We start from the raw sequence: 64,747 nt of genomic DNA, 5'->3' as shown, positions 1-64,747 counted from the left end.
TCAAGTTAAACCGAGCCACCTTTGGGAAACAAGACAGTGGGTGAGTCCAAATGGAGAAGCAGGATATAAAAGATGACCTCCTTTCATTGACACATCGTATGTCTTTATCGCTGCACTGGAAAAATAACCCCGCCTCTGTTTTTGTTGTAGTCAGATGTATTCTCTGTTTGTGGGAGATCTAACTCCAGAAGTGGATGATGGGATGCTTTATGAGTTCTTTTACAACCGCTATCCTTCCTGTCGTGGTGGAAAAGTGGTGCTGGACAGCATGGGCAACTCCAAGTGAGTACTAACATGTTCTCACACAATATGGAGAATATATGTGACAAAGATATGTGTTCCCTCTTTGTCAAAACGTCTTCCAATGAAGTGGGTTTGTTTCCACGAGGAAGTCTCAACTTACATACTGCTTCACTTTACACCATCCGCTGTGCTCACTTAGCATTTCATCAGTATTCATCTGAGTCAAAGTCCTTCTTGAGGAAGAAACAAGAGTCCTTCTACAAAGGAGGTACAGTTTATGATAACTAAACACTCGTTATGATCTTTCCTTCAAAAGTTAGTCATTTGTAAATTGCATAATTTATTCATTTACTGCTAGAAGTCTGCCTTATTGGCTTTAAAACTTTGAAGTGAAGAGTTTCATCTTGAGTGCTATTCATAAAGCAGATAAGATCAACTCATAAGTGAAGAAATCTAATCTATTTAAAAAACCTTTTCAATTTTTACTATTTCTCATGTCTAATTTTTACTGTTTATTTAAACTGAATACACAGAAATAAATAGGTAACATCTCGAATCTCTAGATAAAACTAAAAGCAAGAGGCTCACGCAGGCAGTGTGGCCTGGGCTTAATATCCACGATTTTCTGTTGTCACAAACGCCTGCAGATGCATCCAGGTGAGGTTTAAGATGAGCACAGAGAAACTTAGTAAAGTCAACTAAAAATAAGTTAATTCCTTTCATTGTACTTCAAAAGTTGGCTGATTCCTCTTTGTTAGCTCTGTTATGTGCACGTGTTGCACCGTGTCGTGACGAATGTGTCAGAAGCACTGACATCATCGGGAGCAGAGAGGGAGACAGCAGTGCTGTGTGGGGGAGCGAGAGGAGCGTGCATATATGGACAGAAGGAGAAGTCTGAGGCTGCATCTCACGATGTATTTAGATACCAGCAGTTGAGAATCGCTACATTAATGAACCTACTAATATTTGTTAATGTTGGTTTGATCATATATGCAACCCTAAAGTGAGTGAGGTTCCCATTGTGGGCCATGAAGGGCAAAATAGCTTTAATGTTATTTAATTTCTCTTCGTGAAGTAGTTTCAGACTAGCTGTACTTAGCAAATATAAAGGTAAAAGCTGCTCAAGAGGTCTCTTTCAGAGGAGCTAAGCTGCCCCCCTCCCCGTGTGTCTTTGCAGAGGCTGTGGCTTTGTTCAGTTCCCAGACGAGCGGCTGCAGAAGAGGGCTTTAGAGGAGTGTCAGGGTGCTCTGGGACTGGGTGTCAAACCTCTGAGACTCAGCCTGGCTGCTAACAAGTGAGTCTTCAAAGTCCTCTCCGATTTATTTGTGCCAGGAGCACGAGCCAAATGATGGGTGAAGTTCAACAGTGTGTCTTCCTCCCTCTTGAGTTTAAGGAACCGGCAGCAGCAGCAGACGTCAGAGCCCAGGTCAGGATACGGCTCAGGATACAGACAGAACTATGAGCAGTACAACCAGTACCAGCAGCAGGCCTACCCAGGGGTATTACCCCTCCTGGGGCTATGATCAGACTGCAGGAGGGTATGGCTACAACTATCAGCAGTATGACTACACACAGTATCCCCCACCACAGGTAAACTCTCTCTGTTAAACCGCCCGTCACTATCTCATTGTTCACAGACATGAATCATTCTAACATGTTTTTTCTTCTCAGGAAAGTGAACCTGTTCAGGATGATGGACTTGAAGGTTGGTTTTTGGATCAGGATCTTACGGTTATTTTTATTATCAAATTTAGATTGTTTAGTCCCAGGACGATATCTTCAGACTGTTTTATTGTGATTTTCAAATCTTATCGCATAAATAAGCATTTAGTTCCTCCTTTGGTACAATTTTGTATTTGGCAATAAGAGCAGTTACATTTAAATAACAGATATTATTTGAACGCAACACAGCAAACAACCCCCAAAATGAAGGATTTATGATTTTAGGATAAAGGCTTAGAGGAAAGTGGCATGTTTAGATGAATATCAATCTCATGGTTAGCTTAGCTTAGCATAAAGACTGGAAGCAGGGGGAAACCGCTAACCTGGCTGTCCAAAGAAAAAAAAAATACATCAAGCAGCACCTCTAAAGCTCCCTGATGAACATGTTGCATCTCATTAGTTTTATCGCCACACAAATGTGAAAATGTGTCATGCTAAATTGACAATTTTAGTCGTATTTATTTTTAACAAAATCTTCATAATGCCAGGTCTTTTTTTTATTTTTATAAAGCGTTTGCTTTATTTTTTAGACATACATTGTTTTATTTATTTAGTTATTTTAATTGCATGTTTTCTCTTGCATGTATTTTATATGCTCATGCTCATTTTCTTCTCATGTCTCATGTCTGTAAAGCACTTTGTAACCAGCTGCCCTGTGCTGCAGATCCCAGTCCGGAGCTGGATGTGGTGGAGGCCAACAAGAAGTTCATGGAGCTCAGTGAGGAACTGTATGATGCTCTGATTGAGTGTCACTGGCAGCCAGCAGACTTCTCCACAGAACAGGACTATTCAACCTCCAGCCTACCAGAGCCCATCTACTGCTGAAGCTCAACACTGTTTTCTCTGGACTTTACCTTCCTTTGGGATTTTATTTACAGTTGACTGCTGAAATGTTGCCCGTATGGATCTTTTTTTTTTTAAGGACATAAAGGAAATAAGTCATGGTAATGGTTCTACAACAAGAAAATGTGACTTTTTTTTTTTAATGTGTCCACAAAACACACTGAATCCAAATAACATGTTTAAGTGTGAAGGCTTATTTCCAACATAGTCCCACAATATTAAGACAGACACACATTTTGTAATGTAAAATGAAACTATAAAATCTAAAAAAACTAAAATGACATCAATATAAAGTAAATATTAGACATGATTTTGACACTTTACACAACTAATTGTCCTCATACAGGTTTGTGTCTGTGTTCAACCTGTCCTAGCTATCGGGACAATAAACATTGTATTTAATGTGCTGTCATTAAAGCCTTCATACGCAGAAATCGAATGTGGGGTATAGCATTTTCTTTTATTATTCTGATGACGTACGTTTTTGTTTTTTTTGTAGAAAAATGAAATTGTCGATAATGAAACGTGGTGCAGTCTGTGTCCATTTATTATATTCCCCCCCTGGTTGGATCCATGTCTCAATACTGAAGTATCAGTTTTGAGTTGAGAGCTGCTTTAAAGTATCTGGAGCTGTATTTGCTGCAAAAGTGCATCTTATCAGCAGTAAACTGGATCATGACTTTCCAAGGCTCATTTTTAGATGTAACTGCATTAATTATCTAGAAATGATAGTAATTATTTATTTTAAATGTTAACCATATAACAAGAATGATAAAATAGGCTATTCAATCACATAGAGTACATAGTGTCAGTTTGAAGTATAGTTTGGAACACAAAAGGGATTTGTCATTGAAACACTAAAAGAATGAATCTAGCCAATCAGATGAGTGTTTAGTTTTCATCTCTACTAATATTCCCTTTATTAATAAATAAAGTGCAGTTATTCAAGATAACTTGATTTTAGATTACCAAATCAATCCCCAAAGAACACAGTCAGTGGGATGAAAATCAACAGGATTAATCTAATTTGCATGTCTGGATTAGTTGAACCGGTTATTCTGCACCACTGGGCTGTCGGCCACTGGTGGACCTCAGAGCGCCCTCTAGCGGGCCTCAGAGGTACTGTGAAATGGTTATATCCAATTAAAACTTTGGTAATTTACAAAGCTAGCTCTTTTTATACCTAAATGTGCTTAAGATTTCACATAAATAAACAACGTGAAATAAAAAGGAATAATTTCAATGACCGATGATTGAATATCAGACAAAGCTGGTATAGCACTGTTAGCTAGCCTCCGTGACACAAAATGGATCGTTTTTCAAGCGAAAAAGTGTGTTGGGAGACAACCCACCCAAAAGCTCTAAAACGTGTGGTGAGTAAATATGAAAAAATATACCCTTTAACACATAAGATTTGGATTCCTAATTTAGTTTGGTCAATACAACTGACCGTGGCATAACGGAAATAAATGATCACTTTGAACATACAGAGCAGGGGTGGGCAAACCTTTTGGCCCTGTGGCCACAATGAGTTTTAAAATTGGACAGACAGGTCGGGCTAGTAGTAGATAGATGGAGAGTGTTTGTGTGAACTAATATAAATTACAAGTAAAAGCCATTACCTGAAAATAAAATAAAACTTGCATTTAATTTCAGTGGGAACAGTGTTGTTGGTCACCCTTTTTTGAAACATCAAAGTTTGGTGTCAGTTTGCAGGCCACTTTACCACTGTACACTTTTTAATTAGGGGTATTTTTATTTTTGAAAGGTTAAAAATACGGGTTAATCCCGGGAAAAACGGGAGGGTTGACAGGTACGGTCCTGACTTTCCATAGTCCAGTCAATGTATGTAATGTATGTGTGGGACATGTTGGTGTAGAACGAGTTTTGAGTCTTGCAAGAGAACGTTTTTATAGGCCTTTTATGAAAAGGGACTTTGAAGAGTACATTACCAGGAAGTGTCGTTGTGTTACGACCCGGCTCGGCAAAGGAAAAGGGAGTAACATATAACCAGATGTTTATGGTAAATAAGGCTGTGACCGTAACACGTTGTATAACGCAAAAAAGCTAGCTTTACATGACAGAGCGCCGATGGGGAGTCTTACATCAAGCTCACCCCTTGAACATGTCTGTATTGACTTTCTGTACTGTGAGACCAGCCGTGGTGGGTACGAGTATATTCTGGTGGTAATTGACCACTTCACCAGGTTTGCCCAAGCATATCCCACTAGAAACAAGGCCGGCAAAACTGCTATTGACAAGATTTTTAATGGCTTTGTCCCTCGGTTCAGATACCCTGCCAAATTGCACCAATGATCAGGGTCGGGAGTTAGAAAATGAGCTTTTCAGAGCTCTCAGACAGTTCTCTGGTGTGAGCCATTCCAGGACATCCCCTTACCATCCACAAGGCAACCCTGCAGAGAGGTTCAATCGGACACTGTTGTAAATGCTTCGAACATTAGGCGAGAAAAAGAGAGAGAACTGGAAGGATCACCTGCCACATATCATCCATGCGTACAATTGTATGAGTCAACAAGCTACTCCCCATACTATCTGTTGTATGGTCGCAACCCACGTCTTCCTGTTGACCTGCTCTTGGATTGGAATCATACAGCGAATGCAGTTATAGCACAGACCAGTGGACAAATATATATTTATATTTATTTTATTATAAATATGCCTCCCCTGACCGCACATCCCTGGTGACAGGGCTGTATGTCTGGCGTGTTCGGGGTATCGTCTGGATGCAACACAATTTGTTCAGTCATTCATGGTCCCCATAGGATGAAACCGAGACTCTGGTGATCCCATGACTGCTCCTTTAGCGCCACCAACAGGTTGAAATTGAAATTCTTCACTTTTTTCGACACTCCATAGTAAAGAGTCATAAAGGAAACAAGGGGAGAGAGAGGGGTATGACCTGCAGCACAGGTCTCAGGTAGGCTTACCATGGTAAGTCGGTGTTACCGATGTTACACGGTGTTCGGGGAAATCTAAAACATTCCCATCAGTGTAAGCTGTACTTTGTGTTTCGTGCGAGGGAGGCAGTGGGATGTGGCTATGACAGCAGACCAAGTAGAAAGACAACAGGTCATATAAACAAATAGTTTCAAGCCTGTGTGGGGGTTTCAAAGTAGGCAGGGTTTGAACTTCACTTTCAAGCTCTCTTCTTTCATTCTTCAGACAAAGTGACATATTGAGCCCTTCGGGTGCCTGGGACAACCCCCCCCCCCCCCCATCCCCAAATGTAGGATCGGGAACTTAATGTATCCACAAATAATTGTGAATTTGTATTTTGATGCATCCTATGGTATTGTGTACTGTCATGTGTGGAAACAACAATAGATTAATAACACATATACAGTATATTGAATTTAGATGGAATAACTGCTGGTTGATTTAAATCAAGTCGGTGTGACGTACACTGTGACAACACTTGTCCCCCACTAGGTGGAGACAAAGAGCCATGTCTGTTTCTTCTGAGTCTTTGCAGTTACTGTAGTTCAGGGGTCACCAACCTTTTTGATACTGAGAGCTACTTCAAGGGTATTGAGTGCTACTTGTTTGATACAAACTTCCTGAATAACATAGTTGCACGGTTCACCCATAATGATAATATTATCATTATTATTATATCATTATGGAATTGTACAGAGTATACATAAAACATTTTTGTTTTTTAAATTCTATATTCAATGTTGTCATTTTAAAATAAAGAATCATTCAAGTGTTATTGATTAAAAAAAACAACAACAACAGCAAAACAATTCAATACAAATTTTAGACTGGAGCTCCATGGTGACTAGTGCTATTTTGAGAACATACTCTGCGGGCGACTCACGTAGTCCCTGCGGGCGACCAAGTGCCTGCGGGCATCGCGTTGGCTACCCCTGCTGTAGTTGTATCCATGTTATTACAGTATATCCTATAGAAACAACAACATTTGCTGACCAATGTGATAACACACAAAGTTAGTGTGAATGATGAAATTCTTTTTGAAATTCACCACAATGAGTTCATAGTTGTTTATTGGGTTCAATTATGTCAAAATAACACCATTTAATTATATCAAACCATAATAAAGGGTATACTGTCTGTGTGGATAGTAAAAAAGTCAGATGTTGTAAACTCCCCTACAGAGGCACATATTGACCCATGTCTGTCACTGTGCAAGGAATACAAGAGGAACACGGCATGAGCACAAATGACAACAATAATGGAAAAATGGGATTTGGGTAAATTTGATGTACAATCTCTATTCTGCATCAATCTCACAGAGTTACCAAAAAATTTGACTGAGTTTCTTAAGTTTTCTTCAGCATTTCTTCAGTCAGTCTGCGGCCCTTTGCTTATTGATGAAGAAAAGAGGAAAGGGCTAAAAAAGAAGTACAGACCCGTGCTGAACTAAATGGGTGAAGTCACCAATGTGCTGAGGGCACGTTCTAAGTTCTTTGTGTGTGTAAATGTCTTTGGTTTTAGCAACCTGGGAAGACTTAAGGCCCATACACATGGTGGTTATTGTATATGCTTATTCCAGGGTAATGTATTAGCAACCATGAAACAATCTTAATAAACATTACAAATATGGTAAACAAAACCCAGCATACATTTTCACAACTTGGAAGCTTTTCTGTGAGTCTACATAACTGTGCACTTTAAAAGTAATTCAATAAATGAATTAGGTAATGCAAATAAGGTTTCTATTACTGAAAAATTAGAAGAACTGTGGACCTATAATGCTAATTGTTCACCGACAGAAGAACGGTGCAACAAGAAACCATAACAAACAAACTAACTGTATGTACCCAATATATTTATTTGTTAATGTTGTTGGAAGTAATTTTATATGTTTGTATTGTTATCTTTAAGTCAATTAACTAACCAACTAACTAAATAACTAACAAAGAATGTGGTCGAGGTTGTGCTAATCAACCATAACCTTAGCTGTCACATAAATATAAATATAAATATAGTGGAGTAAGAAGTACAATATTTCCCTATGAAATGTAAGCAAGATATAAAGTAAATAAATGTAGGATTAGTAAAGCGCAACTCCCTCAAACAGTAGTCTACAGTAGTCCTACGTGAGCAGGCCAGAGACACTGCTGGCATATACTTCACCGAACAATCATAACATAATTTCAATAATAAAAAAATGTTAAACCTGTCATTTTAGTGTCAGCCTCTTATTGTCTAAGGCGGGTGCGGGGTGGATTGGGCACTTTGACAATATTACACAAATCCTGCCTATAGCCCTGTAACTTAGTAAATGTATTTACAGTTACTTTACATTACTGAGTTTAGATAACATCATTTCGGTCATTTTCTGACTGGAATGGAGACATTCCATGCTTGTCATGTTGTTGGGGTCAGGGCCCCGGTAATACTTTTATTTTGAAAACCCCAGTATATTAAAACGGAGATATGAGTTGCTGCTCGCTTGACTGTGTTGGTCCATCTGAAGCGGCCGGCTGCAGAGCGCCGGGGCTGGGTTCTGCTGGATTTAATGTTCTCATAAAGAAAGCAGCTCTGTGTCAGACAGTCCGGAGGAGTTGGGGAACACAGCGTATGATATGAAGGAACAGGGTTAACAGTCTGCTCGTGCACAGACCTGGAGACTATTCATCTCCAAACATCAGGATGTTATCTGTGCTCCAACTATGAACAAGCTGCAACAGGATCCGAGAAATACAGGCAAGTTTCCAAAAGTCACCGGCAGCTGGATTGTTGAATGAAATGAGAGAGTGATTGTGTCTCCTCGGGTTCATTACAGAGGTGGTGCACCACAGCCGCGGAGTGAAATGTTACTGTGACTTTCACTGGCATTAATGATGACAGGCAGTGTGTATGTGAGCTGCTGTGTGAGGAGGAATGCAGCAGACACATTCCTGCCTGTTTGTAGCTTCCATACAGCAGGCGATTTTAGGGAGGTAGTCCGGAACGGTAGTTTGTCGTTAAGGTAGATATAACGCCTTATTCTTGTCGATTTTTCTTAACTGGAGCCTTGCATTGATTTGAGTTGAGATGATTTCAGGCCGCCTCTGTTGGACTGCTTTATAAAAAAAGAATCGCGGGTTCCTTGTGGTGCATTTGCATCACAGAAGAAGAGGCATTTTATTACAGCCTAGGTATGAGCCAGCCTTCCCAACTCTGCTGTCAGGTAACCGTAAGACATTCTCTCCATACACTTTGTTTATTCCACCCTGAAGCACAACTTGTGGCTTCCCAGGAGTCCAGTTCAGCTTCCTGTGCTGGTTGGACAACAGAAGAGGAACACTATGATAATGGCTCAATGCAGTGGTGTTCTGAGTGGAAAACATGGAGGGGAAACAAGTATTTACAGATGCAAAACCATGCGTTAAAAATGCGCTATTTCACATTTCCCACACAGTAACACAGGTGAGCGCACACCTGTTCTGCTCAATTTGCTGTTACTGCGCAATTCCTGCTCTGTGTCAGTTTGGGTAATGTCGACTATGTTTGCCTAATTTTACCTTGTTGTCCTGCTGCTTTCATGTTTGGTAATCCTCTCAGAAAGATGATTGAGATCCTGAAAGAAAACAAAGCATCTTCTCAGACAAGCTAGTAGTTAGCCATTTATTCCTGGAGAATCACTTCACAATAAATTTGCGATAACTTTTTATCCCTTTGCTGGTGTGCACCGAGGAGTTTTATCTGTAGAAGATAATCCTCATTGATGACTACAGTTACTATCTTCTTTACATAAATACTTCCTTCTGCCAACTACCAGCAAATGACGACATTAGGCTACAAGGCAAATGACCAATCATTGCATCAGGGCAACAGGCAGTCAGCCCCACTTGGCATCAAATGTGTGCCATCCACTTCCAAAATCTTTGGTTATGCATGTTGTTGTTTTATGAAACTCGCAGCAATTGACGTTGCAAGCGTGGGTCTATGGCACATAGCATCCTCTTGAGCTAAGTGCATTTCCCGCAACATACTCTTGTTACATACTGTCTGTCTGTCTGTCTGTCTGTTACATTACATTACAGTTCATTTAGCTGATGCTTTTGTCCAAAGTGACTTACAATAAGTGCAAACAATCATGAGGATATAACTCCGAACAGCAAGAATCCTGCAAGTACATTATCTTCAAATAGGTACAATCCTTTAAGTGCAGAACAATAGCTTCAAATAAGCCAAACAAAAGTGCAACATACAGAAACAATAGAATATGAATTCAACCATTAGCTAAAATAAGCCAAACCAATATAAGTGCAACATGAAAAGAACAGAAATATTATAATTATAATTTTTTTCTTCATTCGCCGAGGTGCAGTTTTCCGTCTGCAACGGAAGGTGTGAAGACTGTCTGCTGACCTGACATCAATGGGGAGGACGGTAACATACATAAATGCATACAGATAGAGAGGGAGAAGAGGGGAGAGGGAAGAGAGGAGAGAGGAAGAGAAGAAGGAGAGCAGTCAAAGCCTATAGCAGCATAACTAGGGGCTGATCCAATTCAAGCCTGAGCCAGCCCTAACTATAAGCTTTATCAAAAAGGAAAGTCTTTAGCCTACTCTTAAATGTGGAGAGGGTGTCTGCCTCCCGAACACAAACTGGAAGCTGGTTCCACTGGAGAGAAGCTTGATAGCTGAAGGCTCTGGCTCCCATTGTACTCTTAGAGACTCTAGGAACTACAAGTAAGCCTGCAGTCCGGGAGCGCAATGCTCTAGTTCAGGGGTTGGGAACCTTTTTGGCTGGGAGAGCCATTAAAGCCAAATATTTTTAAATGTATTTCCCTGAGAGCCATATATTTAACAAAATTGAATGCAACTTTATGCATGCATTTTTAAGTATAACACGTCTCAGAGTACTAAAGAGCTATCAGTGTTTCATTGAACATGTGCTCTTTTATTAAATAAACTAAACGCGTATGTTATTTATCTCATTTATGAGCACATTTCAGTATTTACTGAACGGGTGTCAAACTCAAGGCAATTATATCCGGCCCGCAAGAAAATATCATATGTCTGTCATAACTGGCCCGCCGGTTTTGGTAATTAAATCAATGCATGGCACAACCACGGGAAAATACATATTCGAGGAAGTATCTAAATGTGCGAGAAATTAAACTGTCCCGGGTCAAACTGATGGGACTGACGACAGATGGAGAGTCTGCGATGTGACGAAAAGAGCGGATTAGTGGGCAGGATGCGGGAGAAGATACACCGTCAGCTACATCTTACACCAGGAAGCGTTGTGTTGTAAAGCTCTGGAGATCGAGCATGTAATAAGCACCGTAACACAGAAAGGAAACTTTATAAGAGTCAATTTAAGTTTTTTCTGAACATGGCGGTGCGATGGCTGAGTCGAGGGAAAGTGCTGAATAGATTTTTCGAGATGCGTGAGGAAATCTGCCAGTTTTTGGAAAGCAAAGGGAAACACCACAGGACGACGTGAGCTGGACTGTTTGGGCGACATAACAAAGCATCTCACTGTTAAACCTGCAGCTTCAGGGCCGTGTGATCACAGACATGGATGATGCAGTGAGAGCTTTCCAAGACAAGCTGCCTGTGGGAGACTCTGATGCAGAAGGAAAATTTGGTCACTGCGTGTTTCCAAACACTGACAAACTCTGTGCAGTTTCTCCTCTGCTCGGTTTCGCGAAGGGCGGGGCTTCACTGCCGACACACATGTGCGAACACACCTACAGTCAGAGACAGGGCGGAGGAAAGGAGAGGGGCGAACTAATAACAAAAATCCGCTGCTAAACGTTTTACTTTAAAATTATAATTATTATTACTTGATTACTAAAAATGTCAGCTCAAAATTGTCTGCGAGCCATATTGTGTCATCGAAAGAGCCATATAGCCATAGGTTCCCGACCCCTGCTCTAGTTGGTTTATAAGGGACTATGAGATCTTTAAGATATGCTGGAGCCTGACCATTAATTGATTTGTAAGTCAGGAGAAGGATTTTGAATTCTATTCTGTATTTTACCGAGAGCCAGTGCAGAGCAGCTAATACAGGAGTAATATGATCCCGTTTCCTTGTTCTTTCAATACACGTGCCGCTGCATTTTGGATCAACTGAAGAGTCTTAAGCGACTTTTTGTGACAACCTGATAACAATGAGTTGCAGTAATCCAGCCTTGAAGTAACAAATGCATGGACTAGTTTTTCTGCATCATTTTGAGACAGGATGTGTTTTATTTGTGCACACACACACACACACACACACACACACACACACACACACACACACAGACATACACGCACACACAAACATACGTGTATACACACACACACACACACATACACAAACATACACACACATACACACACACAAACATAAACACACACACACACACACATACACGCACACACAAACATACATATACACACACATGCACACAAACATATATACATACACACACACACACACACACACACACACACACACACACACACACACACATTTGAGAATGTACATGCAGTAACTTTGCACTAGTGTGTAACATTTCATACAATTCTTCCTGCTTGTGCTTAGATTTGCTCTGCTTCTGTTCAAACTGCATGCTTGCACACAGATATATTGTTGCTTGCACAGATTTTCTGTGCTCTAGCTTCAGCTCTTCTCCTCACACTCAGGTTGCTTCCGTGTGTGTGTGAAGGGTGGAAGGGGATAAAACGGTATATTCTAATAAGCCTGCATGTTACATAGGAAATATACCAAATATAATGTTGGTAGTTACTCTAGATACACAAATGTATGTGCATAAGCACTGAAAAAGTGAAACTTATATCAACCATCCATCCAACATGCAACTAATGAATTTCCGATTGTAATCCTATACATAGTGGCTTTACCTTTTTAAACACATTGTTTAATAGAAATATCTACTTTGGTTAAAATAAATGGAGGAATAATCTACACATCACATTTTTGAGATCTATCATGCTGAAGTTGAAAACATTAATCTGACTGATGTATTGTCTTACTCATATGTATTTGAATGAATTGATACAACACGTAGATACAGTATTATAGCTGCATTAACTCTGACCATTTCCTTACTCCCAAAGTCCTCTGACAGGGTGCAACAGGAGCTCTGGACTGACCCAAACATGAAGTCCCAGAAGACTTCATCTCCATGCCAACGGATGTCTCGCTTCACCTTACGAGGCAGAAAGAAGAAGGACGGGGTGATCCAAGGCAAGCTTCGCATCCGCTCCATACCTGGAGCCTTCCTGGTGCTGGGGGTCATCGTGGTGGTTGTTGGCACCGCTCTGGCTGTGGCAGGATACTGGCCCTACCGGATATCGAGGTCGCCCATCCTGGGAGCCGCAGAGGCGGAAAGTATCTCAGAGTCGCAGACTTCTGGCTGGAGTCTGGGAGCTAAGGGCTTCCTATCCACAGCCAGCCTCATCCACAGTGAGCGGATGAAGCTGCTAGGACCGGTCATCATGGGTGTGGGACTCTTCATCCTCATATGTGCCAACACAGTCCTGTACGAGAACAGGGACAGAGAGACTCAGATGCTGCTGGCTCAGATGCACAGTGTAATCTGCTCTGTGTCTGCGGCTGTTCCCTCAGCAGAACTAAAAGACATAGCTGTAGCCAACTCCATGGCCAAACACTACGAGTGGCTGAGCAGTTTACCAGCTGCCCATCTCAACATCCTCTGTGTGCAGCAGCTGGCCAGCTCGGAGCCCCTGCTCCAGACCAGACACACCAGAGAGCAGGAGGACAGTGTGGAGTGCATCTACCAGCAAGCTGTCCTCCAGACAGAAGCCCTCCACCACCAGGAGTCAGAGCCTCCGTCTTCCCTCCACTCTTCCCACTCCAATTCATGTAATTCCAGTCAGACAGACTTTAACACACAGTCTGGTGCTGAGGACGGGGGCAGTGCCAGCTTCAATCCGCAGCCCGGCCCACTGGTCAACAACTGCCGGCTGTCTGCCAGCTCCATGTCCACCCTGGACTGAGGTGGATATCCCAGCTGTCCAGCCGAGGCGCTGTCACAGTATGAGCTACAGGACTAACCCTTATATGGCTCACACTGGTTTGCCTCTGGAGGATGGACTCCACACACCCGGAGAGGAGGGGGATATAAATCAGCTGGTAGTCACACAGAAAGAGGCTGCTTCACAGATTTGCATTAACATCCCTTGGCAGGATGTGGATGCTGCAGAGGAGCAAACTCACCGTAGCTGGCCTCGGCTAGACCTGGGCAGCGGGAGACGATACCTGAAACTGGAGAACAAAGGGGACTCGGTGGACAAACTACTGGAGCAGTTAGAGCAGCAGTGTTATCAGTGGGATAAGAGTTTTGGCTCTGGGCCTTTCCAGTGATTGGCTGCTTTTCACAGTCCTGAATGAGAACTTCTGGATACAATCACCCTCACAACCAAGGCTCATAATGATATTTTCCTCTGGATTCTAAAACTGCGCCATATTTTTCTTTTCTTTTCTGTGTGGGGCAGAGAGACACTGAGCCCTGAATTATTTGGAGTATCGTATTTCTCACAGAATCTTCCAAAATTTGAGTCCTTTCTCAATCTTCAGTGGAATACTGATACACAGAGGTTATGGTTTTTGCTTGGATTTGGATTTTCGATTTGGATTTGGCAGATGTTTTATATACTTGAAGGAACAATATGCAGACTCTACTCTGTCACAGATGAGTGAAACAATTTGACAGACTGTTTATTTCTGCAGTTTGGGTTGGCAGCAATGTGAGAAATTAACTTGTTTCTTCATGCCAAGTGTTGTACTGTTTCCAGGACACAGTATGCTGAATCTAGTGAAGGAGAGATAGAAGGGTGATTGTTTTTCACTGTGCAATCAATTCTGAACCAAACTACCTGGACTCCTGAGTCCATAAAGTGCTTACAGCTCTTGACAAATGCAACTAGTATATAACAATGGGATTTCATTACCTCAGCTGAGGTCCCATACTCCAAATGCAATGCATGGCATTGATGTACAGTATGTTACACATTAATACTTATGCAGATTAATGTCATGTTAGTTTTATGTGTATAAGACGTAATGATAGTTAAAGGATAATTCTGGTTTATTATAGCTTGGGTCTTATTTTCTACCCCCATATTGCTGTTATGTTTATTATTTATGTTGATTACTATGTCAACCACATTTTAGTTCTGTTTTTCTCTATGTACACCATCATGCTTTATTTATCTTTAAGGGTCAAAACAAAAACCATATGTGAATAATGAATGAGTAAATAAAATCAGCCAACTGCAAACTGTGAAAGTATACAGAAATGAGAATCAATGTAGTGCAGAGCCACAGCGCAACACAGCGCAACACAGCTCAACATAGCAGAGACACATAATCTACCTGTGTCCTCCATGCCTCCATGACCTCAGTTCAGTCGTTTTTTTTTTCAAGTGCTGTTCAATCCTTGACATTTTGTGATCAGAAATATTCCCCAAAATGTATGACATGTACATGTTAGAAGTCAGAATGGTTTATAGGGGCTCTGATGGAAGTAAAGCAGCTCATCAGAGGTCAGAGGATAATTCTGTCTCCATCTGGATCTTATTTTTCTTTTTAAGCTTGCTCTGTGCCGACCCATGACAATGTGTTCTTACATGTTAAACATGCAGTTTTGTTACTTCATTAGGTTAGGTGGACAAACCTCCGTCTATTTAGCCGTTATAAGCAGTATTTACACAATTAATAGATGGTTATAACAGACTATACTGTAAGCAGATTTGAGTGTTTATTATACATCTGTCAACAACTCTCACTGCCCCTGTGGGTATCTATAAGTGGAGGCTGCTGTACAAATATAAAATTAATCACAATATAGTTGTGCATGGTTGTAAAACATGAAATATGTCTTCATAGAATAAATCACTTTCTATGCTGCTCATGTATCTAATGCATTAAAACATACTTAATCGGTATAATCTTCATATGACACTGTAATTATAGTTATACGAATGAATAAATATTCATTATGCTTTATAACAATAATTACAACACATTATAAAGCATTTTATAATGCATATATAACAGTGATTATAATGTAATACAACTATAGGAATTATAATACACTATGATCCTCCAACAACATCAAAGTCTTATGATACTTGACTTTAAAAGTCAATACAAAATGCTTTATTACGTGTTTATTGTCATGTTATAAGCATTCTAACAATTATAAATATGTTTATAATGCATTAAGACATGGAAAGTGATAGCAAAATCATAATTGCTGACAAATACTTATAGCTGTGTACAAATACATTATAGTGTGTTATAAACCCTTTAATAAATTAAAACTGCTTATGAATGCTACATAGGGGAACCTCAGTTATTAATGTGGTGATTACAATGTTATTATCACTCATTAGCCAGAACTATTAAAATAAGACCCAAGTTGTAAAAAGATTGGTTCTTAATATGAAGGGAATCTCTTTGTTGTCCTTCTTGTGGTTGCCGCAGTATTAGCTTGAACTGAAAGCAGGGACACCCCCTCTCCTCCGCTGGTCTCCTGATGACCGTCTCCTCTCAAAATGCAACAATGCCTTTGATCAAACGGATAGAATGGATTGTGCAGACGAGGCGGGCCCGCAGCTCCAGTGACATTCAGTGTGTTGACCGGTGTTCCAGCTCTCATGGGCCCCCTGCTTCCTCCCCCTCCCCCTCTCCCTTAACCACACGTGCAGATATGCGGAGGCGACCCCTCCATGTTTGAAACAAAAGTCTTACTCTGGTGTTCTCTGTGTGTGCTGCCTGTTCTGTATGCCATGTGTGTTCTAAATGTATACCAAGCAATATGAGCGGTCTAACAGAACAATCAATGGCTGTGTCTTGCTCTGTGTCCACCTCAGAATTAAACAACATTGCCATGCCTGTGTTGCAAGTATAAGGCAAAGCATAAGCAGCTCCTGTTTGCTCTTGTCTCATCTATTCAAGCTGTCAAGGGAATGGCACCTGGTTGTATATGTATGCAGCATACAATCATCTCTCCAGGCTAGCTGCTGACTGACCTCATTCCTCACCCCGAAAGAGACTTTGTGTTTCATCCAGGCTGAAAATATGTGAGGCCCACGTGCACTCTATCATGAAGAATGAAAATGCAAGAAATTGAATTGATTCCTCTCCTGCTCCTTTAGTACCAGCTTGATATTTGAAGCAGTGCTGAGCAGAGGGTTGGGGATGGAGTGGCAGGGGGAATTCCCAATCTGCAATTATCCTCAGCAGAGCCTCCTGCACGATCCAAATTCTCCCATCTTATTACATTTTATGGTTCCTTCCAGGCAGGTATGCAGTCCCTTGCGATCTCGTTTCATTTAATTGGTTATTTACAAGATGGCTTCTGGGTTTCTAACAGTTCATAAAGCCAGCTGGCAGGACCTCCTGCTCTCTGCAGTAAAAGCACAGGAAGGTACACTATTACAGGGCTGCAGTAGGGGCAAGAAGGTGCAGATGTGAAGAATCTAGGATCCTCTTATAGCCTCTTGTTCAAGCTTTCACCGCACTGCTAGCCAACATGAGCAAAACTTTTCAGTAATGAACAGCTCTAATTCAAGATGCAACTAGGGTCATTCACACTGACACATCATTGTTGCTGACATCAGTTTAAATGCCCAATGCATTAGTACTTTTGAGATTAGAAAACACTGGCTTCTTCATGATAACTGTTACCACATGGTCTGGAGTTTGTATTTTCACCATCAGACACATTTCAACACATTAAGGATCACATCAGTGGCATGTTTTAGCTATTATCTACAGATCATGTATACATAGCACACATAGGTGTTTATTTTACATAACGTGCTCTTCTGATCTTCCATCAGGATTCTTTTCTTATTTATTTCACATATAGAAATCAACTATTCACAGTTGTCACTGTGTGGTAGTACACAGACTTTGCAACTACACATCATTTACAATTGCACCTCCATGAGAAGAATAAAGCAGCCATACTGTTGATAAAGGAATTACCTAAATGTCAAGCCTCTGTACTGCACACTACTTTCCTACTGCAGTGAACCAGTGGCTGCATGAGAAAGGGAAAGAAAACACAAAGATACCAGACTGATCAAAGCTGATAAACCACTTTAAACAGGCGCATTGAAGCAGATTGTAGGCACTTATCTCAGTGTTGTTTATATTTAATTACAATTCAATCTAAGACATAAAACATACCGAAAATGCAAGGTGTTAAAAGGACAAATCCCATCAGAATGTCATACTTGTGTCACGGTTCCCTTGGTTTAATCTCTTTTGCTTTTAGTATCCCAAACTAAACAATGGAATTTGGTTCTTTGTTTACGTGGACTGATTTTATTGATTATAATGATTCAGCGTTTTTAGCGGCGAGCAGCAGCTCTGGAACTCGCTCCATCAGTCGGTCTTTCGCCATCCTTTGGCGGCCACAGTTTTATCCTTAGGAGCCTGAAATTGAAGATCAAGTGCACGTGCTTGCAGCTATTGTGAATTTGCCCTTGTTTTTTTATCTCGTGAAGAACTTTACCTCTTTTTTTGTAATACTGATAATTATACTCTATTATACTTGACTAGATTTGATGAGAGAGAAGTCATTCATCTGAATTGTGTTCACAGGTTTTGCCTTGAACAGTCAAATCAAATCAAATTCAAATCAAATTTATTTGTATAGCCCAATATCACAAATTACACATTTGCCTCAGTGTGCTTTACAGACTGTACAGGTTACAACACCCTCTGTCCTTAGACCCTCGCATCGCACAAGGAAAAACTTCCTAAAAGAAACCCCAAAATTAAAGGGGGAAAAATGGAAGAAACCTCAGGGAGAGCAACTGAGGAGGGATCCCTCTCCCAGGACGGACAGACGTGCAATAGATGTCGTATGTACAGGATAAACAACATAGTACAAATACAACATTTGACAGAAATTGTGTTGTGTTGGAAAAAAAAAGAAAGTATGGATGAATCCAGGAAAATGTCAATAAGGCTTCCCGGTGTCCAGCAGGACCAGGGCAGCAGGCGCAGCCACGATTCATGATCCTGACGTAAACTTTATCAGTGGCAACCTGCCACATGAGAGACAGACACTCTGGGGATGATGCCCCGGATGGTGAGTTAGTAACATACATTTACATAAATGCATACAGATAGAGAGGGAGAAGAAGAGAGGGAGGGGAGGAGAGAGGAAGAGAAGGAAGAGAGCAGGGAGGTGTCCCCTGGCAGTCTAAGCCTATAGCAGCATAACTAGGGGCTGATCCAGGGCAAACCTGAGCCAGCCCTAACTATAAGCTTTATCAAAAAGGAAAGTCTTTAGCCTACTCTTAAATGTGGAGAGTGTGTCTGCCTCCCGAACACAAACTGGAAGCTGGTTCCACTGGAGAGGAGCTTGATAGCTGAAGGCTCTGCCTCCCATTGTACTCTTAGAGACTCTAGGAACCACAAGTAACCCTGCAGTCTGGGAGCGTAATGCTCTAGTTGGTTTATAAGGTACTATGAGATCTTTAAGATATGCTGGAGCCTGACCATTAATTGATTTGTAAGTCAGGAGAAGGATTTTGAATTCTATTCTGTGTTTTACCGAGAGCCAGTGCAGAGCAGCTAATACAGGAGTAATATGATCCCGTTTCCTTGTTCTTGTCAATACACGTGCCGCTGCATTTTGGATCAACTGAAGAGTCTTAAGCGACTTTTTGGGACAACCTGATAACAATGAGTTGCAGTAATCCAGCCTTGAAGTAACAAATGCATGGACTAGTTTTTCTGCATCATTTTGAGACAGGATGTGTCTTATTTTTGCAATGTTACGTAGATGAAAGAAGGCAGTCCTTGAGATTTGTTTCATGTGGGAGTTAAACGACAGATCCTGATCAAAGATGATGCCAAGATTCCTTACAGTGGTGCTGGAGGCCAAGTTAATGCCATCCAGAGCTTCTATGTCATTAGAAAATGCGTTTCGGAGGAGTTTAGGGCCAAGTATAATAACTTCAGTTTTGTCTGTGTTTGGCTTGAAGTTTAGCCAATTGATTGGTTTCATCTGGTTTAATTGATAGATATAATTGGGTATCATCCGCATAACAATGAAAGTTTATAGAGTGGTTCCTTATAATATTGCCCAAAGGAAGCATATATAAGGTGAATAGAATCGGTCCAAGTACAGAACCCTGCAAGACTGACTTTGGCTGTCATGGAGGATTTATTGTTAACAAGTACAAATTGAGATCACTCAGATAAATAGGACTTGAACCAGCTTAATGCGGTTCCTTTTATGCCAACACAATGTTCCAGTCTCTGTAGTAGAATGTCCTGATCAACAGTGTCGAAAGCAGCACTGAGGTCTAACAAGACAAGAACAGAGACAAGTCCTTTGTCTGATGCCAATAGAAGGTCATTGGTAACTTTCACCAGTGCCGTCTCTGTGCTATGATGAACTCTAAATCCAGATTGAAAAACCTCAAATAAACTATTATTATGTAAAACGTCACACAACTGTTTTGCAACTGCTTTCTCAAGGATTTTAGCGAGAAAGGGAAGGTTAGATATCGGCCTATAGTTGGCTAAAACCTCTGGATCAAGACTAGGCTTTTTAAGAAGTGGTTTTATTACAGCTACTTTAAAGGATTGTGGTACGTAGCCAGATAATAGAGACAGGTTGATCATATTTAATAACGAGGTGTTAATTAAGGGTAAAACTTCTTTAAACAGTTTAGTTGGAATCGGGTCTTAAAGACAGGTTGAGGCTTAGATGAAGAGATTGTTGAAGTTAGTTGGTTAAGGTTGATTGGAGTAAAACAGTCTAGATATATTTCAGGAGTTACAGATGTTTTTAAATTCCAGGCAGTTGAAGTTAAGTCATTACCAATTGAGGTCAGGAGGAGATTAATTTTGTCTCTAATAATTATAATTTTATGGTTAAAGAAGCTCATGAAGTCGTCACTACTGAGAGATATAGGAACAGAAGGCTCTGTAGAGCTGTGGCTCTCTGTCAGCCTGCTACAGTGCTGAACATAAACCTGGGGTTGTTCTTATTTTCTTCTATTAAGGAAGAGTAATAAGCTGCTCTGCATTACGGAGAGCCTTCTTATACGTTTTAAGATGATCTAACCAGACTAAACGAGATTCTTCCAATTTAGTGGAACGCCATTTACTTTCAAGATTTCTGGACTTTTGTTTTAGTTTGCGGATTTGTAAATTAAGCCATGGAGCTTTCTTTTTCTGTTTTATGATCTTCTTCTTTAGAGGAGCGACAGAGTCGAGTGTTATTCGCAGTGAGGCTGCAGCGCTATCAACAAGATGATTAATTTGGGAGGGACTAAAGTTAGCATTGGAGTCCTCCATTATATTGATATTGAGTTCTGGTATTGAATCAAGTGCTGATGGAATCACTTCCTTAAATTTAGTCACAGCACTTTCAGATAAACATCGAGCGTAGGATATTTTGCCTACTGGCTTGTAGTCCAGTAATAGGACTTCAAAAGTTATTAAAATGGTCTGATAAAAGAGGATTATGTGGACACACTGATAAACTTTCAATTTCAACACCATATCCCAGAACAAGGTCCAGAGTGTGGTTTAGACAGTGAGTTGGTTCATGTACATTCTGACTGAACCCAATTGAATCTAATATTGAGATAAATGCATTATTAAGGCTGTCACTATCAACATCCACATGAATATTAAAGTCACCTACAATAATTACTTTATCTGTTTTAAGGACTAAACTTGATAAAAATTCTGAGAATTCAGATATAAATTCAGAATACGGACCAGGAGGGCGGTACACAGGAACTAATAAAACTGGCTTTATTGTTTTCCATGTTGGGTTTGAGAGCGTAAGAACAAGGCTTTCAAAAGAGTTATAGTTTAGTTTAGGTTTAGGATTGATCAAGAGGTTTGAGTCAAATATGGCCGCAACTCCACCTCCTCGGCCAGTACCTCGAGGAATGTGAGTATTAATATGACCAGGTGGAGCGGATTCATTTAGACTGACATATTCTTCATGTCTCAGGTTTCAGTGAGACAAAATAAATCAATCTTATTATCTGATATTAAATCATTTACCAATCCAGCTTTCGTTGATAAAGATCTGATGTTTATCTGACAGTTTCAGTAGTCTTCAAGCAAATGTGCATAAACTGGATTTTTGAAGTTTTGAGCTCAATGTCCTGTCCTGACAAACATTACAATAAGATATGCTTTACATTTATTTATTTTTGCTAACTGTTTGAAACGATCAATATTTCCAGGGACTGTGAATGGCCAAAATCGCAAAACCATCATTATGAATCTTTAAATTTCCTCTACGTCTTGTATCTTTGCTGTTAGTATAATACAAGCTGACTGCAGTGAGACATGAATATATTATGCAATACAAAGAGTAACTACTCCTGACTGAGTACACCAGAGCCTTGGCTGTCAGCGCGTCTTCACTGGCTTCTCAGCTCTGTAACATATGCAACATTTATAATGAGAGTTCAAAGGGACATGAAATTCATCTTTAGATGGGGAAAGAATGAGATTTCATCTAACTGAACTATGCAACTGATGTATGTGGGGCAATGGTTACAGGATAAATGTTGCCTAAAGCTGGTTCTAATAGTTTTTACTTGCGTAACTTCCACAGTCACGGTGACATGAGCCTTTACAAAGAGGATTTTAACTCCTTAGATCGTTACTTTATTACAAAATATATAATCCCACATAATGTTCGCAGGACTGAACTAAGTAATTACTTGTTATGTTATTATGTGTTATGAATTACACATCTATATTTACAGGGTGTCCAAAGTGATCCCACATTCGTAATGTATTTGTATTTGATAGGGATGATGCAATTTACCATAGTTCCAAAACAGAGCATGGAACTGATCTGCTGTACAGTTTTTTAGCTATTGCTAATTTTCAATAATGTGCAGTGTAGTAAACCTTCAGTATACTATTCTGATATATCCTAATTTTTGTATTTTAGATGAAACAAGTCATTCCTGTCAGATCTTGTAGCCATGGCCTATGCTAAATGTGCCCATATAGCTAACAAAGGACTTTCAAGTGTATCTAAGGGATTTAACAATCGTGTTGTCCTCGGGTCATTCTGACCCCAAATTAAATCTATTGCCATCAAAATATGTTTTTTATTCATCAAATGGTCTGAAAATAATATGGGTTGTTCAATAATGTGCTTTTCACGATTAAAATAAATGTTAAGGAATTTTATTGAATTATGTTCTTTTTATTGAATTTAATAAATAACTGTTGTCTTCTGGGGTCAAGCAATGGTCAAGACAACAAAAAACAAACGGGCCTTTTCTCACAGATGTTAGGACCCCAGAGGACAAAAGGTGTATGGCAAGTCAATCTGGAGGACAACGCGAGGGTTAACTGTATGCTTTGCCAATGTACGCCGATGGCCTGTATAACAGGACTTGAGGCTGATATCGCTCTCACTGATGGACCAAAGATGGAGACCAAGCAGAGGAAGGAACTGTTTAACGTTGACTTTCACACAGTTGTTTTCTGTCTTCTCTGTGATTGACACCGAGGGGCTCACTGTCAGTATTATGAAACCACAATACACTATGAATATAGAAATACAATAAAATACACATAATACACATACTGCAATACAACAATATACAGCAATACACCTCGGTCATTTACAGTAACTTTGTTAACAGTGGGTACAGCTTTGGTTTTCTTCAGTCCAGCACTTAACCTTTGTTGTGAATGATTTAATATCTAAAATGAATTTGAATTCAGTTGGTAATGTGATCCAGAGTTGACAAATTTAGATCTACAATGTACTACTTTAAATTATGAATATCTTAGCGCTCCGATTCTCACCTCTGACTGTCTTCTTCTACATAGCAATGGTGGCTAAGGCTCATGGGTATTGTATTCTCAAATAATAAAAAATGGTGACCACACCTAGAAGGATGGTTACAATATCTGTGTTAAGTGACATGAAGAATATTGTTCTAAGACAAAATTGAACTGGGAACACAGAAGGGGAAGAACACTTTCAGAACCAGCCACCCCTCCCAGCTGGGAACTATTCAGGTCTCTCCCCAGCCTTATAATATTATGTCAAATTATTACTTAACACTTTCCAAATTCCTATGGGATCCTATCAGCATAGCCCTCTTCCACACAGCAGATATCCGTGGCTGCTACCATCCCCCTATGATTCTTATGGCTGATACACCAGCCTCGAGCAGGGAGGATCTCAGCCAGCTGATGACTGAGCTCTTGGTGACACACCAAGCTGATTATCAGTCGTCGGTCAATGTCGAGCCTTCGGTGTCTGCCTTGTTTTTGAATTTTTTGGGCACCCTTTGTCCCTGCTGACAGGGTCGGCAAAAGAAATCACCCTGATTTGCTGTTTAGCTTCAGCAAATCTGTGCACGAGATGAGAAACAGACGTGAGGAAAACAAGCAAGTGACTAAAGTCAGGAGGGCACACACAGAGGCTCTTTTCATTTTTCATCTTCATCTCATCTGATCATTCCAATACAAAGATCATTTTACAGCCACATAGCCACCTGGGATGAAGCTAAGGGATGAGAAAGAGTCGTGTGAAAATGGTCGGCAAACTGTGCTTTGATTTATTGTGTGTATCTTAACAACGGCTTGTATATCTGCAGTCATATGTCTTACAGTTTCCCTTTTCTAATGACGCAACAGTCGGCTCCATCGCCACTAGTTCTTTGATGTCTGTTTGGTGTGTCTGGGTCTTAACAGCCACATAGATAACCGTGTCCTGGTTTCCACATTGTGTGGAACCACGTTGCTGCTCTCTTCCAGTGGATCGCAGCTGTTGTAAAGGTTTTAATCTTGCTCCACTTTGTTTCTGCTCAGTGAGGTGACACTGTGTGCTGTGGTGGAATAACTTCTCTCAGAGTAATGTGACTGAGATCCTTCAGATTCTCTTGGAAAAAGTTTCTTTTTCTTTTTCTTTGCTTCTTAGCATGATGATCATGCAGAGGTGTGTGTATGTGTGTGTGTTAAGAGAGAAGTGAGTTGGGTATTATTCCTCCCGGATGGCAACACACCAAACAATGAGAAAACTGTCAGAAGTTGTTGACTGGAATTAATGAAGTGCTTAGGCTGTCGATTCTACTTCCTCCATTTCCACCCAGCGGATTTGTAAAACCACAGGATACATACTTGGCAGCCAGAGATGTTGAGTTTCAGGCTTGAGTTTTAAACGGTTGGTTGAGCTGGTATTTTATTTTTCTCTGATAAAGTGTCCTGATAATCCACAGAAATTATTGTTTTAATTTAAATATTCCCAGCTCTATAACAGCACAAGTAGACATACGTTAGGTAACTACATCTTCACATTAAAAGTAGCGATTAACTTTAATAACGTTAACTTTAGGGCAGCATTCTGTTAGCTAGCTAACTTTCTTGTAATATTTGCATTGAATATGTTGACAAATATCCCTATTGGATGCTGAACAATGCTTGTTTGTGATTGGTCCATATGACAGCAGCCTCAGTATGCGTGAAGTTCACCTTCCTGCAAGACAGTCAACCTGTATGTCTCCGGTGTATTAAATAAATACTTTGCGTTCTAGCATGTCGTCATCCGGAGTAATATTTGTACATGCAGGACAAAATCAGACAGTTATTACAGCTGATTGAGCTTGAGCTAGCTACGGAGGTTGCTTCGACAATTTTAGCAACCTGACCTAATAAAAAAGTGTCAACAGTTCAATAATCATGCAGACAAAACAATACTGAACACGGACAATTTCTGGAGATAAGCTTAAAGTTACCAGCAGGTCACGTCTTGAGCAGTTTAATTTATAAAAAAGTGTTATCATCATAACAGGAACATTAGCTGACAATCATCAGTACGGTGTAGATGTATTGTGACTGGACTGGTAAAGGGATGATAGTGCGCATTGCCACCGCCAAACAGAAAATACTGTATTATGCTCATAAATTATGTTTATGTTCTACTGTTACGGTTAACCAACCACATTTACTGATCATTTACATGCGGCGAATGAATATTAACCAATATTTTACAATTATAATGAAATACTGTAAGACAGTATTCCATTCTCTCATTTATTACTGTGCTCAAATCAACATATTTGGCATTAGAATTTGGTATCTAAACCATCTTAGCTGTTTTGCAACTCTTGCAAAATGGACTCACATTTCTTGTGTTATTCAAGAGTATTGCATATGATGGCGCCGTTCAAACAATATGATCTATAACTTAGCTGACAGGAGTTAGCATATGCTAACTAACTTATAAACACTACATATCTTTCAATAAGATTTATCTAACAGGTTTTGAATTAAACAACTCTTTAAAACATCAAATAAATAATCGGATGTGCAGTTGCCACAAAACGGCAGGGAGTGTACTGCTATGCTCTTAGTTAGCACTCGACTATCAAATACAAATGTCACAAAACTACTAATTCTACTACCGGTACATGAAACAGAATCGTTTAACCAATTGACAAATAGTCACCTTCAAGTAGTAATGCCTTTACGTCGACAACACCCAATGTCAGAGGAATTGTGTTTTCGGGTTGTCCGTTGTCCATGCCATTCTCGTGAATTTGATACTCTGGAACACCTGGAGGGAATTCCTTCAAATTTGCCACAAACGTCCAATAAATTGAAGGATGAACTGTTTAGATTTTATACCGGTTTGGGGTTACAATCCTTAAATAAAATATTTTTTTATATTGATTATGTTTTAGATAGCCTTTTGCAATGTGTTTATTGCCTATATTCATTTAGCTTTGACAATGAAAATACGATTTATCGGTCAGCACTAATACATTGTCCACAGTCGCAAGCCAAAACCACAGAGCTGCACTGCAACAAACTGACAGCAATAAGAGCCCATTTCTGAGGAGTAGCTGTTGTATTATAGATTTCTTTCATTTTTTCACTGTTCTTTTAAAATCAAATCAAATAAACATACAATAAATGTGACCATACATTGTGTGCGTCACACATAGTTTTAGTCCAGTGACTTCTGTGACTATTAAAATCTGAAGTTTTCTACTGACTCCACTGTGAACCTCTTTTTTCTGAAGAACAATGAAAACTGTTCACAGGTTTCTGCAGAAACGTTGCAGCTGATCTTTTCATTTTTATTGCTTTGAAAACCACAAACCAATTTCAATCCACTTAAAAAATCAGACTTAACTTTATGGCGAGATAACATTGTCATTTTGGTGAACTGACCCTTTAACATTCTGTGCTGAAAGCAGCTCTGTGCTGGAGTCTTAATTGGTTGCATTCCTGCATGTGCGTAACTTGGCTTTCAACATTGAGCCAGTATGTCGGGTCAGTGTAAGCCTCAGCAAGACTACCTCCTGAGCATCATTCAAATATTCATACACAAGCTTCTATATACTTGCAGACCACTCCACTGTGGCAGACGCACTCTATGACTTAGTTCTTATAAACATGTTGAAGTTGTATTAATAGGAAGATTATGTGCTGATCCGTGTTTATGTTTGCAACTGTTTAGCTGGAGTTGATGTTTACAGCTGATCTGTCCATTTATAGGTTTTCATTTGTGTGTGTGGCTAGTGTGAAGAGGCTGTGAGGCGCTCCCCAGAGTTGTTTACCAGTCGTTTCAGGGTTGCAGTCATGAATCTGCTCCAGAGCTGCCAAGGCAGGATGGAGGGGGGGGCAAGGAGAGAAGAGAGGCTCTTTCTGCTATTCAAACAGAATAATCAAGCTGGATCTCTCTCCAGTTTGCCTTCCAAGCAACACATCTCTGCACCATGCAGACTCTCCCTCATCCACCTTATATAAGGCTTTTTCTTTCAATTTTGAATGGATAATATAAAGATAGCACCAGGGCTCATATTTATCAAGCATCTCAGAGCTGAAAGTTAATCAAGGACTAGAAATACTCCTACTTAAGGGAGTTATTTATTAAGCTATTAACGCTAAAACAAAGTCAATGTACGCACTAATCTCTGCAAACAGTATCCGCATATGAATGCAAAACCTGTTTCAACTCAAACCTATTAATCGATCCTAAACCTAAACTAAACTATAACTCTTTTGAAAGCCTTGTTCTTACGCTTTCAAACACAACATGGAAAACAATAAAGCCAGTTTTATTTGTCATCGTGTACCGCCCTCCTGGTCCGTATTCTGAATTTCTATCTGAAATCTCAGCATTTTTATCAAGTTTAGTCCTTAAAACAGATAAAGTAATTATTGTAGGTGACTTTAATATTCATGTGGATGTTGATAGTGACAGCTGCAGTTTATCTCATTATTAGATTCAATTGGGTTCAGTCAGAATGTACATGAACCAACTCACTGTTTAAACCCTGGACCTTGTTCTGGGATATGGTGTTGAAATTCAACGTTTATCAGTGTGTCCACATAATCCTCTTTATTCAGACCATTTTTTAATAACTTACTGGACTACAAGCCAGTAGGCAAAGTATCCTACGCTGGATATCTATCTGATAGTACTATGGCTGAATTTAAGGAAGTGATTCCATCAGCACTTAATTCAATTCAATGTCTCAATATCAATATAACGGAGGACTCTTATGCTAACTTTAGTCCCTCCCAAATTAATCATCTTGTTGATAGTGCTGCAGCCTCACTGCGAATAACACTCGAGTCTGTCGCTCCTCTAAAGAAGAAGATCATAAAACAGAGAAATCAAGCTCCATGTCAGGATCTTGATTTTCTATTTTATTTTGAAATGTTCCCTTCCCCTTGTGTCTTGTCTTGTTTTGCTTCCTGTCCTTGTGTTTTTCGCTCACTCTGTGATTGTTGATTTGATCCTCCTGTGTCCATTCACCCTACCCTTGTGTTTTTGCCCTTCTTCCCCAGCTGTGTCTCATTCCCTCGTTTAGTGTGTGTATATATTCTGGTCTGTCTCATTGTTCGGTTTGTCATCAATGTTACGCCTTGTTACTTCGTGCCTCCTTGTGTCATCCTGGTTTGTGTTTTAAGTTTACTTGTTACCTATTGTATTTTTATAGCCTGCCCCCTCTGTTGTTTTACTTTGTACTTTTTGTGATTTTGTATTATTAAAGCTCGCTTTTTGTTAAAACCCTCGTCTGGTGTACTGCATTTGGGTCCTCACCTTTTCCACGGCGTGACAGTACAAACCGACTTTTTAACGATGAACTTTATGACTCGCAATGATTTGCAATTACAGTGAGTGGACGAGAGGCCCCAGTTGGGAGGTCCCTGACCCATTTTTGGGTACCCGCAGACCCCAGTTGATGCTGCTGCCGGACCTCTGCAGATCCCAGCTGTCCCCCTGCTGCCTCTCGAGACCCCAGCTTTCCACAAAGTAGCTGTAATAAAGCCCAGTCTTGATCCAGAGGTTTTAGCCAACTATAGACCGGTATCTAACCTTCCTTTCTCGCTAAAATTCTTGAGAAAGCTGTTGCAAAACAGTTTTTTTTAAATACTAATCATTTATTTGAGGTTTTTCAATCTGGATTTAGAGTTTGTCATAGCACAGAGACGGCACTGGTGAAAGTTACCAATGACCTTCTATTGGCATCAGATAAAGGATTTTTCTCCAGTTATTATCTAAGGAGGAGGCGGGGCAGGAGGCTGGGGAAGAGACCGATCTGGAGACCGCGAAGTGGGCTGGGCCGGTGAAGCAGGCTGGACAGGATGCGGGCGGAGCCGCTCAGGAGGCCGGTGGGGAGGCCGGGCAGGATGCGGGCGGAGCCGCTCAGGAGGCTGGCATGGAGTCCGAGTATCGAGGGGCAGCTGGGGAACAGCTAGGGCCTCGAGGAGCAGCTGGGGAACAGCTGGGATCTCGAGGGGCAGCTGGGGGACAGCTAGGGTCTGTAGAGGCGGCAGGGAGATGGCCGGGATCTGCAGAGGCGGCAGGGAGACGGCCAGGGTCTGCAGAGGCGACAGGGAGACGGCCAGGGTCTGGAGAGGCGGCAGGAAGACGAATGGGGTCTGCAGAGGCGTCAGGGAGACGGCCAGGGTCTGCAGAGGCGTCAGGGAGACGGCCGGGGTCTGCAGAGACGGCTGACGCGGCTCGACACCAGGAACGGGGGTCTGCGGAGGTCTGGCAGCAGGAACGGGGGTCTGTCGCGGCCCGGCAGCAGGAACATGGGTCTGTCGCAACCTGGCAGCAGGAATGGAAGGCTGACGCGGCCCGACAGCAGGAACGGGAGGCTGTTACGGCCCGGCAGCAGAATCCGGAACAGAAACAGGTACTGCCAGGGAATGCAACTTCATGTGCCACAACCTGAAACCCTTGCTCTGAAGCCTGGACATCCTCCCAGGGCTGGGTGAGTACCACCAAATGGGTCAGAAACCGGTGCACACAGATTGAATACAGATCGAAGAAACTTGAATTAGAACACTGATTTCAGTTTGTTGTACCGTAAATCTCGTCCAGAGTTAGAACTTAATATCTTCCTTTTCCCCTAGCTTCTGCACGCTGAGCCAACTGCAGAAAGAGCTGAAAAATACATAAATAAAACTGCTGAACAGGAGGAAAAATCAACTTTACCCTTTTTCTTACATTGGTAAATGGAGGAGCAAAGATATTCAGCTTAAAGTCAGGGATGATTTAGTTCCAAGTTACTTTAATACTCAAGTAGTACAGTATTTGATGTTTTGCTTGCACATCAGCAGAAGTATAATCTCTCGTAACACAGTAGTAGCAACATTGCATTTCTTCCCAAGTTTTCTCTATGAATAGCAAGACACTGTTTCGATCACACAGACAGGCATTACAACACAGCTGACCGTGTGATGTGATACATGAGTGCATATATTGTCATCTAAACAAACTAGGTTCACCCAGGCCCAGACAGTTATCCCTATAAACCAATTGTGTTTGACTGTGCTTAACTAGGCAACATCCACTGGATTTCACTGTCAGATCAGCTTACAGTCAGCGATAATGATGATGTGCGGTGAAACTTTAGAGAGCTACACAGTGGAAGAATGTACACATCATTTGTGAGTTGGCTCTGTGGATATTGAGGAGTGAGCTTTCCTAATATGACCTGCACACACAATGGCATACCAATGAGCAGTTAAAATAAAGGACAACACTTAGATACGGTCTCACTCAGACATTAGGCAGACACTGAGGAATTTGGCAGTATTTTTAGATTCTACAACACCAGATTGCTATGTAACAGCGGCAATATCTCTATTTATCTTGCCTCTGACACACATAATCTCTTCCACTTAACTTCTGATGTTCTCGTTATCATGGTATCAGCCACCTATCTATAGTCCATAGGGAGGAAAACAGATGGCTGAGTGTTCCCTTTTCTTTGCCTATAATATTCTTTATACCCTACACTATTATTATTATTATTATTATTATTATTATTATTATTATAATAATGTGTTTGACTACATGACTCACAAACTATTCCACTGTTCTTAGAGCCAGTTAACAGAAGAGGATTCTGTTTTCTTCAACCTATGATCTCCAGTGCACACTGGAACGGTTTGCTGATGGTCTGGGAAAGCTACTGATTACAGTCTGCTATGTGCACTAACTTGACTTTAAAGAGCAATTTAACAGATTTTCAACTCTATTCTTATGGTTATCATGTGGGGAGTACATGTATAAAAGTGACATTAAACATTCTCTGATGAAGACGCACCTGGCATCGAAAAGTTACTCTTTAAATTACGTTTTTTGCCTTTTATGCTTGTTCTCCATTAAACGTTGGACTAAGTATCTGAAGTCTCTCCTCATACATGATCGCCCTACTCAGAGCACCGAACAGGCCTGCATTTACTTATGAGGCGGTTGAAGCATGTTAAACTTTTTCCTTTAAACATTAAGTTTCCCTTTGTGTACTACTCTAGCGAGGCTGAACATCGTGCGGTGGAATCAGACACAGCAGTGAATGTAGGAGGAGGCTGCAACCAGAGCTCTATTGTACTCACAGCCGAAAGAGAGGCATACAGCTAGAGAGGCTCGCTCTGCAGCACCAGGATTTGCGGCAGATTCACGCCGATGGAGAAAAATTGAAATTACCGAACAAAGGAGCCCAACAGAGAGTTTTGAGCCCCATATGGACACAGGAAAAAACAAAGCCAGTGGGACTAAATAGATGAACATCATGTAAGTGCAATAACGTTACTCATCCATGATTTAAACTAACATAATATGGTTTTCTGTAAAATACAATGCATAATAGAGATAGTTAACTTTATCTTTCAAGGTAATTTAGAAATGAAAAATAATATCTAATGTTAGAGGAAGAAATTCCTCATTAAATTTATAAATAATTAAATTTGTATTTCCTCTTAATGATTATTGCATATATATATATATTTTTTTTTTAGATATATATATATTTTTTTATATATATATTATAAATTAATAAAAAAATTAATAAATGTATTTATATTTATATTTATTTATATATATATTTTTTGAATTTGAAATTATTATTTTTTTTAACGGTGTGCTACCACCTTTTGGGTACCCCTGCTTTAAAACATATAATAATCTAAATGTGATTGTGTTGTATACCATAACGTTTCTATCACAAACAAGATTATAGATGGTAAATAAAAATGTGTGTAACGATTGAATATTGGTTCGCTTTGAATTATATACTAAAATGTATATCTAATATAGCTTCAGCTAACAGTTTCTTGCCTATTTAGCCGATTCACAAAAGGCCCATATAGGGGCACATAAGGGGCTGAACGATATTGGAAAAAACTGACATTGCAACGTATTTATTTACTGCAATAGATACATGATAAAATACAGGAATATTCACCCTGAATCTCACTTGCCACATTTCAAATACATCAATCTGATACACTTTGAGAGTACAATTAATAGGCTAGATAAACAATTCTGTGCTCTTTTAAAAAAATTTAAACAAATTGACACTGCAAATATGAAGGGTGGTGACACGACAAAAAACAAAGTTACACCCACACAGTATGGTTAATGAGACGGGCTATGGGTTTCAAGTGTCGCATCGGGAGTCTGTCCCTTGGAGCCCTCAAGCCATTTTGACCCCGAAGACTTTCAAGCCGACCTGCTATAGCCAGTCATGGTGAACATGGAGGAAATGCACAGAGTGAAATATACGCTTCATTATGAAACTGTGGCGTGCATACATAGACTGTAGGTAATTAATGGGAAATGGTGTGTGTTAGGTTGTTTTTTTAACCCTTCTGTTTTTCGTAACACATCATAAAAAATGACAAATCTTGCAGCTTCCACAGTTGAAGTTGGGTCACGGACAGCCAGTATCGATCCATCCTTGAAGGGAATGCTGCTGTGCCCCACAATATGATGTAACATGGAGCTGCAAGTCCGACTGGCATTTTGAACACATGTTTTCTGTGTTCAAGAGGAAACTAAATGTCCAGCGTCAACATTTTATTTTGTTTTAAGACTAAATACTAGTACTGAAAAGTTAAAGTATTCATTAATTGTTATTATTATTATTATTATTATTATTATTATTATTATCATACATGCTAAGTGTGCTGGTGTAATATGACTTTGTCCCATGCTGTGTATTTGAGAATAGCTTGGTGCCGATGATCATTTGATGTTGAGGAGAATAAGTTCGAGTCGACAGTCGTCTCCTCTGACTCATCTCCTCTGCACTGTTCAGCTCCACTCCTCCTCAGCCACGCAGGATGCACTGCTTGACAAGCTGCTTGGCACACTCAGTACTCACCTCATCATAAAGACCATTAGTTTAACATTGCTCTGACACTGGGATTACATTGGTGTTCAATTTTTGACAGCAGTAATATCAACATGTGTCAGGAAACCAAATCTGCAAGTACTGCAGTCACTGAGAGTATACTGCAGCAGGTTTGCTGTCAGAGTGCCCAGAGCTGCTGCTGTATTATGTATTAATTAAGATTTTGTTTTACAGCATGTACATTTATGTAATTAATTTGCCCCAAAATCCTGGCTGGATTTTTATTTTAGATTAAGAGAAATAGTTTAAAACCCGGGCCGTCCACCTGTTAAGAGGCACTATAGCTGTGCCCAGTCCGCTGTAGTTGGAGTAATTGCGCAATGTCGCATATTTTTAGAAAGCTTTGAATCTCATCTATTTAGTGAGAGCCACCCGACTTTGGCTAAATGCAAGGAGACACCATCCACCACACCACCAGATAACCACCATAATGCAGTACCAGCCACAACAAGCCTACACACCAAGGACCCCAGTCGCTCAATTCCACCGCCAGACATGGATGAAGTTGAAATTCTGTGGAGTAGCATTGAGGGGCAAACAAGTAGGGCTGTCGCTGCCCGGCAGCAGAAACAGGAGGATGTCGCAGGATGTACATTAAATCATAGGTCTCCTCGTCCATGACATCTGCTGAGTCCATGTTTCTGGTCAGATCGTACTGTCACGGTGGGGAAAAGGTGAGTACTCAAATGCAAGACGGCAGACGAGGAAGTTAACAAAAAGAGGGGCTTTATTCAAAAAGCTTACAAAATAACAAAAATACAAAAGGTAAAAAGTCAACTGAAAAGACAAACCAGGATGGCACGAGGAGGCACGAGGAACCATCAACAAACAAGGGTGACACTTGGATGACGATCTGACAAGGAACACTGGGAAAGACAGGGATATATACCCACAGACATTAAACGAGCTTCCCCAGCTGTGTCTCGTTCCCCTTGTTTAATGTCTGTGGGTATATATCGCTGTCTTTCCCAGTGTTCCTTGTCAGATCGTCATCCATCTGTCACTAAACAGCTAAAACACAAGGGCAAGGTGATCGGACACAGGAGGAACAAATCAACAATCACAGAGGGAAAACAGACTAACAGGAAGTACAACTAGACATGACATAAGGGGGTGTGAACACTTCAAAATAAAACAGGATATACAAAAATCATGACAAATATGCATGTTATACAGAGCGGGCTTGGAGCGTGTGAATCACCTGATGCCATGAATCCGTACTTTAAGCAGGACTCTTGGTACTTTAAAATACAGCTTTCTGTTTGTTTTTAGTGTTGGAGTCTTCTGCTGTCTCATCATCAGGTCTTTCCCCCATTTCAAAGAAGCTCTCCAGCTCCGTTTGTTTTTTACTCATTTTTGTTAGCTTATGGTGCATGAAAAAAACTGAGACAAGTGCCGGAAAGAGGTGCGGATGGAAGCGGCCCGGTGGTTGGGGACCCCTGGTCTGGAGGATAAAAAGGCTGGCTGCCCACATGTGGATGCTTCACCCTCCTTGCTCGACCTGTGTACATGATCTGTAAGTTTCCTTTGCTTTGAAATGCATTTATATAACTCCTGACATGTGTCGTAAAAGCGCTTTGAGTGCTCACAAAGACTAGAAAGGCACTAAAAAAAATGTAGTCCATTTACCATTACATTTGTTAAGACAATGTTCACATCCTGCAAGTACATAATATCGTCGAAGGAATCATATACGAGTCTTTCTGTTAGATAAAACAATGTTCATCACACTAATAGTTCAAATAGGTCGTAGTAGTTAGCGAATAAGTAGTATGCCTGTGATATAAATGTACATTTTTCAATACACTGAATCCATTACACGTGAGCTTCCACTGCTCTCCTCCCGGCGAAGTAGCGATGACGTCACAAGTAGAACACAGCCGCCAGTGTTTGTATGCGTTGAAGCGTCCAGCAAAGACTGCTGCCAATTATTATGAGAAGAATGGACAACAATAGATCGGCAAGAATAATTGGCAAGCGATGTGTTGTATGGGGATGTGGGGCCGTCTCCAAATCTAAATTTCTGTGGCCAAAAGATGATAAATTCTTGCGTTTATGACAAGTGCGACGATGAAACCGACAATTTGTGGGCAGCACTTTGAGAGATCGTGTATCGAACAATCAACTATGCTCGCCAAGGAAATGAGATTCAAAAAGAATTTAAAACTGAACGCAGATGTTGTGCCTACAATACTGCCGAGACCCCAGCCAGCACAAGCCAGCATGCCGACTCAAACACGTCCGCCGATGCAGAGTCCTCCACCAAAGAGACGACTAAATGCATTTGCTAAAAGTGAGAGAGCAAAGGTAAGCTGTGCTACTTGTTTACTGTATTTATTGTTTCAAGCATAAAGCCATCATCGGTCTAGGCCTACTGTATGTAACGAGTTTACACCAGGCCCTAGCCGATATCTGTGTGTTATTGTTTGTAGTATTAATAACTTTAGCTAATTACACTTCATTAGCTTAATTAAGTATAGATTCAATGTTTATAACAGGCTTCCCCATTTTATTATGTGGTTTGAGTAAAAGCTTGAGTCTATTCAACTTTTAACTATCACCCTATTATTATATAGGTATGGAAACATTGTTGAATGAAGCCACTGACAGAACTGAGGACACCTGTATGATCAGCGACCATCTATTGGACATCCACACTGAGGAGGAAGCTGTGTGTACACCAGTAAGTATACAGACTGTACGTCATCTGTACATTACAGTTGTAGTACCAGTAGACCTGCACATGACGTGTTAAACATACAATCACCACATGCATGTACATAATTCATATATTTGTTTAATTTGATATCATTGCTCTCTCAATCAATTCAACCACATCTTTTATTATGAATGTTATTAGATATTTTCTTTACGTAGACATGTATAAACATGCAATACAATTTCAAATTTGTTTGAAAGATTTATTAGTAAAGTTGCGTTTTGTACATTTCAGACATGTCAGAATGAAATTGCTGTGCAGACGGATCCCCTCCACGGATACACCACAAGTCCATGCAGACGTGACCACGTGTCAGGTCAGCTGGACTGCAAGTTCCAATCCAGGTTGGTTGTTCCAAAGGTCAGCATCATGATATTTAAATTTTGATATGTAAGATACAAATACACATATATATTATATATGATTCTTGATTATAAAACATCTTTTTTGCAGAGTATGTTACTGAACTCTTGACCGAGACTCTACGCTTTGTGCCAAGACAATGTTGATGAGGAACCTTTGGAAGTCCCAGCTCCACTCAGCAGTCAGTGGAAGAACCAAACAAGAGGGATGCTGTTGTGCTGTAGAGAAGCAGATTCAATCACTGAACTGACATTGTGTTTTGTTATTGACCCTAATAAAGTGCTGGATACTTGAACGATGTGTAGTTGTCAGATGGAAACGTAGCACAGATCTTTTGAATGGCACATGATGGCAGTCTGTGGTTCTTACCAAGTATTCCCCAGCAAAATCTCACCAGCTGGCGGTATGCCACATAGATAAAATACAAGATAATACATGTCAATGGTAATTGCTTCAACCTTATCTGCTTATTTATTTATTTATTTATTCTGTGACTGTGCCAGAGTGATCATTCGACTTCCCATAAATACATCAAAGTTTATGAGCTCTACACATTTGTGAACACAAGTAACTTACACATTACGTGGCTGATCACCTGCTTGCTGTCTGTCCCTCTTCGAATACCTTTGATAGGCTGTTTGCAACACCCAAACATCCAGATTTTATTACAATCCTGTGTGATCTGTTATGCAGGTTATGTTTGCACCATGTTTCTCATATTCATTGAATTCCTCCATGACATCCTTTTCTTGGCAGCAGCTCTTCAATTGCTTCCATAATTGTACAGTTTTCACATGTACACCTAATTGTACAAAAAAAGAGTGCTAAGGACATGTACTGTTATGAACGTGGTGAAATAGGTGGGACTGAAAAGCAACAACTCAAGATGAGGTTTCAAAAGTAAAAAGGTCTTTACTCAGATCGTTATAAATTACAACGAAAAATCACTCGCTGAGGAAAAACATGGACAAAAGGAATTGCAAAAAACATCAACAAAACTAAACTTGATTTAGGCAATATTCTACAATGGTTATGGATTCAAAAACGCTGGCTCTCTTAGTGGTAAGATACAAGACGAACTGGCACAGGACAAAGGGAGACAAGGACTATATATACACACATGAGGTAATGGGAAACAGGTGGCAACAATAAAACAAGCGGGAAACCTCATAGACAGGAAGTGCTCTGAAACAAGAGGGAAAGGTAATTACAAAATAAAACACGAAGTGCAGCGACAGACAGTGCATGATGAGACTAGACATGAGTGACTTTAACAAGTGAACAATGAGACAAGATTAAACATAAACTCTAAACTAAACATGAAACATAACATAAATACATTAACACACATGACGGGACGTTACAGTAACCCCCCCTCTAGGGATGACTCCTGACGTCCCAGGCACTTCAGGGTGACCTCTATCAAAATCGTCGATCATTGTCGGATCGACAATGAAGCTTGCTGGGACCCATGATCTCTCCTCCGGACCGTATCCTTCCCAGTCCACAAGGAATTGTCTTCCTAGTCCTCGCTTACGGACTGCCAGCAGCTCCTTAATGGCGTAGACGGGACCTCCCTCTACCATCTTGGGGGGTGGAGGGGGCTTGGAGGCGGGAACCAGGGAACTCTCCCTGACTGGTTTCAACTTGCTGACATGAAACGTTGGATGGACCATTAACGACCTGGGCAGACCAGATCCACCACCTTTTTCATCCGGCTGGCGCTACGCAGGAGAGCACGACGAGCACCAGCGCAGATCCGGCGGCACCGACAGACCATGGCGTGAGCTGATGGAACCATGACCTCAATTTCATTGTCAGGGAACAGGGGAGGCTGGTAACCATGCACACACTGGAAAGGCGTGATTCCTGTGGCAGCAGTAGGCAGCGTGTTGTGGGCGTACTCACAACCCACATCAGGTGCTTGCTCCATGATGCCTGATTCTGGGAGACGAAGCATTGCAATCCGGTCTCAAGCTCCTGGTTGATCCGCTCTGACTGGCCATTGGACTGAGGGTGGTATCCTGAAGACAGGCTGACGGTGGCTCCTAGGAGATGGCAGAACTCCTTCCAAAAACGGGAGATGAACTGTGGGCCTCGGTCTGAAACAATGTCCCTGGGAAAACCATGAATACGGAAGACATGACGTAACATGACCTCTGCCGTTTCCTTGGCAGAGGGAAGCTTTGGAAGTGCAATAAAATGTGCCATTTTACTAAATCTACCAGAATCTGGCCTGGCGGGAGTTCAGTCTCTTGGACTTCTTAATGTACTCCAAGTTCTTATGGTCCGTCCAGACTTCCAACCAATGACGCCACTCTTCTAGAGCCGCTTTCACTGCCAAGAGTTCCTTGTTCCCCACATCATAATTCCTTTCCGCAGAGGTTAACTTGTGCGACAGGAATGCACATGGATGGAGTTTATTGTCCTGGGCAGATCTCTGGGACAACACTGCTCCGATGCCGTCGTTGGAGGCATCCACCTCTACTACGAATTGTCTCTGTGGGTCTGGCACGGTGAGGATGGGAGCGGTAGTGAACAGCCTTTTGAGTCTCTGGAATGCTTATTCTGCCTGAGCATTCCACTCAAACATGACCTGAGACGTGAGAACATGCAATGGTGCCGCAATGGCACCGAAGTTTCTTATGAACCGTCTGTAAAAGTTTGCAAAGCCTAAAAACTGCTGCACCTTCCTTTTGATGTTGGGCGTAGGCCAATTGGCCACAGCACTGACCTTTTCTGGATCCATCCGGACCCGATTGGCGGTGATGATGTAACCCAGGAAGGAGACAGTCTTTGGGTGAAACTCACATTTTTCTGCCTTGCAGTAGAGTTGATTCTCCATTCATTTTTGGAGAACTTGGCGGACATGTTGTCTGTGGGTGTCCTCATCCGGTGAGAAGATTAATATCTCGTTGAGGTACACAAAAACTAATTTGTTAAGAAAGTCCCTCAACACAACATTACCAAGTCTGGAAGACTGCTGTAGCATTACATAACCCAAATGGCATGACAAGGTACTCGTAGTGATCACTGGGAGTGTTGAAACCCGTCTTCCACTCATCCTCCTCACAAATCCTGATGAGATGATAAGCATTTCTCAAATCTAGTTTTGTGAAGATCTTAGCATCCTGCAGAAGTTCAAACGCTGATGACATGAGTGAAAGGGGGTATCTATTCTTAACAATTATTTCGTTAAGCGGGCTGTATGCAGGGCCGAAGAGAACCATCTTTTTTCCCCACAAAGAAAAACTCTGTGGCCGCAGGTGAGGAGGATAGTCTAATGAGTCCAGACTTTAAGGATGAGTCAATGTAAGTTTTCATGGCCTCCCTTTCTGGTGCCGAAAGGGAGTAGAGCCGACCTTTAGGAATCTGAACTCCAGGCAAAAGGTCAATGGGGCAGTCATAAGGTCGGTGAGGTGGTAGGGACATAGCCTTAGTCTTATTAAAGGCCTTCTTTCAAGTCCAGCTAACTAGAGGGCACTTTGGTCAGGTCAGGATAGTCTGAATCAGCGTCAATGTGATGATGGTTGTCTCTCTTTTCTTTCCTAGGTTATTCGGTAGTCCTAGGGGAGGTGAGGCAGGTGAGGTGACAGTCTGGGCCCCAAACCTTAACCCTCCCTGATTTCCAGTCTATGTGTGGTGTGTTCATAATAAGCCATGGATAACCCAAAATCACAGAGTACTGTGCCGAGTCAAATAAATGTCGCTGAAAACTCTATTAAACAATGTTTTTCAACAGTGAATCAGTTCAAATCATAGAATGATAAACTATAGACATAAGCTGTGAGTGGATAGAGAATAAAGAGAATAAACCCAGATTGCATTCAATGACATTTGTTTTAAATGTTCAGTGCCAATCCTTTTTGAATTAGCTCTTTCTACAATATCTGCTGATGGCAACTACAGTATTGCAAAGGTAAGGAAATTATTTTGGATTTAAAGTGTAAAACGTAAAAACATTGATTGCAGGTCTGTGAAGAGTACACTACATAAGGGGACATCTACTTCTTCATACTTCTGATAGTTAGCAGTGGTAGTAAAAAATGCATTGCAGAATTACTCAATATAAATGTCAGTACCATGTTCACTCAAATTATATACATTAGTCATTTTTTTGTGTTTAGTGTTGCAAATAGCCTTTGTTGTTGTTCTGGTGAGATCAGTCACAAATAACCAACGACAGCGTCTTGAAACGTGTACCGTTCATCAATGACAGACTTGAAAGACCATACCAGTGTATATTTTGAATATGTTTGTAGAGTATAATCTAAATTATTGCTGACCATTTTCCTAAGCAAACCTATATTTTCTGAATGGTATGACAGCTAACTTATAGTTGGAATCTGCTTGAACTACGTAATTCATCACACTAAAAATCATGCCTACAGTTATATTATATTCTGCATATAGTAATGCAGTACAGACTCTTCAGATTGATCTATAACTGCAATGGTTTGTAATAATAACTTTGAAAGTTTTTTAGAAAGGCGACTACATACATGACTTGTATAAAATTCAAGCACTACTGCATTTAGGAAGGAAGACAATACAAATACACAAATCTAAAACATTGTGGTATTGTCTGGAAAGTAGTTGTCAGCAATGTAAAGGCCAGGCTTATTGTTAAGCTAAAACCTTCAGAATGCTGTGATATGGTCCTATAAACTCCATAATCTATGCAACATCATGTTAAAGTGTTAGCTGCCCTCACTGTATGTAACATGGCTGTTTGAAACACTGGTTCAAATGCTCTAATATAATCTTCGATAAATAATTAATTAAAATATTATCTAGTTATTTAAACGGTCTTTCTTTACAGCCAATACCAGTGCCAACACACATCATGGGAAATTCTTCATAGGATGAAATTGGTCGCTGCTGGAATTGTTATGTCTGCAGTGATTTGTAGAATTTGTCTAATCCTCAATTGTGTAATGCAGAGCAGAGCAGGATCACATAAACCTTTCTCAGTGGGATGTTAGCTTCTAGCTTCCCTATTCTCAACTGTAAACTGCATCTTTATAATTGTCTTCTTGGCATTGCTGCTCACTGGCCAAGAAATTCTCTCTGAGTCCAGAGTGCATGAGACATTTGGCAGTGCAGCCTGAAGGCAAGAGAGCACACCAATCTCTGAGTGGCAGGGCGGCATGGATGGCCTAAGAGAGGGGTGCCCAAAAGGTTGAAGTCGAGTGTAGTGCACCGTAATATATATATATATATATATATATATATATATATATATAATATATATACAGTATATTCCCCCAGTTTTTTTCTTGCCTTGTGCATTTACATTCCTTCCGCCGCTCTGTTTCACTCCCGACACACACACGTGCGCACACACCTACAGCCAGCATATAAATATTATCAGAATAAATATTTTTGTATGTTAATGAAATAAATGTTCAGTTGCTCTTAGTAATAAATACACAGGAAGAAATACAGACAGCTTAATAAAAGATAACAACAAATATAAGCTAACAGTAGCTATAATAGGTATGATCGTTTACCATAGAATGATAGCAAGAAAACATTTTTGGGGTGGGCGACATGGATTAATTCTCCTATCACAGTATTTTGTTTTTATGTCATTTTGGAACACTGATAGGCCTCACGCCAGTGTCACCATTATCTTGGGGTTCTGATATGAGCAAGTCTGGTTATTAACAAATATTAATGATTATAAAAACTGTCCACATTTATTGAACAGGATACACATATTGGATAAAGTGCAAAAAGATTTGGAACATATTTAAGTCAACTGCAAACGGATTGCTGAGCAGTTCAATTTAAATTTCTGAGCTGCAAAGTTGGCGAATACGCTAAGTTGATCAGCAGAATGCTGTCGGAAACACAGCGGTGGAGATGGTTTGTCAGTGTTTGGAAACACGTAGTGACCAAAGTTTTCTTCTGCATCAGAGTCTCCCACAGGCAGCTCGGCTTAGAAAGCTCTCACTGCATCACACATGTCCGTGATCACACGGCCCTGAAGCTGCAGGTTTAACAGTGAGATGCTTCGTTATGTCGCACAAACAGTCGAGCTCACATTGTCCCAGAGATCTGTGATGTGTTTCCCTCTGCTTTCCAAAAACTGGCAGATTTCCTTACGCATCTTGACAAATGTATTCAGCACTTTCCCTCGACTCAGCCATCGCACCGCCATGTTCAGAAAAGACTTAAATGGACTCTTATAAAGTTTCCTTTCTGTGTTACGGTGCTTATTACATGTTCGATCTCCAGAGCTTTACAACACAGCACTTCCTGGTGTAAGATGCAGCTGACGGTGTACCTTCTCCCACATCCTGCCCACTAATCCATTCTTTCACCGCGCATCTCAGGATCTTCATCTGTCGTCAGTCCCGTCAGTTTGTCCCGGGAAGGTTTCATTTCTCACACATTTAGATACTTCCTCAAATATGTATTTTCCCGTGGTTGTGCCATGCATTGATTTAATTACCAAAACCAGCGGGCCAGTTATGATGGACATGTTATTTTCTCGCGGGCCGGATATAATTGCCTTGAGTTTGACACCCGTGCAGTAAACACAGAAACGTGCTCATAAATGAGATAAATAACATTATTTAATAAAAGAGCACCTGTTCAATGAAACACTGATACCGCTATTAGTACTCGGAGACGTGTTATTATTAAAAATGCACGCATAAAGTTGCATTAAATTTTATTAAATATATGGCTCTCAGGGAAATACATTTAAAAATATTTGAATTTTATGGCTCTCCCCAGCCAAAAAGGTTCCCGACCCCTGCTCTACAGAATGCATCACAGCAAGAATAAAAGATGTTCCATTAGATCATGGTGTTGCTATGGTTTGGGTCGTTGGTCTGGAAGTGAGCGAGTATGATGGTGTGTCAAATGGCCTGAGTAGCACAAAGGCAGCATGAGAAATTACGTTTCTACCTCGTAATCATTCACTGTGGTGCACACAGAACGTGGACCATTTAAAATTCTCAGCTGGATCAATTCCCTCTTGATAAGTAAGACGGTCTGCTCCTCATTCTCCATCATCTTCACTTCCCAGAAAAAGTGTAAGGGCTTCTTCTCTTCTGTATCTGCTCCAGCGTAACCATTGATATTTTTCGTAACTACAATTTACAAAGATTCCCTGAACGTTTCACAAACAGACTAACAGTAGAAGCTAGCTAAGTGTCTGCACACAGAAAAGTTTCTAGTCCCGTCTCAGTTACTGCAGTGAATGCAACTCAGACAGGTGTTTTAAAAAAAGTTGAAAAGAATGAAATAAGGTGTTATATTGTTAAGTTTTGCATAAGTTGTAACTGAGGAGAAATCACGTCTTGCAGAGAGAGAGATGAGCTGTTGTTGCTGAGAAACTCTGACACCGTTCCTCCCAAATTAATAGATTTATCCTGGCTGTTTCTTTTTAGGGAAGCAATAAACACAGTCAAAGGACACCTAACTAAGGAAAATTTCATTTTATTGTTGTGTATATTTTTTTGAGATCTCAGATCATTTTTAGTTTTTGGTCCCAAGACTGACCAGAACTGATGTCATAAAGAAAGTCAAGGTCGACAAACGACATGAAAGGAATATTTAAAGTGAAGGACCTCAGACCAATAAGACTAATAACCTTAAAGGTTCAATGTGTATGATCTGCCATAATTTAAACTTAAAATATTAAAACAATGAACTAACATTATCAAAAGAATGTTAAGAGGTAACAGTGTTGACATTATGTTAAAGATGTCTATGTGTTGTGTTGCAGAGATATCTACTGAAGTTAGCATGCTAACTGACAGTTCTGGCCCGTAATGTCTGGGATATCAGACTGTAGCCTCAGTCTGCCTTCAGTCCAGAGGGAGAAGAAGTACAGCTTCCTGACTCGAGCGGACACAGGGTCAACATTACATCCATGATCCCTGCAGGTTTAGATAGTTTGTTTTGATTAAATCCAAAATGGCAGAAACGAGAAAAGAACTCACAGCATCGCCTTGTCCTCACAGCTGCCAGGAGGCTGCTCTGCCGGGAGTAGAGTGTGTGTGAGAGAGAAGGACAGATCTTTCGTTAGCAGCCAGCAGATAGCACTGATTTTGCTGACTCCCCGCCGGATCATCAAACTGTCTTTTGCTGCCGTTACACAGGTTAGACACAGCGCTCCATCAGCCTGCTGTGACTCCTGGTGCTGAGATATATGCCGGACATATTCAAGCCAGAGTTGTTCCCTCGTCTCTGAAACACGGACCCAAGTCAACATACAAACTGTTAAAACATAATGTTACACGGAGCGTATAGCCCCCAGTGCCATAGTAAACATAGATATCTGAGCTCCATGTAAAGATTATAAAATAGCAGAGATATTTAGACTCTCAGAGTTTCAGCAGTCTGCTCTAATGAACTGTCAGGCAGGCAGACAGACAGACTTGGAGCAGGTGGCTTGGAATTACACATTGCACCATTAAGGGAATTTATGGAAATGTTCCAAGGGAATACGAAGACTATTACAAACCGGTGACATTTTGGTCCAACAGAGGATACATTTTATTTCCGTATGATGCACAACTAATGGGAGTTGAACGCATTCCTAATTTCTAGTAACTGCAGTTTCGTTTTTTGTTGTACATTTAACTGTGAATCATTTTGATTCTAACGTATATTTCATTTGAGATACAAATACATTTTCTATTTTTCTTAAGTCAGTGGTCATGTGAGTTTTGTGTGGGCTGGAGGTCTTACTTCTCTATTTGCCACTGCTACCAAACCTAGTAGATTTACTGAACTAGTACTGTAAATGTTTTACAGTAGTTTAAGATACCTTAGAGAACCCCAGATTTAGATACTTAACTTTCCAGTTAATGAATTAGCCTTGGGCATTTGAGCAAGATGGTAAGTGGACTAACAATGTCAAAGTCAAAATGTAAGTGTAAAAATGAACGGAGATGATACTTTTGAACAAAAGGTGTGAGGATGAAAAATAAAAGTCCCTCAAGTTAGTTAGCTAACATAATGCAATGTTAAAGTTACTGTGTGGAAATTTTAACTGGCTATGAAACAGTTTCAATGTATCAATCAAATGTATTTATATAGCCCAATATCACAAATTATACATTTGTCTCAGTGTGCTTTACAGACTGTACAGGTTACGACACCCTCTGTCCTTAGACCCTCGCATCGCACAAGGAAAAACCTCCTAAAAGAAACCCCAAAATTAAAGGGGGAAAAATGGAACAAACCTCAGGGAGAGCAACTGAGGAGGGATCCCTCTCCCAGGACGGACAGACGTGCAATAGATGTTGTGTGTACAGGATAAACAACATAGTACAAATACAACATTTGACAGAAATGATGTGTTGAAAAAGAGAAATGAAAATGTCAAAAAGGCTTCCCCGTGTCCAGCAGGACCAGGGCAGCAGGCGCAGCCACGATTCCTGATCCTGACGTAAACTTTATCAGTGGCAACCTGCCACATGAGAGACACAGAAACTCCGGGGATGATGACCGGATGCTGAGTTAGTAACATACATTTACATAAATGCATACAGATAGAGTGTCCCCCGGCAGTCTAAGCCTATAGCAGCATAACTAGGGGCTAATCCAAGGCAAACCTGAGCCAGCCCTAACTATAAGCTTTATCAAAAAGGAAAGTCTTTAGCCTGCTCTTAAATGTGGAGAGTGTATCTGCCTCCCGAACACAAACTGGAAGCTGGTTCCACTGTAGAGGAGCTTGATAGCTGAAGGCTCTGGCTCCCATTGTACAATGTTTTCAATAACATCATTGCACCTTTCAAGACCTCTCCCTCCGAAAAGGCTTTCTTGTTCTTTATTTAAAAATGTGCAGCTCTAAAAATAATGCAATTGCGTGTTATATATAATGTTTTGATAAAAAAAAAAGCCAGAGCCTCCCCCGTCATCATGAAAAGTAAAAAACAAATAACAATAAAATATATATATTTTCATATTTGTCCATATTACATAACTGCATTTTCTGTATGATTCCAATCATTTTGATCATTTTTATAGTCAAAATTGCTGAATTTGCGTATTCTCTGTTCAGATACAGGAGAGATGCGAGCTGAGGCAGCAATGAGCTGAGCCTCCCCTCGGATTGCGCAATCCCTCGCGAACTAGGTTGAGCGCATCCATTTGGGGCGTGCCTATTGCTATCTCTCTGTATGTCGCCAATATAATGTTTACAGACACTTTTATTACGCGTCCTGACTTTCCATGGTCCAGTTAATGTATGTAATGTATGTGTGTAACATATTTAGTCTTGCTGATGTGACATAAAGCCACAGTGAAAAAACACCAAGTGAGGCAGACAGTACTCTGCCGCACTGAAGAGGGCGCACGTGAGCCCACAGGTTCATGTAGCTGCTCTTCTTCTAGCAGAGACGGTAGCACCAACAAGCTACTGATAGCTAACATCAGTCAGGTGCACTGTAGCACTGTTTAGTTTAGTTTCTTTCTCCGACTGACGGCCAACAATGGAAGATTTTAGAATTAAAGGTAAGACCACAATTTTATTGAAAATGTGATCTGACTAAGAGAAAACAATCCAATATTTAAATTAAAAACTAAAATTTGACCTTAAATAAAATATTATTTTGTTAATAGGGCAGTTTGTATTAAAATTAATCAAAGCATAAGACTAAAAACGCTATGGAGGGTGCAGAGCAAATACCTCTCTGAGCTGCTATAAATGTAACATTCTTTTTTGGTCAAATATGTACCTTACCTGTGTGTGTGTATAAAGAATGCTCATATGAGATATGAAAAATAACCAGTAGTCAATGTTCATGCTGCCAAGAAATGGTGAATAAGCCATTCAGTTGGGTTCATATATTTGTAAATCTGACTCTGAAAGAGTCAGTGCCTCCCCAGCCATGAACCTCAACACACGTCACTGAAATTAATAGATTGGTACCTGCATGTTAGTGGTGTTCTAGATTCTAATGTAAACTTTAGTTGTTGTGGGTTATCAGCATGGCACCTTTACAACATGCGTTTTAGTATTCAATGATGGTCTATCTGTTCAAAGGTAGAAGCAATGTAATACATCTGTATTTAGGCATTTTCACCACCTGCCATTTATTAAGGTTAGCTATGTCATGGCTACCCCACAGTGGCGGGCCGTGCATGTGAGCTTTAACAAGTGTGTTCACTAAACAGCGCATTGTCGCACCTAAAGCAGTTTCATTTAAGAAACGTGACGATAAAGAATAAAGACACATAAACTATTCACTGAAAATAAAAGAAAACAAACAAATAATTTGCATTTGTTCATGAGGATATATTTGCGACAGTGGTGAAAGTGTATTCCTAGCCTTGAATGTTCACTTTGATAAAGGTTAAACCAAAACAATTCAACAAGTCTCCTTGAGTACTTTTACTGCACAGCTGAGCCAGTGTGCCACACACATCTCTACATCTCTTGCAGAAGTATCAAACATTTTATATATTTGTCAAAAAACAAAATGCTTGTTACTCACCAAAACAACTGATTATTTGAACACAAAATCCATCGTCCTTTCTTTCCACAAGAAGACTTCAATGACTCTATTGTACAGTTTATCTGTGCATTTTAGTTCCACCAATAAGTCCTTTTCTACAGACACGGAGGCTAATGCCGAAAGCCGAGTCTGTCCAGTAGCATTTCTGCCATAAGTTTTAATTCGCTTTAAGGCCGAGAATGACGGCTCGGCAGAAGCAGTGGACACAGGGATAGACTCGCTAGCGTAGGAGTTGGCCTTTCTCTTCTAATGATATCTAGCTTTTCTTGAAAAGTTCGTCTCGAAAATGGCGTTGTAATGATATCTGCGACCAAATCGATATCTTCTCCTCCTTCAGCCATTGTGGGTTGAAAAAACAGCTTGTAGAAATCTACACAAACTAGCTCGTTCAAGGTCAGTTGCTAGCTCTGCATTGCTCTGCCTCTCAATAGTGCGTATCCAATCAAAAGACGTGGTGGTGCTGACGTTATCGTACGCCTTCTAGCTGGCCCCGATGTCGCCAACTCGAAATCTGATTGGTTAACGCCAGTTTTGTCTCCGTTCACTTTAAGCTACAGGCGCCCGCACTGTTCATTCTGAAGGCCTCAGGGCAGATTTCTTGGACCCTGGCAACACATTACGGCTGAAATATGATTGGATAAAAGCTCTAACATAAAGGCCAGACTTCCAAATCTCGATCTGAGGCTGGAAGCAGCGCAACCAAGAGGAAAGCTATGAAATGAAGAGAATAGACTATGGGGAATAATTTAATACATATTTGTGGAAAGAAATATATCAAAATTAAATTTATATTCTGATAATGTTTAGGCCAGCAGAGAAGGCCTTGCTGGCCCTGACGGCCCACCGACTGCTACCCCAGACAAAATGTACTGGATACTGTTTGCTTCATTTACTGTCGTGCTGGTTTCTCTCCTGTTACACCGGGCAGGCAGTTCCCTGGCAGGCCGGCTTTGCACACAGCAGAGCAGAGAGACAGCATCAGACTCTCTGCAGTCACCTAACAGCGGTAGCTCCAGTAGCTCTTGCTACCAATATTAGCTGCTCTGTTTTTACTATGCTGGGCTGAAAAAATGTGCATGCAGGCTTAAATTCAATTGTGGTGTTATATCGGGGCATGCAATAATTTAAGAGTAGCTATGAGTAAGGAAAATTATGTTAGCCGCTTCTCTAATTTATGCAGACTAAACTGCCACAGGCTTAAGTCAGTAGTGGTGAATAGAAGAGATAAAGATCAGCAGTCAGTCCACTGAGTGAGCAGGGACCCAGCTGAAGCGCTGACCTCACTTCAGTGCTGCACTCAGAACATCAGAGGCAATCCACTCACTAAGCTACTTACAAAACAGCTTGATATTTCTATACAGAGGTCACACACATATATCTCCTGGACTGTATCTCCACACCTCCACCTTTCTAATAGGATGAATAAAGAAAGATTAAAGCAATAAAGGAGTGGAGGATTAAGCTATACCTTTGGTTATTCCAACATCCCCTTTGAGATGGATTAAGTGTAAAGTTATTCCTCTGTGCAGCTGTTTCCTGACAACAATGAGGTTATTATTACATAAGCAATAGAGCCAATTGCAAAAGTTATGAACTCTTATTGGCCAAAAAGGATATTAATTCTGTGCTCACGTACCCAGTCTCAAGAATTGTTGTGCGCTATCAAGTAATAAAGCTTTGCTCGGGCGAAGCAGATGTACTGTAATCTGACATAGTACTAAATCAACAGATACTGATGTCAGTGTGTGAGCTACATGATTTATCCTGACACTGACAGAGCTGACAGGCAGTTACTCACTAACAGCCAGAGGACAGAGGTGAGCCTCTGTCAACTGCTTTCACTTACATTGTACACTTGAATGCATATTAGACATCTGCAATTGCGAGTAACAATTAAATAGAATAAAATACATTACCAGTAATATAATTATAGTCATTGGAAAAAACTAATGTGTAGGAGTGAATATTGCACATGACAGTGGTAATTGCAAAAGTTATAAAAAATGAATATTGCACAAGGCATTGATAATTGCACACAGTGTTGGAATAGACTTTTGTACAGTCTGACCGCTGCAGGAGGAAAGGACCTACGGTATCTCTTCGTGAGACACCGAGGGTGAAGCAGCCTGTCACTGAAGGAGCTGCACAGTGCGGACAAAGTGTCCTGGAGGGGGTGGGACATGTTGTCCAATAGAGAGGACAGCTTGGCTGTCATTCTCCTGTCTCCCACCACCTCCACAGTGTCCAGCAGGCTCCCCAGGACAGAGCTGGCCTTCTTAACCAGTCTGTTCATGTCTCTTCCTGTCAGCAGCCGAGATGCTGCTGCCCCAGCAGACCACTTCCCTGCATTGAGCAGGAGGTGGTTCCTTTGGCACCAGAGAGCAAAGTCCTGTGTCAGCTCTCTGTACTCCATGTCATCCCCATCAGAGATGTGACACTTTGTTGTATTGTGGGTGAAGTCTGCAGTGTAGAGGGTGAAGAGAAACGGTGCCAGAACCGTTCCTTGGGGGGCCCCCATGCTGCAGACAATCGTGTCCAAGTGACACTCCTGGGTCCTCACGTACTGTGACGGTTGGTGAGGTAGTCCAGAATCCAGCTGGTGAGGTGATGATCCACCACTGAGCACTCCAGCTTGTCCCCCAGCAGCCTGGGTTGAATGGTGTTGAAGGCACTGGAGAAATCAAAGAACATGATTCTCACAGTGCCCCCAGCCTTCTCCAGGTGAGAGAGAGATCTCTGCATCAGGTAGATGACAGCGTCATCCACCCCGATGCCAGGTTGGTAGGCGAACTGAAGTGGGTCCATCGATGGTCTCACAAGGGGTTGGAGATAGCCAAGGACCAGCCTCTCCAGGGTCTTCATCAGCTGCGATGTTAGCGCCACTGGTCTGTAGCTGTTGAAGTCCTTGGGGTGGGGGGGTCTTTGGCACGGGTACCACACAAGATGTTTTCCACAGTTGTGGTACCCTCCCTTGCTTCAGGCAGAGATGGCAGGGTCCTTCACCGGTGATAAGAACAATGGAGGTTGCAGCACAGGGGAATGAGCCGGGGGAGGGACGTCTGACTAATCAAATCTATTGAAGAAAATGTTCAAGTCATAGCATAGAGTTGATTGATGTTTCTCTGTCCATATTGTTTTGTGTGATCAGTTTGAAAAGAACGCAGAAAATCAAAATTGGTGGCAGTTTTGTGGTCACAGGTAACATACAGGTATGTAGCTAGAAATAAACCTTATTTGGGTTTCTGACCTCCTTCTATTTCTTGAGAATACCTCCTGTAACTTGTTATAAATTTGTTCATTGTAGATCTAAAGAACAAAACAGACTCCGCTTCACGTGGCGCTTCAGAGGAAATGAAAGAAACATTTCCTCATTTCCTCTCTGCTCATATGTTTTCCTCTCCATCCGTCTCTCCATGCATCCCTGTTGGGAGGGACTAGGATGCAAGGAACAGATGCAAGTGAGGGAAACATGGATACAACTTAAGAGACTTGGGATGCACCCACAGTCTGTTCTGAGATCCCTGTTTCGTTTGCAATACTGATCCCTAGTGGACATTTTCCAACCTCTATTTTGTTTTCAATTGATCAAAGAGCAACCTACCGTGTGTAGGTAAAACAGTTCTCTACTTTTGTTCGTCTTTGTACAGAAATGGCCATCAATAAAGCCACACCTCTCTTTTTGTTCGCTACCTGTTTAGACACCGTGGGCCCCTGCGCAGCCTCTTTCACTTGAGAGCTGCGGGGAAGGTGAGAGGAGCGGAGGTTGGGTCCTCCAACCACCTTTTAACCACTGGCCTGACTCACGGGAGCTAGGTGACCGTCTCTACCGGGCTCACCGCCCCCTTTATTCTCGGGGTCACTTTCCCGTGCCTTGCTATTTAACCTGTCATCCTGTACAAATACCTCCGTCTCAAGATAACCTCTCGGGAAGTACGTCAACCACCGTTGCTTTAATCAAAGTTACATCATTCACAGAATAAGCATTTCACCAGCAATTTAACATATTCAACCCTTGGCCTGTGGAAATCTAACAGCTATAAGATGTTTCAGATTCATGAAATTGAATTCAGATTCTCATGTTTTAGGAGTGTATATAATAAGGGAGAATTTCTATCTTTTGATCATCTTTGGTAACTTTGTCTGTACTCTGATAAAGCTTAAACAAGTACAACTGTATATCAGTACTTCAGCAAGATAATTTAAACCTAGAGTGAACTTCCACAAAAGGTTAATAGGTTGGTTAACATGTTACACATATAAAAAGTAATGTCAGTAAAACAAGTTGATTAACTTGGTAAAAATATTAAACCCAATTGAGTAATATAAGTAGAACCCCCACCCGGTACGTGGCGGTGTCAACACCATCTTACATGCTTTACTAGCCACACGTGTACATCTCTAAATACATATCTTTACATACCCATAACTGGACACTGGAATCACACAGTACTTCTCTCACCTGGAAGCAGTTGCAGACAAAACTGCGAGGGCAGAATAATGTCCTTTTTAAATCGCTGGTGAAATATGTTGATGTTTTTCTTGGACCAAAGCATCAGCACCCTCTGGATGAAGGTACAGCTTCTGAAGAACTTCGTCAGGTTCATCTGATTCTTCCTCTACCATTATCTGGGGAAAGTTTAATTTTTATGTTTCCTTCCCTTTCTCCAGAAAACAGAACACGTGGTGATTGTGATCTCTGCAGCCAGACTCAACTACTGATTCCTTTTACAATGTGTTGGAATTTGGGAGCCTGAAAGAATCAAAGTGAGCATTGTCTGAAGGCACACTTTTCACCTGCTGCTCCGCTCCCCGCTCCTGCTTCAATTGCCTCTGGCTCCAGTCATCATCTTTCAAAGGCTTTTTGTTGTTTATCATCAGTTTTGGGAGATACATGGATAAAATAACTTTCTGAATCAAAATCATTGAAGGCACATATTATTATTTTAGTCAAGGCAAGATGACCCAGTCTGAGTGGGCCATACTCCGGCAGCCCTTCTGGCAATTTCCAGATGGCCACTGGTTGTTATTACAATGCATCTCTTTGTTTTTTTTACTGTTGACTATTTTACTAATTTACTTATAGTACATATTTTTAATATTTTATCAAGCTCAAGCCTGTAACAAATAATTATGTTTTAATTAAACTATGATTAATGTAATTTCATTATTAAAAAAGAAGCCAGAAGCAATGTTTTCTGACATTGAAAGTTACCCTATGAGACATTGAAAAGTACAGAGGATGATGAATAAAAATAGAAAAGGTTTAACGGAACAACACTGTTCTTTTGGACTGATGACAGAGTGACTGGATAAATCAAACAAACATATGTTAAAAGGACGATTATTTGGTTTTCTGTCGAAACAAAACACAGAAACGGAACGTGGAGCAATGGGCGGAGCTTATCTTCGCCAATGGTGACAGTCAAGACAAACAGCCTCTCACATTAGTTTCCTAGTCGGCTGGAGGGCACTACTGACCATACATTCAGACATGAACAATGACTCTCCATCTCAAAATTGAAAAAGCTCCACTGCACAAATGTAAAGGAGGTGCTTTGCGTTTAGTATTGGCATGTCTATGCTGGAATGTAATACATCTCATCACTTTGTTTTCTGTATCGTGATAAGATTTTATTGTGGCATGGAAAGTTCTTAAAGACCCAAAGCTAAATCATTGTCCTCTTATGACACCTAAATTCAAGCAGAAATTGAAAGGGGCCTTTTAAAACTTCCATAAGATGGTATGTGACCAATAGAAAGTAAAAGAAATCTGGAAAATGGAGAAACACAAAAAACAAAACAAAATGGTTGATGATAACTAGTGATGTGTCCTTTCGTGTCGAGGCTTCGAAGCGTGTGTCGAGTAATCGTGTAAGATTTTTGTGAAGCGCGTATCGAGGCTTGTGTCGATAACGTATGTGATAACGTTCGAACGTTGCGGGTTTGGCGTGCGATTCGAAATATAAGGGGGAGCGAACCGCAATTGAGCCCCCTCATAATCAACACTTTATATAACCGCAAATTTGTGCGTTGTTTTTGTCGTAGTATGCATTGTTGCTGTTGAGTTGTTGGTATTGCGTTTGTATTGGATCATTATGGAGCCAGCCAACTAGCGAAACAGTTGTTATGCATGCCAGCATCATCTTCCTTGTGAGCAAGTAAAGATACCAAATCTAAATCTGTTGAAAAGATAATGTACATTACTCATCCCTGGTGGCGTAGCTCGTAGAGCAGGCGACCCACATTCAAATGCTTGCCGCAGTGGCCCGGGGTTCGAAACAGACCTGCTGCTATTTGCTGCATGTCATTCCCCTTCTCTCTGTCCAATCTTAAACTGCACTATCATTTAAGGCGTAAAAAGCCCACATTTTTTTCCAGGCACTCTCTTCTCAATAACACGTAATAACATAAATCTTTGTTTTTGAATAGAACATTATATTCAGTCTTATATGTGTGCGTCAAAGAATCTTCAGGGCAAAGATACTTTAAATCCACTGCAGCCTTGGACTTCGCCGGTTTTATATTTATTGTCCACTTGATGGCGCAGTAGAGCAAATGAAGCACCATGAAGCTTCGGCACATGTGCAAACCAATTGGATGGAAAGCTTCAATGCTTCATGAAGCTTCATCTCGCCATCACTAATGATAAGCCAAAGGAACTGGCTGGAAAAAGGTAAGGTGACACCAGAAATAAATAAGCTAGCTGGCAAGTGATGAAAGAACCATTTGAACCGCTGATAGAACAGTGTTCCACAGAAGTGCTCAGAGCCAAGAGAAGCATGAAACCCTGCAATTGAATGAATGGCCGCGGATAACAGTGTAATCAGGAGACTTGTATTACTAGTAAGTGATCACAGACGGAGTTAGAAGCACTAAAGTCAACACATACATAGTACAAACAAAAAGCGTCTCTGAACACATGAAACTTAAAATTTTACCTTAATTGAACTGCTTTATTTATGCTTGTAAAACATGAAGAAATTGTTAAAACATCTCTAAACTATATAATAAATGTGGCTGATGATGAACAGATCTGATTCTGAAATGTTTCCAGTGGACATTGAAACTGAGACTGATGCTGTGACACTTGCCCAACACCTGGCAGTGTGGGATTGCGATAGATCCATAGAATATTAATAACAACTCCCAGGAGCTGCTGTGTTTTGGCGCTCACTGAAAAATGGCTGGAGGACAGCGTGCCAGACTGTGCCGTTACCCCAGAGGGTTTCTCTGTCTTCCGACAAGACAGAACAAAGGATTCAGGCAAGTCAAGAGGAGGTGATGTGTGCTTTATGGTTAACTCTTCGTGGGCCACGGATGTCTGCGTTTTAAAAATGCACTGCTCCCCTGTTCTGGAGCTGCTGACCATTAAAGCTAAACCATTCTACCTCTCCATAGAGTTCAGCTCAGTCATCCTCACAGCTGTTTACATCCCACCTCAGGCTGACAAATCTCCAGCCCTCAACGAACTGTACATGATGGTAAATGGACTGGAGAATTCACACCCTGAGGCTGCGTTCATTGTTTTGGGAGACTTTAACAGAGCCAACATGAAAAAGGTTCTCCCAAAATACGACCAACATATCACTTTTTCCACTACAGGAGTGCAGATCCTGGATCACTGTTACACCCCTTTCAGAGACTGCTACAAACCCCTCCCCTCTGCCCTGCTTTTGGTAAGGCAGATCACTGCTCCATCCTTCTGTTGCCTGCATACAGGCAGAAACTAAAACAGGAAAAACTGGTTTCCAGGGTCACTTATAAATGGAACAAAGAGACTGATGAGGTCTTACAGGACTGCTTTGAGTCATCTGACTGGCAGATGTTTGAGGACGCAGCAGCTGGAAACATAAATGAACATACAGACTCTGTCTTAGGCGACATAAGTAAGTGCATTGACGATGTTGTTCCAAAAGCAACCGTCTGCACTTACCCAAATCAGAAACCCTGGGTCGGTCTGGAGATTTGTGCTAAACTCAAAGCACGGACCACTGCTTTCAACTCGGGGGACCCCGAGGCCTACAAAGCATCCAGATATAACCTTCAGAAGTCCATAAACAAAGCCAAGAAGGACTACAGCGATAAAGTGGAATCCAACTACCACAGCTCTGATCCCAGACGCATGTGGAGTGGATTACGCTGTATTACTGACTACAAAGGCAAAAACAAAGACACTGTTCAGCTCACCACATCGCTCCCAGACGAGCTTAACTCCTTCTACGCTCGGTTTGATGCGGACAACACAGAACCCGCTGTGAGTGGGTGGGACAGCCACACTGACCCTAGAAATGGCAGACGTGGGGCGGTCCTTCGAAAAGGTCAACCCCCGTAAAGCTCCTCTGGATGGTATCCCAGGACGGGCTATCAGGGTATGCGCTGAACAACTAGCAGAGGTGTTCGCCAACATCTTCAACCTCTCCCTGAGTCAGTCCGTAGTACCCACCCCCTTCAAGTCATCCACCATTATTCCTGTCCCCAAGAAATCAGCAGCCTCCTGCTTAAATGACTATCACCCTGTCACACTGACATCAGTCATCATGAAGTGCTTCGAGCGACTAGTCAAAACCCACATCTGCTCCTCTCTTCCTGACAACTTGGACCCCCTTCAGTTTGCGTACAGACAAAACAGGTCCACGGATGATGCCATCTCCTTGGCGACACACACTGCACACACCCACCTGGACAGAGGGAATACATATGTGAGAATGCTCTTCATAGACTACAGCTCCGCATTTAACACTATTATTCCCTCTAAACTCGTCACTAAGCTTGCTGATCTTGGTCTGGATGCCTCCAGCTGGATATTCAACTTCCTGACAGTCAAGCCCCAGATGGTGAGAGTCGGCAGCCACACTTCTTCCTCGCTGACACTGAACACGGGAGCACCACAAGGCTGTGTGCCAAGCACGGTTCAAACATCATCTTTAAGTTTGCTGACGATACGACCATCATGGGCCTCATCACAAACAATGATGAGATGGCCTAAAGAGAGGAGGTGAAGATACTGCACAGCTGGTGTCAGGAAAATAACCTCTCTCTTAACGTCAGCAAGACTAAAGAGATGATCGTGGACTACAGGAGACAGAAGGGGGGTGGACACCTCCCCATCCATGTCGGTGATGCTGAGGTTGAAAGGGTCAGCAGCTTTAAGTTCCTCAGGTGTGCACATCACTGAGGACCTCTCCTGGTCACTTCACACAAACACAGTGACCAAGAAAGCTCGTCAGCGGCTCTATTTCCTGAGAAGGCTGAGGAAGTTTGGCATGAACACCAGCATCCTCACAAACTTCTACAGAGGAACAATCGAGAGCTTGCTGACTGGCTGTATCACGGTCTGGTACGGGAACTGTTCTGCTCAAAGCCGCAAATCGCTTCAGAGAGTAGTGGATGCGGAACAGCACATCATTGGCAACAGTCTCCCGGCCATTCAGGACATTTTCCAACAGCGGTGCCTCCGGAAGGCACAAAGCATCATCAAGGACTACAGCCACCCAGCACGCAGACTGTTCTCCCTATTACCGTCAGGCAAGACGATACAGGAGCCTGGCTGCACGCACCACCAGACTCAGGGACAGTTTTCACCACCAAGCCATCAGGCTTCTCAACCACTGACACACTCACTCCCTTGCTGTCTGCACTAAATAAATATAAATATATTTAAATATATTTTACTTCTTATATTTTTTTTCTCTTCATATATGTACATACAGTTTTTTATTTTTTATTTTGTAGTTTTGTAATGTTTTTGTAATTTTGTAACTTTTGGAATTATTAAACAGATTCAGATTTAGAAAAAAGCTTACTATGGAAGAATTCAGAAACCACATTTCAGAAACAATAATTCTCAACATTGCATTTTGAATTCACCACAGCGGGTTTGCCGACGACCAAAGCTCAAGTATTTAGGTCCACTTTCCAAACTGATGAGTACATGATTTGTCAGAAACAAGTTGAAACAGTTCAAACTGATGGACATAACATAAACCTACAGCATTGTTATACTATCATTGAGACTCCCATGCTTCTATGTGAAGGAACAATGAGGAGATAATTGAAGAACATTTTGAAACAAGCATTTACAAATGACTTCCAGAACTGGTGGGTCCTAGCAACTCTATATAGCCCTCAATTCAAGAGCACAAAGGTCATACACAGTAACCCCAGGGAGAAGTAGCCCCCACAGACATGACATTGAACACACATATACTTTAAGTTCCAGTGCAGTGATATCAGTGGTCAAGTCCACAAGAGTGTTCTGAGCACAGAGGGTTTCACCTCATAGAGCAGGGGTCGGGAACCTTTTTGGCTGGGAGAGCCATAAAAGCCAAATATTTTTAAATATATTTCCTTGAGAACTCACTTTTCACATTGAACAGGTGCTCTTTTATTAAATTAAATAAACGCTTATGTTATTTATCTAATTTATGTGCATGTTTCAGTGTTTACTGCAAGGGTGTCAAACTCAAGGCCACAATTATATCCGGCCCGCGAGAAAATAGCATATGTCTATCATAACTGGCCCGCCGGTCTTGGTAATCTGCCCCGGGACAAACTGGAGATGAAGATGAACAAAAACCCACACAGGAGTCTCACTGATGCACAGCTTCACTCACTGAGGGTTTCCACAGAACCCCAAAAATTAAACTGGCAGCTAAGAAAAGATTCCAAACATCTGGCTCTGACACATGTGCATACTCTGAGAACGTAGCCTACCTAAATATGTTCCATATCTTTTTGCACTTTATCCACTACGTCTATCCTGTTCAATACATGTGGACCGTGTTTGGCCCTCGATGTAGTCCCAGTTTTTAATGTTGGCCCTCTCTGATTAAGTTTGACACCCTGCTCTACTGCTTGCTTTGCGCAGTTTCTCCTCTGCTGTTTCGCGAAGGGCAAGGCTCTGCCCCCTACACACACACATACACACACACACACACACACAGCGGAGGAAAGGAGAGGGGAGAACTAAAGAAAAATCCGCTGCTAAATGTTTTACTTTAAAATGACACAGTATAATTATTTATTACTTGTTAATCATCAGCTCAAAATTGTCTGCGAGCCATATCGCGTCATCGAAAGAGCCATAGGTTCCCGACCCCTGTCATAGAGTTAAAGTTACATTACGTAAGCTTTGTAACTGAGGTCCAACTGAATTACTCCTGCCTTCAAAGTGACTCTGTACAAATTGTTGTCATGTGTGCGTTGAAAATGAATGAATTTGAGCTAAAGAATAAGAGTTTGCACATTGATTCTGACAGCTTGATTCTTTCATGTGTCAACACAACAGAAAAATAAATAACCATGCGTCTTTGCTAAAGCTCTCAGCGGAGTCAGAAGACTGAGATATTTAAGCTCAAAAACTTCAAAGGATGTTTTGGAGAGTGGCTGTCTTGGTGTTTAGTTTGTATAGGAGCTGGTTCTTGGGAGAGTAGATGGAAGACAGGACTGACATGACACTCTATAATGAAATAAGACAGACGGGTAATTTATCTTTATTGAGAGTGAAACTGCACTTGAGCAGAATGAATGAGAGAAACAAAACTTGGGGGACAATCCAGATGTTTACCTCAACAGCCACTGGGAGTTTCTTCAGTAACCTGCAGCAGGAAACATCTGTCCGAGCCTTTATCGCAATGCACCTCTAAGCTTGAGCAAATCACAAAGCTCATAAACATGGCGTCATGATTATGAAAAGTAATTTGGCACAAAGGCTGTGGGGGTTGATGAAAGGCTTTGCAGAGCCAATTAAGTGCAAGCAGTGAGAGCAGGAGATGTTTGACTCAGCACATTGCAGGGGAAAGGCTTATATAACTCAAGGAGACAAGGAGGAAGATGCTAATTGCTGTAACTAGTAAGCTCATCGTGTCCCACAGCCAGGAGGCCCGAGAGCACATTACACATTACACTTACACACAGACATATTTCAGTCCACTGAACTATGCCTTTGAATCATTACAGCAAAAGTGAATAGCTTGGACTGCACAGTTCCCCTGAGTACTAGAGACTAGGATGGTCAATGAGGCTTCATATTTAGTCTCTTCTGCCCCGCATATTCAACTAGTATCTCTCTTTGCTAACCAGCGAATGAGGACAGAGAGGAAATAAGGCTAATGTGGTTCATTCACATTCTATATGATCTGTAATACGAATTCCTGAGGCAGTCACACGATGATCAAACTAAAAACATATGGCTGGCAATAGTACCCTTTTTTGTGGAATTATTTTAGGCATACAAAAAATGCCATACATTGTTTTGCACTGCACATAACTACATGGTTGAGCACAGGAGTGGGCAAAGAGCAGAGTAGAGGATTTTAGACAGCTCTTGGGTCTCTCCTGTGAAATATGAATTCTCAAATAAAAGCCAGTATTCAATTAAAGAACACTAGGGGGGTCTGGAATAAGGTGCACTACAACCACAGCTCACATCTTAAATTCAAAATAATACACATTTCATCAGCACTCATTCCATCAATACAACAGAGTCATGTTATCGCCACTCTTCACACTCTTTTCAGGGCAGACAATTTGACTTGTCGAAGCAGGAAAAGCCCAGGTGTTAGTATGTTCCAGTAAATAAGAGAATCAGAAAGTGAGCACCCTAGAACTAGCTCACCTAAATGGAATGCAGCCATCATTAATGTGACTAATTCCACCTGTGCTTTTCCTGTCATGAAAAGTGTTTATTACTTGTAATTGCTTCTACTTGCTTGCCATTTTTTGAGTGCTGTTAGTTACCATCAGCGACCATCAACATTACCTGTACATGTTTCAAATAAAAACCAGGAACTGCGGGGATTATGCTGGAAGTGCAGGAGGTGTTAGCTTTATGGACGGGAAATGAACAAAGGAAGAAACAAACAGGGATAGGAGATGGGCTCTGAATGTTTGCCACAACCACAACCAAACCATTTTAACTGTTAATGCCCAAAGTTACAGCAGCTCTAAATTGAACATTGAGTAAGCAGAGTCCTTAATTCCAAGAATGTGTTAATGAACTTCCAAATCTAACCACAGGCATATGACTTTTAAGACACAATAAAGGCTGAAATACTAACTGTGCAGGGAACCCAGACCCCATGGCCCCCAAACGCCTCTGTGTGAACCGTTTACGGGCAATTTGATTTTCTGTAATTTCGTTTTGGAATATGCACAGCTAAAGCATCAACTGCACGTAACAGGATTACTTTACACAATGGGGGGAGGGGTATGGAACGGGGGGTTAATAGCAGCTATTTTTTTCCCTGGATACACCAAGCAGATCCACCAGACTGTGCCACAAATTCACAGATGTATTGCCTTATACTGACAGGTGTTTCTATTATTTTGTCCACCCCATTCATATCAATAGTAGGCATGATAACAGAAACACCTTTCTGTGTTATGCAATACAGTTCACCAGCAACACATACTGCATCCTTCAAAATGACTAAATGACTGAATGACTGAGTTGAAAAACTCCTCCAACAGTTTCAACAAAAACTGAACATTCATGAAGGTTGGATTTATTTCTGTTGTATTATACTGCACATGTTTAAGCTAAGTGTACATAATACACTGGCAACTGAGTGTAGCCTCCAACTGGGATTTGTCATTAACTATTGTACCACCCGTAATATCTAAACACAGCATAAAACTGCTGCTTTTTCTCCCCAACAAGTAAGAATATAGTGTTTGAAATCATAATCCTTCAAAAACAGGCACACATATGTCTGGTGCTGAGACGAGTCAGTCCGTCTGTGTTGTAAATTGCAGATTGGGGTTTTGGGCCAGTTATGCTTTTGTGTAGACTCTATCTACACCATCTAACCATGTAGACAAACACAGGAGAATGATGAACAGAGACACACATATTCCCGACTGGATGCACATAAAAACTCCAGTCAGAGTTAAACAGTTGCTATTCATTGTACACTTTGTGGACTGTACACATTATGTTGTCAAATGTTGCGCTCCCAAGCAGGTTATGCCTTGGCAATTAACTAATAACCTCTTAAAACTATTGCATTAGTGTTTCTGGGAGGTAATCAAAAAAGCAGCCGATTTATTGTGTCTTTGAGTGCTCTGTTTAATTTCCCAGAGTGCTATGAAAACGGATTGCTTTTCATTTATGCATGTCATGAGGGGAGATCATAATAAGACTAAATTTAACAGATCTTTTGGAAATTCAATTTTGGGCCATTTGATGCTCACACTCTTATCCATAGGAGTGAATGTGTTGATACAAGGCATAGACCTATATACCTATAGACCAAGCCTTAGATTTGTGGAATACAAGTTGTAACAGCTGTAAAAAATGACAGCTTGACTTATTCCTGTAACGACTCATAAATCACTGAGTCCAAAAACACAAATTCAGAAGTGGTTGAATATCCAAAAACTAAGGAGGGATAGGCAGAAGCTTCAAACCGGTAATTAGGGCAAGGTTTCAGGAATGCAGACTATTACAGGCTACACTAGGCATGAAACACTAGACGATCTGGGTTAGTAAATCTGAGCTAATTGACATTGATTGACATTTTAAAGAACGCTGTAAACTGTTAAAAGTTCTTGGGCCAAAAACAACGTAACGTATACAGTTTGCGCTACTGTAATAGCAGGGCTTTTCAGTGGCTTTGCTAACGTACGGCTCAATATATTTACATTTAGAATGTATTGCCTCAGCTGAGAATCTGTATCACTAACAGTTAGATATTAAAAACTCTGGCTTTAGGCTCAACGTGCCTCGCTAACCCACTAATGTCGCTTCATTGTACAGTCCTGGTGTAGGTCATGACAATTTAGACTTGATATTGGTTTACAAAACAAACAGTATTGTTGGTATTATTTGGCAAATATTACATAATTAATAATCTTTGCATATAATAATTCCAGTGGTACTCCATTGTATGTTTTTGTATGGAAAAGGCATTTGAGAATACAGCTCTTCTTAAGGCTGCTCAGTATCGGTGAGGTCACACAGAATAAACTATATATTAAAATAAACTATTATTATAGACATATGTATAGAAAATGTTGGTAATAGTTGATTTATCTCAGACCACTTAAATTAAAATATGCTGAGAGGATATTAGGGATTTTTTCCCCCAATGCAAACCATGGCTTTACCTTCATTCTTGCAGTACAATTTGAATGCACTGGCTAATACACACATCACACAATTTGTATCTATAATTCTGAGCATCAAACCATGAACTTCCTTCACCGGTCCCGTATCAGGCTAAGCTTACACCAGGAGATCTGCAGTGCCAGACTCTCTTTTGCTACTGATAAAAATACTGCATTATTGAAGCAGTGATGCAAAGCTGACAATCTGTTCCACTGCACTGCCAATGGGCAGAGAGGAAATAAAACACCAGGCGGCAGAAACACACACACACACACACACACACACACACACACACACACACACGCACACACACACGCACACACACACACACACACACACACACACACAGCACTTTAGCCATTCCACCTGCGCAAAGATTCAAAAAACCATGTGATAATCCAATTAAATCCGTGAGTTTAGCATTACATGCGTAGCATTTAGCCACACAACATTCAGACATTCAGTGTAGTTCAGAAACGCTCTGCAGAGGGCCAGAGGTGAGTCACAGCTCTCACTGTATCTTGTCTTCCTTCTGCAGCTTTATATTGCAGTAAGCAGGCGAAGAGTGACTACTTCATAGCTGGCCTGCCTGTGTCGAAATGTGACAGGAAAGTGGATGGATCTTGGTACTGTGGGACATATGGATGGAAAGCAATGACAGATGTGTGGAAAAGCTCTTATTGAAATAAACATAAAACTCCTCTGGTGTTTTTGTCACTTTGGAAAATGTGATTGTGTAGCCAGGAATGGAAGTCTGTGTTTTGTGTGTGTGTATAGGCTGAGAGACAGAGGATAACAGAGATGGAAACAAATCTAAGCTACCAGCATGTGTGCAGACATTTAAGCACTTATCACCACATTAACTTCAGTCAACAATTCAACTGGCAGCAGCAGGCCATGGATGGAGGCCAGCTGTGGGAGAGACAACAGAGGTTATTGGCTTACCATGATATTCTTACCCTACAGTTAACCAATCTCACTCCTCATCAGTGTTGGGCAAGTTATTGAAAAATAGTAATTCATTTTAGTTTGCAAATTACTGCACAACAATAGAAATTAGCTAGAAAAGGACTACAAATAATTTTAAATGTAATATATAAAATATAGCTAGTTTGTTAATGCACACAGCTATATTATTTTAGTGCTGCACTGATTAACCTTAGAGTCAAATGAAAACTCGAACACACAGACACACTCACTATCATGTTACCGTGACGACGCAGCTCCGGATCGATAAATCATAAAACATACGACACTACGTCCTCTCTCTCTTTAGTGATAGCCGTTATTAATACTTCCAAACCACTAGCAGGCACCAGCGACCGGCATTACCGCCTGTGAGCTGAGAGACGCTGCAAATGACTAACGTTATAATTGGTAAGTTATAACTGAAAAGTAATGAGCTTATTTAAATTCAATTTATTGTAATTTTCGTTATTCAATTTGAAAATGTGTAAATGTGGGGGTGGAGGAGACTCGTACCAAAGCCCCCCTTACTCCGCCAGTGCATCCTGTGGAGGACTTCACCCTCGAACAGTCTCGGGATGAGACCCTCCACCATGTATTTGATCAGGTCGGAAGTATCGATGGCTCTCCT

The 64,747-nt window shown here is 41.1% G+C and overlaps 3 protein-coding genes across 3 annotated transcripts in view; all 3 read left to right on the top strand.

Annotated features, from left to right (window-relative positions):
• LOC115015699 (tRNA selenocysteine 1-associated protein 1-like) overlaps positions 1-3,332 on the top strand; it is a 4,538-nt gene extending 1,206 nt beyond the window's left edge. Inside the window, 7 exon segments of the mRNA XM_029443225.1 lie at positions 1-40; positions 151-282; positions 1,421-1,537; positions 1,637-1,727; positions 1,729-1,833; positions 1,915-1,948; positions 2,630-3,332. The exon segment at positions 1-40 is cut by the window's left edge and continues 10 nt beyond it. Coding sequence (XP_029299085.1) covers positions 1-40; positions 151-282; positions 1,421-1,537; positions 1,637-1,727; positions 1,729-1,833; positions 1,915-1,948; positions 2,630-2,790 — 680 coding nt within the window. The 3' untranslated portion in view covers positions 2,791-3,332.
• Positions 3,333-8,842: 5,510 nt separating this feature from the next.
• On the top strand, positions 8,843-16,676 carry LOC115015695 (transmembrane protein 200A-like). The gene is given in 3 exon segments (XM_029443218.1): positions 8,843-8,968; positions 12,861-13,756; positions 13,758-16,676. Coding segments are annotated over 3 exon segments (1,299 nt in total). The 5' UTR covers positions 8,843-8,938; the 3' UTR covers positions 14,131-16,676.
• Positions 16,677-23,167: 6,491 nt separating this feature from the next.
• On the top strand, positions 23,168-31,468 carry LOC115016071 (paraneoplastic antigen Ma6E-like). The gene is made up of 4 exons (XM_029443732.1): positions 23,168-23,254; positions 28,997-29,083; positions 29,328-29,966; positions 31,163-31,468. Exons 1-4 carry the CDS (start codon positions 23,168-23,170, stop codon positions 31,202-31,204), a joined length of 855 nt encoding a protein of 284 aa, XP_029299592.1. The 3' UTR covers positions 31,205-31,468.
• The last annotated feature ends 33,279 nt before the right edge of the window (positions 31,469-64,747 follow it).

This window comes from Cottoperca gobio, chromosome 11, assembly GCF_900634415.1.
Source record: "Cottoperca gobio chromosome 11, fCotGob3.1, whole genome shotgun sequence".
In the NCBI taxonomy this organism is placed as follows: domain Eukaryota; kingdom Metazoa; phylum Chordata; class Actinopteri; order Perciformes; family Bovichtidae; genus Cottoperca; species Cottoperca gobio.
This window is presented reverse-complemented; position numbering and strand designations above follow the sequence as displayed.

What these genes read in the sequence shown, in the direction of transcription:
- LOC115016071 (XM_029443732.1), top strand. Translation starts at nt 23,168, where the DNA reads ATGGCCTGTATAACAGGACTTGAGGCTGATATCGCTCTCACTGATGGA. An exon ending in AGAGGAAGGAACTGTTTAAC is followed by an intron (nt 23,255 to 28,996) that starts GTTGACTTTCAC and finishes GGGTACCCGCAG; the next exon opens with ACCCCAGTTGATGCTGCTGC. An exon ending in AGAATCCGGAACAGAAACAG is followed by an intron (nt 29,967 to 31,162) that starts GTACTGCCAGGG and finishes CACTGTTCTTAG; the next exon opens with AGCCAGTTAACAGAAGAGGA.